This window comes from Zea mays, chromosome 8, assembly GCF_902167145.1.
Source record: "Zea mays cultivar B73 chromosome 8, Zm-B73-REFERENCE-NAM-5.0, whole genome shotgun sequence".
NCBI lineage: Eukaryota > Viridiplantae > Streptophyta > Magnoliopsida > Poales > Poaceae > Zea > Zea mays.
The window spans coordinates 7,327,273-7,393,760 of record NC_050103.1 but is presented as its reverse complement, the minus strand read 5'-3'; the positions used below and the strand labels follow the sequence as shown (position 1 = coordinate 7,393,760).

Sequence of the window (66,488 nt, the reverse complement as noted above, 5' to 3'; positions counted from 1 at the left end):
ATCTTTTGAAGTTGGCTCGTCCACGTCGGGGACGGCTGACGGAACTGTACGCGGGGACCCATGCTTTATTTCTTGCGGGGTCATTGCCTCTGATCCGTATAGAAGGCGGAAAGGAGTGAACCCGGTCGCCCTGCACTCAGTTGTGTTTAGCGCCCAGACTGCCTCCGGCAATAAATCGGTCCATCTGCCTTTTTTTTCATCGAGGAGCATCTTTTTGACAGCTGTGAAGATTTTCCCATTGGCACGCTCCACGACCCCGTTGGACTGCGGATGATAGACTGAAGCGAAGGCAAGCTTGGTGCCGATGGAGAAACAAAAGTCCTTGAAATCTTGGCTGTCAAACTGCTTGCCGTTGTCAACTGTTAGCTCGGACGGTACTCCGAAGCGGCAAACAATGTTCTGCCAGAAGAACTTTTGGGCAGTCTTTGATGTGATTGTGGAAACAGCCCTCGCTTCAATCCATTTGGTGAAGTATTCGACGGCTACGAAGGCGAACTTAAGGTTCCCCTGAGCGGTGGGCAGGGGCCCAACAATGTCCAGGCCCCAGCGCTGGAGAGGCCATGTATGGGCAATCAGCTTTGTATATTGCGAGGGGTTGCCTGACCGAGGAGAGAACTTCTGGCAGGCTTCGCAGGACCTTGTGACTCGATTTGCGGCGCAGATCATTGCAGGCCAGTAAAACCCTTGTCGGATCACCTTGGCGGCCAGGGCCCTTGGCCCTGCGTGCGAGCCGCACGTGCCACTGTGGACCTCGCGTAGGATCTGCATCCCTTCGGTTTCGGTGACGCATTTAAGCATTGGCTGACTGACCCCTTTCTTGTATAATTGGCCCTCAATCAGTGCGAAGTCCCGGCTTCGATGCCTGAGGCGCTTTGCCTCACTGACGTCGGTTGGATGATAGTATCCCTGTAGGAACAGGGTTATTGGTGCCCGCCAGTCTTCGGTCATGATTAGGTTGACTATACGGTGGCCCTCGCTATCATTAGTTATTTGGAGCCCTTCGGGGCTTCGGACGGCTGGCGTGCCGATGGTGTGAAAGAACACGTCGGAGGGCAGGGGCTCGCCCCTGGCGGCGGCCTTGGCTAATGCATCGGCCTCTTCGTTCTTGGCCCTATCCACATGCTGCAGGGTGAATCCCTTGAACTGTCTCTCGAGACTTCGGATAGCCGCGAGGTATTGCATGAGCGCGGGGTCTTTTGCTGCATAGTCTTTCTCGACCTGGCCGGCAACTATCTTGGAGTCTGTCTTGATGATACATGTGGTGACTCCGAGGGCTCTTAGCTTGCGGAGGCCGAGGATAACCGCTTCATACTCTGCTATATTGTTTGTACATTTGTCGGATTCCAGAGCGAAGTTGAGGCGTGCTGCATATCTGTGTTTGACTCCGGCTGGTGAGGTGACGACTGCAGCGACGCCTGCCCCCGCATGGCACCATGCGCCGTCGCAATGGATGGTCCAGACCTTCTCTGTGGACGGGTCCGGCTGGGTTACTGGCCCAGTCCAGTCGACGACGAAGTCTGCCAGGACTTGCGACTTGATGGCTGTCCTGGGCTCGAAGCTGATGTGGTAGCCGGAGAGTTCGGCTGCCCACTTGGCAATCCTCACCGATGCCTCCGGGTTTCTGAATAGTTCGCCGAGCCCTCTGTCTGAGGTGACTCGGACCTTGAATGCTTCAAAGTAATGGCGCAGTTTGCGCGAGGACATAACAACTGCGTAGGCGATCTTCTCCAGCTCTGTCATGTTGCATTTGGACGGTGTCAGGACCTCGGAGACATAGTAAACAGGGCACTGTCTGACTGCGCCCTCGACTGTCTGCTCCTGCACTAGTGCCGCGCTGACCGCGTGCGGCGAAGCCGCGACATAGAGCAATAGGGGGAGCGAGGAGTCGGGGCTTGTGAGGATGGCCAGCTCCGACAGGTACTGTTTTAGTGAGGCGAAGGCCGCTGCTTGCTCCGGCCCCCAAGCGAAGTCTTTCGCACCGCGAAGTGTTTTGAGGAAGGGGAGACTTCGCTCGGCAGACCTGGAGATGAATCTGTTGAGAGCGGCCAATCTGCCTGTCAGACGCTGGACGTCCCTGACGGACTGCGGAGGCGACATGTCGACGATGGCCTGGATCTTGGTTGGGTTGGCCTCGATGCCGCGGTGTGACACCAGGTAACCCAATATCTTGCCCTGGCGAACACCGAAGACGCACTTTTCCGGGTTCAGGCGGAGTCGTGCATCTCGCATGTTCGCGAATGTCTCGGCGAGGTCGGCGAGGTGGTCCTCCTTATTCTTGCTGGCGACGACGATGTCGTCCACATATGTAAATATGTTTCTACCGACCTGCCCTTCGAGTACTGTTTTGGTGAGTCTGGAGAAGGTGGACCCTGCATTCTTGAGTCCCTCCGGCATCCTGATGAAGCAATAAGTGCCGAAGGGTGTTATAAAGCTGGTGCTAGCCTTGTCTTCCTCCTTCATGTATATCTGGTGATAGCCGGAGAAGCAGTCGAGGAGTGACATGACCTCGCATCCGGCCGCGCTATCGACTATTTTGTCGATCCGCGGCAACGGGAAATTGTCCTTTGGGCAGGCCTTATTGAGACTGGTGAAGTCTATGCACATTCGCCATTTCCCGCTTTTTTTCTGCACCATTACAACATTGTAGAGCCACGTGGGGTAAGCCACTGGCTCAATGAATTTAGCCTCCAGGAGACGGTGCACCTCCGCCTTGGCGGCCTCTGTCTTTTCGTCAGACATTTTGCGAAGCCTCTGCTTTTTGGGTCGCACCGAAGGGTCAATTCCCAAGCTGTGCTCAATTATGGACCGGCTGACTCCGACCAGGTCGAGGGCGGACCAGGCGAAGACATCTTTATTCTTGGCCAGGCAGCGTAGAAGTCTCTCTTCTTCAAGTGAGGTGAGGTCTTCGCTGATAGTGACTGTCTGCTTGGGCGTGGCCTGATCGAGGGGGACAGTCTTGGTCCCGTCTTGGCTCTGCAACTGTGCCTTGTCGTACTGCTTATCGGTTGGGCTGGCGGGCGCGGGGACCTCGCGCTGGGTCGTGAGACAGTGTACGTTCCTCTGACCATGCACGAAGTCCCGCTCTATGTTGCGCGCCGTCTGCTGGTTGCCGTAGATTGTAATGGCGCCTAGCGGACCTGGTATCTTCATACATAGGTACAGCCCGTGGATGGCAGCTTCGAACTTATTGATGGAGCCCCGACCCATGATGGCGTTGTATGGATATACCATGTCGACAATATCGAAGGTTACTTGCTCACTTCGGGCATTGGGTGCTACACCGAAGGAGAGGGGCAACTCTATTTTGCCAACGGGAAAGGTGCCCTTGCCGCCGAAACCATACAACGGGTTGTCCGAAGGCTTCAGCAAGCTGTGGCTTATGCCCATGCGGTCGAAGGCGTGGAGGAAGATGATGTCCGCCTGACTGCCGTTGTCGACTAGGACTTTGTGTAAGTCCCAGCCTGCCACGCTGCAATTGATGACCATAGCGTCGATGTGGGGGGCGCTGCGCAGGTCGACGTCTCGTGCGTCGAAGGTTAGCGGTATGTGGGACCACTTCGTCTGCACGACTGGGCCAGTGACGGCGACATGGTTGATGCTGCGGTAGTGGTCCCGCTTCTGCCGCTTAGTATCGAAGTCAGTGCTAGACCCTCCTGTTATCATGTGAATGACTCCGCGATATGGTTGGTCGGTGAAGTCTTCCTGCTTTGGGGCATGGGGGATGTTTTGATGTTGCTGGTGTGGTGGTGGGGGTGGAGGAGGTACGATTTGTACTTCCTGATGGTGTTGGTAAGCGTGGTGCGGTGGGTGCGGAGCGGGAGCGTGGATATATGGTGGAGGGGGTGGCTGGTAATTATGCGCGACAATTCTGGGATTGTCGGCTGGCTGCGCCCACGCCATTCTGTCTCTGGTTGCCTTCGTTTCGGGGCAGTCTTTGGTTTGGTGGGCGCAGTCTTCGCCGTGGAAAAGGCAGTAGAACCGGCGCGGCGGCTGCGCGCGTCCTCGGCCCCTGCCACGAGTTCCATTTCCGCGGCCCTGGGGGGGATATTCCTGGCGACGAGGGGGGTCAGCAGCAGGCTGCTGGTTGGTGATGTTGTGCACTTGCTACTAACTGCGGTGTTAAGAATTTACGGTAATACTCCCGCAGAGTCTCCTTTTCCAGCTGTTTGCAAAGCGAGAGCTCGGCCAAAGCGTCGGTGTCTGGACGGTACCCTTGGAAGTTGAGAAGGAACTTGTCCCTAAGACTTCTCCACGAATCAATGGACAGCAGAGGCAATCTGGTGAACCAGGTGAGTGCTGGGCCCTCTAGGGCGATGATGAAAGACTTCGCCATTGTGGCGTCGTCCCCTCCGGCGGATGCAACGGTGACTTGGTAACTCATTATGTATTGCGCTGGGTCGGTGCTGCTGTTGTACTTGGGATATGCCCCTGCTCGGAAGTTAGCTGGCCAAGGCGTCACTTGCAGGTGTGGCGCCAGGGGACTTCGCTCGTCGAGGTAGTTGACCCCTTGGAATGGCGCGCCGTGCTGGAAAGCGTAGTCATGCTGGGGGAAACGCGGGTTCTCCGGCTGCGCCCGGTGTTGCAGGGGTGGGCCATGCTGCAGGCCGAGGTGGCCTTCGCGCGTGTCTTCCGGTTGCACGCGCTGCTGGAGGGGTGGCTCTTGCTGTAGACCGAGGTGGCCTTCGCGCTGCATCAGCGCGATCTCGCGCTCGAGGTCTTGGGCCTTCTGCTCCTCGTCGCGTATCATTTGCCGCACCTTGGCTAGTGCGGACACACGCTGGCGCTTGGCCTCCAGTATCTCTTTCTGCCTCTGGAGATTGCGGTTCTTGAGGCGCAGGGCGCGCAGCTGTAACTGTTCTTCTGTTGAGACGCCGAGGACCTCGCCGTCCTCGGTGAGATCCGCGCCCTCCAGTGGGGCGAAGCCTGGGGGCGGCTGCGATTGTCCTTCAGGCCCGCGGGTGCGGAAGGTGTCGTCCTCGCAGGTGCGGGGAATATTGTCTTCGGTGGGCTCTTGGTGGGTGGATTGGGTGAGGGCGAGGGCCTTGCCCTTCCTTGCGGCAAGCAGTGCTGCCTTCGCAGCCTCGTCAGCCTTCGGGTTAGCTCTCTTGGGTGCCATCGCGGGTGGTTTGGTCGTAGCACGAACGGTGGGCGCCAAATGTTGGAACTTGCTCTCAGCAGCAAAGAGGCCAACAAGGGTGAACAGTGGTGACAACAGGGTTACGTGCTCGGGGGCAATAGCTCTGTTTCTCTAGCCTCTCACGGGCACTGTGCGGGGGTATTTATAGGTATCTGAGTGCCCAGCGCCTTGTGTTAAGGACGCATGTGCCCTCAGACACCTAGTTTATCCCCAGAATATTCCCACAAAGCAGGGTTACAAGCTGTAATTACAAGAATGCCTTTACAAACTAGGCCCGTAACACAAAGGCGGCCACGCGGGGCCCGTTACAATGGGCCAGATCACACGTGGGCCTCAGAGCAGGACGAGGCCGTGCTGCGGGGAGACGTGACCGCAGGCCTTCGTCTGGTGCTGAATGAAGCGAAGGGTGTCCCTGCCCGTTTTGTCTTTGTCAGACCAGCGACTGCAGCGAAAGGCGACGAGCGAAGGGTGGCGTCTTTGCCTTCGCCCCAACAGAGAGTTCATGAGTCATAAGCCACCTACATTCGCTAACTCACCGGATCCACTGGACGCGGATGATTGGCTGAAGTCCGTTGAGAAGATGCTGAATATTGCACAATGTACTGACCGGGAGAAGGTTTTATATGCTTCTGGACGTCTGACAGGTCCTGCTGCTGACTGGTGGGATTCATATACTGCTGCCCACGATGCTGCTGATACTATTACTTGGGCAGAGTTCAGTACACAATTCAGGAACTATCATATTCCAGCTGGTATGATAAAGATCAAGAAGAAGGAGTTTCTGTCGTTGAAGCAAGGAAGTATGTCAGTCAGCGAGTACCGCGACAAGTTTATTCAGTTGTCCAGATATGCCCCTGAAGAAGTTGCTGAAGACGAGAGGAAGCAGGAGCATTTCATTGAAGGACTTAATGGACCACTGCAGTATGCTCTAGTGGCACACACATTTCCATCATTTCAGAGGCTGCTTGATAAGGCCCTGGCTATTGAACACAAGCGGGTTCAGCTGGGAGATTTGAAGAGAAAGGCAATATCTCAAGGACAAGGAAGCAGCAGTGTTCGTCCTCGCTATAGTTCACCACAGGGTACACCGACCCGACCAGGAGGACCGTGCCCAGTTCAGCAATCACCACTGAGGACTCCACCTCCTCGACAGGCTACCCCTACTGGCACCCCGACAAAGTTTTCAGGACAAAGTCCCGACACTACTTGTTTCAAGTGTGGGAAGACTGGTCACTATGCAAATGTCTGCCCACAGAGGATTGCTACTACTCCAGTTCAGAACAGGCAGCAAACTCCAGGATCTGGCAAGGGATATTCTATTGCCAGGGTTAATCAAGTCAGCGTTGATGCTACTCCGGATGGAGGGGACCTCGTAATTGGTATGTTTTATGTTAATGCAATTCCTGCAACCATATTATTTGTTTCTGGTGCTACACATTCATTCATGTCTGCTCGTTATGCCAACACAAATGAAATACCACTGCTAAATATGAGAAAACCCATGATAGTAATTACACCTAAAGGGCCTGTTGAGGCGAATCAAATGACACGTAGATTGACATTGACCATTATGGGTAGAGAATTTGGAGCTACTGCTATAATATTAGAGTCAAGTAGTATAGATTTGATCCTTGGTATGTCATGGCTAAGAAAGGCAAAGGCCGTTATAGCATGTGGTAGAGGTACCGTAGAACTCACTACCACTAAAGGAGAAAGATTTCAAGTTAATATTGCAGTAACCTCCTCATCCATGTGTGCAATGTTCTTTATGCCTGAGGAGTTTGTTGGTGACAACATCCGGGTGGTTAGAGATTTTCCGGATGTCTTTCCAGAGGAGTTACCAGGGATGCCACCTGATAGAGAAGTTGAGTTTGTTATTGATCTCTTACCTGGGACCGCCCCTATTTCTAAACGGCCATATAGGATGTCCGTAGAGGAGTTGAAGGAACTTAAGAAGCAGTTAACTGAGTTACAAGAGGCCGGGTACATTCGTCCGAGTTCCTCACCTTGGGGAGCACCGGTTTTGTTTGTACAGAAGAAGGATGGATCGCAGCGGATGTGTGTGGATTATAGATCTCTTAATGATGTTACAGTGAAGAACAAGTATCCGTTGCTCCGTATTGAGGATTTATTTGGTCAGATGAGAGGTGCAAGAGTATTTTCGAAGATTGATCTCCGATTCGGTTACCATCAGATGAGGATTAGACCATCGGATATTCCCAAGACGGCTTTCTCGACTCGATATGGATTATATGAGTTCACTGTGATGTCGTTTGGATTAACCAATGCACCAGCTTATTTTATGAACTTGATGAATAAGGTGTTTATGGAGTATTTGGACAGATTCGTCGTGGTATTCATCGACGATATTCTTATTTATTCTCAGAGTGATATCGATCATGAGGAACATCTGAGGCTGGTGCTACAGAAGCTACGAGATAACCAGCTATATGCCAAGTTCAGCAAGTGCGAGTTTTGGATTGACAAGGTACCATTCCTTGGACATATTATTTCTAATGGAGGAATAGCAGTGGATCCTGCTAAGGTTAAGGAGATAATGGAGTGGAGAGTACCCACTACAGTTACTGAGATTCGGAGTTTCTTGGGACTTGCTGGATATTATCGGAGGTTTATTGAAGGATTTTCTAAGATTGCAAAGCCTATGACTTCACTTTTGGAGAAAGGAAGAGAATTTAAGTGGGACGAGAAGTGCCAAGACAGCTTCGATCAATTGAAGAAAAGATTGATGTCGCCACCAGTATTGGTTATGCCAGACCTGCAGAAAGGATTTGACATTTACTGTGATGCATGTGGCCAAGGACTTGGATGTGTGCTTATGCAAGAAGGCCATGTGATTGCCTATGCATCTCGTCAGTTGCGGAAACATGAATTGAACTACCCCACTCATGACTTGGAATTGGCAGCCGTTGTGCATGCACTTAAGATTTGGAGACATTACATTATGGGAACCAAGTGTCAAGTATATACGGATCATAAGAGTTTGAAGTATATATTCACTCAGAAGGATCTCAACCTTAGGCAACGCCGTTGGTTGGAGCTTATTAAGGATTATGATTTGGAAATTCACTATCACCCGGGCAAGGCAAATTTGGTTGCAGATGCCTTGAGTCGCAAGGAGCATGTTCATTCAGCTATTGTTGCCCGGCTACCCGATGAGATTGTTGAGGATTTCAGGAGACTTAACCTGGTGTAAGACCCAAAATGTAAATAAGAAGAAAAAAATTTTAATAACAATAAAATAAATATATGAAGGAATAAAATAGCAAAGTCCATGATCTCAAATTATACCAGAGTGTTGAAAATTGAGAACTGAATTTTGGAAATCAAGAATTATTTTAGAAGCGTAATAGAAAAGCTTTCTATTCAACTAAATCATTATGCACATAATCAATTGATGCATCATAATCGGTTATGAATAACTAATTTTGAAGTAACTTTTGATTTTATTTCATCTTTAAAGTACTATTTTTCCTAAAAAGGGAAAGAAAACAATATGAGTGTGTCTCATACTCCAAACAATTATCAAGCAAATAAATTAAATAAAACAAATAGATATCTATTCATCAAGTTGGATTTTATTGTGTGTGCATTTCATAGTAATAATAATAAAAATATTAATAGAAAATTCAATAATGTCCAAAATTGGATTTAAGACCTAAAATTATAATTAGATCGTGGAGAAATAGAGGAATATGAAACTTACATAAAATATGCATAGAAATATATTTTTAAAATTAGTACCCTAAATGTACAATGAAATTTGAAGAAAAATTTGTCACAACACTAAATTCAAATTTGAAAGGAAGCTTGAATTTGGAAATAAAAGAAAAGGAAAAGGAAAAAAAAGGAAAAGAATAAACTGCGGCTTGGGCCTGACTCCCTACTTCTGGCCCACCTTACCTTCCCCTCTCCTTGGCCCATCACGGTCGGTCGACCCCCGCTCACAATTTTGCGCCGTGACTCTGGTTTGTGGGCCCGCTCGTCAGCGTTGCGCTCGCGCACGCGGGTTCCTCCCTGGACAACTGAGGCATGGGGCCCTCGCGTCAGCCCTTCCTCTTCCCTTCTCTGTGTTCGCATCACTGACGTCTGGACCCATGCTGTCAGCCCGCCTTGTCTTCTTCACCGAGCGCCTCACGGTCACGCGGAGTCCGCCTCAACGCCACGCGGCTCTGGCCGGTGGGGCCCTCATTCCCCCTGTTTTTTTTCCCCACCGGGCATTTCGGGCGGACTGTTGCGCCATGCATGCCATGGCCGGTTCCCCGCTGAACTCGAGGGCTGTTGCAACTACCACCAGAAATCTCGCCCTGGTCCGGCCTTGCCGGGCTATAAAACCTCGCGCCTGGCCCTTTTTCCCCTCCCTACTCTGGTGAACGCCCAACTGTGCGCGTCATGGTACTGCACGGTCGTAGCAGGGTGTGGATGGATTGCCAGATGCTGCTTCACCGCTGCCGCGCAAGTCGGAATCCACCGCTGCCATTGCCGTTCATACGAACCTGATGATTGTGCCTCGGCGAACTGCTAGGAAGCTTCGGGTGGTCAAGCCGAAGGATTGGGAAGCCTTGCGACGTGGGTTGATGGGCTGAATCATGGCTGATTCCTCGTCGTCGTTCAAAGTCGTCCTCGGGCCGCCATTCACTGCGGCGGACTCTCTCTCAATCTTCTCCTCCGGTAAGGATTCCTCTGGTGGATTTGCTATCACCTCCGCATCGCGTAGACGCTTTTAGATTAGGGGTTTGGTGCTCTTGTGCGTAGATTCGTTCCTCGCCGGTGAGGGCGCGCCATGGACAGGCGGCGCCGCCAGCCTCCTGGTCTGGGTTAGGGGCGCGTGTGGACCGTTGATGCGCTACACGACGGCTGAGATTAGAGGGTCGCGTACCCTTCGTTTCATTGAATTCGGGTGGTCAGATCATTATCGTGTGGTCTGGATCAGTTGAAGAATATCCTTTCACTCCGATGCATCGTGGCCGTCAATTTAGTGCTGGGCGGACGATATTGGATCTCGCTTCATAACTTCGGAACCGTAGATTCAGGATCTGGCGGTCTATAGCGCATACCGTTTTGATGAAACTATAATCTAATCTGAGCCGCATGCTTTTGATCCGACAGTGCAGATCAGATGATACCCTTTCACCGTGACGTTTTACTAAAGAACACCTCGGCTTTCACATAAATAACCCGCACTCCACTGACTGTGTAAAGTAATTGCAAACAGGCCCTGGAACATTGTAATCTGGCCCCTATATTTATTTGTTTTTATGCACTCGGTCCAGAGAATTGAGAATTTAGGAAATTGATTATAGAAATTGATATTTAACTCAAGAATACTTATAGAAACTTGTAAAATTCATATAAAATTCATAATAGATCAAAATTAATCCAATCTAGTTCCTATGATTTTGTAATAATGTTGTTTATCAAATAGTGCCTCTGTTTTGACATGAAAACAACAATAAAAATTGATTTCCTAATTAATCCTATATCAAATACATAGAAACTTTGGAAATTTGTAACTTCCCCATTTTAATTCTAATTTGACCCATTCCAGTTGCAATAATTTCGTATTAACATTGTCTATCAACTAGTAACATTGTTTAACCATAAAACTTAAATTAAAATTATTCATTTGGATTAATCTATTCTAGATGCTTATTAACTTCAGAAATTCATAACTTAGAATCCGTAACTCCAAAATTAATGATTTCTGTTCCTAGAATTTTATGAGTAGATTATTATTATGTATTTTGTTTACATGTTTGGTGTGATGTTAATTTTGCCTATACACTGCTTGTTTGTATTGCTACGACTAGCGTGAGGTCACGTGTCACCTGAAGATCATCCTGGTACCTGGAATCTCAAGTCCCAGGCAAGTTGTGCCCTTGATCACTTCTTTTTACCCACTCATGTTCTAATTAATCATAATGATCTGCATAGGTTAATTTTGATGGGACCCAATAGGTTACCCTAGTTTGTCTATCTTTATACCTTGTTTACCACTGAACTTTTTGGGTAGTACTTGCTAGTGCTTTATGTGGTTTTGGGTATGAAGATACATTATTCACGATCACACTTTTATTATCTGTTTATTATCATTGTTCATGATAAGATCATTATGTTAATTGGAACATGGAGCGACCACCCGGGAAAACAGTGCTACCACAAGGGAGGAATGGGACCCCTTGGCTGATTAATTAGGAAAGCTAGTGGAAGACTACCTTACCCGAAAGGGGCAAGGGCAGTAGGGGAGTGGTCAGTGTAGGGAGGCCCTCGGGAGGATTTTGCTGCGATGGCGGTCCTGCAAGGGATTCCTGCATTGGAGCTTCCTATAAACTGTAGCGGGTTTTCTGAAGCTAGTGGAACTTTGTAAAGGCCTCGTAGTGTTACCCTGCCTCGCCTCCTCGGTAGAGGTGTATGGGAAGTCGCGATCCCTTGGTAGATGGGTAACATGACTTGTGGGTAAAGATGCGCAACCTCTGCAGAGTGTAAAACTGGTATACTAGCCGTGCTCACGGTCATGAGCAGCTCGGACCCTCACATGACTAATCTATGGAACTTAAATTCAATTTGTCATATGCATTGCATCGCAGGTGATGTTGTTACTTTTGTTCTACTACTTAATTGGGTTGGTATTTACTTGTACTTAGTAACTGCTAATAAAATTTTGACCAACTTTAAAAGCAATGCTCAGCTTCAGCCATCCTCTTTGGTAAGCCTTACACTTCACGTGAGCTCCCACCTTTGGCGAGTTCATGCACATTATTCCCCACAACTTGTTGAGCGATGAACGTATGTGAGCTCACTCTTGCTGTCTCACCCCCCCCCCACAGGTCAAGAACAGGTACCACAGGATGAGGCACGTGGAGGATGCTGCGATGTGTTCGTGAGAGGTCTAGGCCGTCGTCTCCCAGTCAACTTTGGGTTGCTGGATCGTTTCCTCATATGATGTAATTATTTAATTATTTTTGTACAGAACTCCTGTTATATAGTAAAGATGTGACATTCGATCCTGTGCCACTATGCATCATATGTGTGAGACTTGGTCCTAGCACACCTGGTGATTATGTTTACGCCCGGGTTTTGGACCCCTAAAACCCGGGTGTGACAGAAGTGGTATCAGAGGAATGTTGACTGTAGGACGAAACCTAGATAGAACTGGACAACCATTATCTACTTACCTTTGCTACTCTGATTCTTTTCTAAACTTATCTTAATCTTTTCTCATCTATTTCCGCTTTACTCTGATTATTCTTACCTTTTCATTCTAAAGACAAATGTGGATTTCACACTTTGAAATCCTGTGCCTAAAGTGACTTTAGGAATAAGAGACCTAATCTTAGGAACAAAAAACAAAACTACTTTTATAGGTATCTATGTGTTTGAATGTTTGTTCTAATGATACTTGTTTGATTTGGATCTTTGATTGAGTGTGATGAGTTGTGGAGTAATGTCCACAATTACATCTGCATATACATCTAGGCATAAAGGATAGTATAAATAAAATGACTATACAAACTAAGAATATCCCCCACTAGAATATATTTTAATAGATCTATCTTATCTTAAAAGATTCTATCCTACACTCATAGATCCATCTCCTCTCAAAAGATCCTAACTTATCCTAATCTAGCTTAATAGATTTACCTTATCTTAAGAGATACTCTATTGCCTTAATAGAATCATCCTACCTTGAAAAAGATTTCATGTCATCCTAATAGATCTAACTGACCTTAAAAGATTCTACCTTATCCTTATGGATTCATCTTGCCCTAATTAGTATGTTTATCCCACTCTAGAATAACAATCATGGGCTAATCCAAAATTTATTCTAGACCTGATCCAATCTAATAGGTTAATCTAACCTAACGAAGTCTAAACCTTAAGTTGAGCTAACCTAAGGTCAGTCACTTAACCAGTTAATAGTGATAAAATAAATAAGACTCTACTCCTATAGAACATGTCTTAAACTTAGTTCACCCTGCACTAAATTAAGAGCGACAGACCGACTTGGCCATATGCAACTACCTTAACCATCTAATAGTTGCATAACCTCTCGATTTTAACCTAGCAAGAGATTCTAACCTACCTACACCACATAATCCATCCTACTCACATATATCTTAACCATATGTCCTCAACTCGGATGGCAACTCCAAGAAGAAAGGCCAAAGGAGACCAACCATGTCAAGAAAGGATGAGCACCAACTCAAGTCTTCAAGGATCAAGTGAGATCACCAAGATGAGTCAATCTTGGATGGAGTCTTTTCTTACCCCATTCCTTCTTACCCAAAACTATATATGCTTTAAAGATATCCTTCATCCTGCATAATAAAGTGGATATACCCATATATACACAGGCCTTCCTAATCACCCACTATTGTCTAAAAAATATGAAACTCTCGATCTTGAACCTATTATAGACTAAAAGCCGAATCACAAACCAATCCTTATGTATCCCTTTTCTTACAAATCTCGAGGACGAGATTTCTGTTAAGGGGGATAGGATTTGTAAGACCCAAAATGTAAATAAGAAGAAAAAAAATTTAATAACAATAAAATAAATATATGAAGGAATAAAATAGCAAAGTCCATGATCTCAAATTATACCAGAGTGTTGAAAATTGAGAACTGAATTTTGGAAATCAAGAATTATTTTAGAAGCGTAATAGAAAAGCTTTCTATTCAACTAAATCATTATGCACATAATCAATTGATGCATCATAATCGGTTATGAATAACTAATTTTGAAGTAACTTTTGATTTTATTTCATCTTTAAAGTACTATTTTTCCTAAAAAGGGAAAGAAAACAATATGAGTGTGTCTCATACTCCAAACAATTATCAAGCAAATAAATTAAATAAAACAAATAGATATCTATTCATCAAGTTGGATTTTATTGTGTGTGCATTTCATAGTAATAATAATAAAAATATTAATAGAAAATTCAATAATGTCCAAAATTGGATTTAAGACCTAAAATTATAATTAGATCGTGGAGAAATAGAGGAATATGAAACTTACATAAAATATGCATAGAAATATATTTTTAAAATTAGTACCCTAAATGTACAATGAAATTTGAAGAAAAATTTGTCACAACACTAAATTCAAATTTGAAAGGAAGCTTGAATTTGGAAATAAAAGAAAAGGAAAAGGAAAAAAAAAGGAAAAGAATAAACTGCGGCTTGGGCCTGACTCCCTACTTCTGGCCCACCTTACCTTCCCCTCTCCTTGGCCCATCACGGTCGGTCGACCCCCGCTCACAATTTTGCGCCGTGACTCTGGTTTGTGGGCCCGCTCGTCAGCGTTGCGCTCGCGCACGCGGGTTCCTCCCTGGACAACTGAGGCATGGGGCCCTCGCGTCAGCCCTTCCTCTTCCCTTCTCTGTGTTCGCATCACTGACGTCTGGACCCATGCTGTCAGCCCGCCTTGTCTTCTTCACCGAGCGCCTCACGGTCACGCGGAGTCCGCCTCAACGCCATGCGGCTCTGGCCGGTGGGGCCCTCATTCCCCCTGTTTCTTTTCCCCACCGGGCATTTCGGGCGGACTGTTGCGCCATGCATGCCATGGCCGGTTCCCCGCTGAACTCGAGGGCTGTTGCAACTACCACCAGAAATCTCGCCCTGGTCCGGCCTTGCCGGGCTATAAAACCTCGCGCCTGGCCCTTTTTTTCCCCTCCCTACTCTGGTGAACGCCCAACTGTGCGCGTCATGGTACTGCACGGTCGTAGCAGGGTGTGGATGGATTGCCAGATGCTGCTTCGCCGCTGCCGCGCAAGTCGGAATCCACCGCTGCCATTGCCGTTCATACGAACCTGATGATTGTGCCTCGGCGAACTGCTAGGAAGCTTCGGGTGGTCAAGCCGAAGGATTGGGAAGCCTTGCGACGTGGGTTGATGGGCTGAATCATGGCTGATTCCTCGTCGTCGTTCAAAGTCGTCCTCGGGCCGCCATTCACTGCGGCGGACTCTCTCTCAATCTTCTCCTCCGGTAAGGATTCCTCTGGTGGATTTGCTATCACCTCCGCATCGCGTAGACGCTTTTAGATTAGGGGTTTGGTGCTCTTGTGCGTAGATTCGTTCCTCGCCGGTGAGGGCGCGCCATGGACAGGCGGCGCCGCCAGCCTCCTGGTCTGGGTTAGGGGCACGTGTGGACCGTTGATGCGCTACACGACGGCTGAGATTAGAGGGTCGCGTACCCTTCGTTTCATTGAATTCGGGTGGTCAGATCGTTATCGTGTGGTCTGGATCAGTTGAAGAATATCCTTTCACTCCGATGCATCGTGGCCGTCAATTTAGTGCTGGGCGGACGATATTGGATCTCGCTTCATAACTTCGGAACCGTAGATTCAGGATCTGGCGGTCTATAGCGCATACCGTTTTGATGAAACTATAATCTAATCTGAGCCGCATGCTTTTGATCCGACAGTGCAGATCAGATGATACCCTTTCACCGTGACGTTTTACTAAAGAACACCTCGGCTTTCACATAAATAACCCGCACTCCACTGACTGTGTAAAGTAATTGCAAACAGGCCCTGGAACATTGTAATCTGGCCCCTATATTTATCTGTTTTTATGCACTCGGTCCAGAGAATTGAGAATTTAGGAAATTGATTATAGAAATTGATATTTAACTCAAGAATACCTATAGAAACTTGTAAAATTCATATAAAATTCATAATAGATCAAAATTAATCCAATCTAGTTCCTATGATTTTGTAATAATGTTGTTTATCAAATAGTGCCTCTGTTTTGACATGAAAACAACAATAAAAATTGATTTCCTAATTAATCCTATATCAAATACATAGAAACTTTGGAAATTCGTAACTTCCCCATTTTAATTCTAATTTGACCCATTCCAGTTGCAATAATTTCGTATTAACATTGTCTATCAACTAGTAACATTGTTTAACCATAAAACTTAAATTAAAATTATTCATTTGGATTAATCTATTCTAGATGCTTATTAACTTCAGAAATTCATAACTTAGAATCCGTAACTCCAAAATTAATGATTTCTGTTCCTAGAATTTTATGAGTAGATTATTATTATGTATTTTGTTTACATGTTTGGTGTGATGTTAATTTTGCCTATACACTGCTTGTTTGTATTGCTACGACTAGCGTGAGGTCACGTGTCACCTGAAGATCATCCTGGTACCTGGAATCTCAAGTCCCAGGCAAGTTGTGCCCTTGATCACTTCTTTTTACCCACTCATGTTCTAATTAATCATAATGATCTGCATAGGTTAATTTTGATGGGACCCAATAGGTTACCCTAGTTTGTCTATCTTTATACCTTGTTTACCACTGAACTTTTTGGGTAGTACTTGCTAGTGCTTTATGTGGTTTTGGGTATGAAGATACATTATTCACGATCACACTTTTATTATCTGTTTATTATCATTGTTCATGATAAGATCATTATGTTAATTGGAACATGGAGCGACCACCCGGGAAAATAGTGCTACCACAAGGGAGGAATGGGACCCCTTGGCTGATTAATTAGGAAAGCTAGTGGAAGACTACCTTACCCGAAAGGGGCAAGGGCAGTAGGGGAGTGGTCAGTGTAGGGAGGCCCTCGGGAGGATTTTGCTGCGATGGCGGTCCTGCAAGGGATTCCTGCATTGGAGCTTCCTATAAACTGTAGCGGGTTTTCTGAAGCTAGTGGAACTTTGTAAAGGCCTCGTAGTGTTACCCTGCCTCGCCTCCTCGGTAGAGGTGTATGGGAAGTCGCGATCCCTTGGTAGATGGGTAACATGACTTGTGGGTAAAGATGCGCAACCTCTGCAGAGTGTAAAACTGGTATACTAGCCGTGCTCACGGTCATGAGCAGCTCGGACCCTCACATGACTAATCTATGGAACTTAAATTCAATTTGTCATATGCATTGCATCGCAGGTGATGTTGTTACTTTTGTTCTACTACTTAATTGGGTTGGTATTTACTTGTACTTAGTAACTGCTAATAAAATTTTGACCAACTTTAAAAGCAATGCTCAGCTTCAGCCATCCTCTTTGGTAAGCCTTACACTTCACGTGAGCTCCCACCTTTGGCGAGTTCATGCACATTATTCCCCACAACTTGTTGAGCGATGAACGTATGTGAGCTCACTCTTGCTGTCTCACCCCCCCCCCCACAGGTCAAGAACAGGTACCACAGGATGAGGCACGTGGAGGATGATGCGATGTGTTCGTGAGAGGTCTAGGCCGTCGTCTCCCAGTCAACTTAGGGTTGCTGGATCGTTTCCTCATATGATGTAATTATTTAATTATTTTTGTACAGAACTCCTGTTATATAGTAAAGATGTGACATTCGATCCTGTGCCACTATGCATCATATGTGTGAGACTTGGTCCTAGCACACCTGGTGATTATGTTTACGCCCGGGTTTTGGACCCCTAAAACCCGGGTGTGACACCTGGGGATAGTTGCTCATACTGAAGGAGTCACTATTGATGTGGAACCTACCTTGGAGCAAGAAATTCGCAAGGGACAAATTGGTGATGCTAAAATAAAAGAGATTAAGGATCTGATTACTGAAGGTCGAGTTCCGGAATTTACGGAAGATGAGCAAGGCACCGTATGGTTCAAGGACAGGATGTGTGTTCCTGATATTAAAAGCCTTCGAGAGACTATATTGAAAGAGGCCCATGATTCGGATTATTCTATTCATCCTGGTAGTACTAAGATGTATCAGGATTTGAAGCGGAAATATTGGTGGTATGGATTGAAGAGAGATGTAGCTGCACATGTGGCTATGTGCGATGTATGTCAAAGAGTTAAGGCTGAACACCAGAGGCTAGCCGGACTATTACATCCACTGAAGATACCCGAGTGGAAGTGGGAAGAGATTGGTATGGATTTCATTACTGGATTGCCTCGCACCCAGAAAGGATATGATGCTATATGGGTGATTGTGGATAGATTGACTAAAGTGGCTCACTTTATTCCTGTGAAGACTACTTATAAAGGTTCTCAGCTAGCAGAGTTATATATGGCTCGGATTGTGTGTTTGCATGGAGTACCAAAGAAGATCGTGTCTGATCGAGGTTCGCAGTTTACCTCAAGATTTTGGAGAAGCTTTCATGAGAACATGAGTACGAAGTTGAATTTCAGTACAGCTTATCACCCTCAGACTGATGGACAGACTGAAAGGACTAATCAGGTATTGGAAGATATGTTGAGAGCTTGTGCCCTTCAGCATGGAGGAAGTTGGGATAAAAGTTTACCTTATGCTGAATTCTCGTATAACAATAGCTATCAGGCCAGTCTGAAGATGTCACCTTTTGAAGCTTTATATGGGAGGAAGTGCAGGACTCCTTTGTATTGGGATCAGACTGGAGAGAGACAGTTCTTTGGGCCTGAACTGATTCAAGAAGCAGAAGAGCAAGTCCGTATAATTCGAGAGAATTTGAGAGTGGCTCAAACCAGGCAAAAGAGCTACGCTGATAATAGAAGAAGGCCACTGGAATTTGAAGAAGGAGATTATGTGTATCTCAAGGTGTCACCACTTTGTGGAATGAGGAGATTCAAAGTTAAGGGCAAATTGTCCCCTCGTTATATTGGACCATTCCTGATCTTTAGAAGAGTTGGGGAGATGGCATACCAACTCGAGTTACCTGCTAGTCTATCGGATGTGCATAATGTGTTTCACGTATCTCAACTTAAGAAGTGTCTCCGTGTCCCTGAGGAACAGTTACCAATGGAAGAGCTCAGTGTTCAAGGTGATTTGACTTACACGGAGTACCCGATCAAGATTTTGGATACTTTGACTCGAGTTACGAGAAATAGGGTGGTAAAGATGTGCAAAGTCCAATGGAGTCATCACGGTGAAGATGAAGCAACTTGGGAAAGAGAAGAAGAGCTTCGTATTGATTTTCCCCACCTTTTCCCTAGATCTTCTTAATCTCGAGGACGAGATTATTTTTAAGGGGGGTAGGATTTGTAACACCTACTTTGTAATTTGCTAGAAATGATACCAATAGAGAAACAATTCCTCTTTATATGGGTTTGACCTTTATGCATCATCACATGTGGACACTATATATTCAAAAACAAATAAGTAATAAAAGGATGTACTATTAAAGTTTATGCATCATGCCGAGTTTTTATTTGGATGTGCATCTGTGCTTAATAAAATAAATATACCATTAATAGCATATCAATGGATCCATAGAATTTAAAGTTTAAACTTGAAAATAAAACCATGAGAATATAGAAAAGAAAGGGGAAGAGTATAGAATTTATAGAAAATATATATACAAAAATAGTATCTTCAAAGTCAGTACTTTAATGGCACAATATAAAATTTTAAGGAAGGGCCAAAAGGTTTGAATTAGATCTGAATTCAAATTAAATTTGAAATGGGGAAAAAGAAATGGAAAAGAAAAGAATAAAACAAAACTACCCTAACTGGGCCCCAACCTCGTATTCGGCCCATCTCCTCTTCCCTCCCCTTCCGCGGCCCAAGTTTTCAGCCCGCACGCGCCTGCCTCACCGCGCTGCCACTTACACCCAGGGCCCGGCTGTCAGTCTCGTCGCGCGCGCTCACCCTCACGACCTCTGCCTCGTGGGACCCGGATGTCAGCCGCGGTGTGCGTACTCCGCAACCCACATCTCCGTTCTTGCGAATCGCGCACGCGCTCCTCCGTGTCACTGATGGTGGCCCCCGCATGTCATATCCATCCTCATCCCCTCCGCGACTGCCTATCACCTCCGCATCCGCCGCGCCGAATCTACCGGGTCCGCGCCACGTTTTCCGTTAGGGACCCAGGGCTATATGGGGGGAAAGAGAGGACCCGGCCGTGTCGCTAAGACACTCACGTGCTCTCCCCTCGTTCACCACTTCTAGCCGCCAGTAGAGAGGCCGGATTAGGGAAGAGAGCCGCCACAACTGATATTCGACCCCATCGCCTTAGAAGCCTTGGGAGGGGAGGCCGTGAAGCTTCGCCATCACCAGGAAGACAACCCCAGCTGAATCGGACGGGTTTGATCACCGGGGCAGCTCCGAATTGCTCGCCGTCGTCGTCGCCTTGCCACTGTCCCGCCATTCCTCCACAACTAGCGCTCTACGCGACGATTACTCCGGTATGATGGCTCATACAGATTCCTTATTGTTCCCGTAACACGTAGAAGCGAGCGGGTTAGACGCTGGAGCTCTGGCACTCCGGATTTGAATTTCGCCGGCGAGGTTCGCCGCGTACTGTGGGCGGCGCCGCCGTTCGCTGCGTCGGATTGGGTTGGGGGAGCCTCTGCCGTTGATCCGCTAACACACGGCTAGGATTAGATCTTGGCATACCTTTTCGCCTCGGTCGATCGGGACCGTCGATCTGGATCGTACGGGCAGTGTTAGGTTTAGAGTAATAAAATCCGCACCGTGGATCCTGGATCCAACGGTGGGATTTGCATACCGATTCGGATAAGAACTTAATTTAATCTGGATCGCTCGCGCTTGATCCAACGGTCGGGATCAAACGGTACCCCTTCGCGGGTCCATTTTACTTAAGAGCCCCTCGGTTTCATTGAAATCAACCCGCCGTCCAGAGCAACAGTGCTCTGAGTCTCAGGATTAGTTGTAGAATAGCCCCTGGGTTTATCTGGATTTGAGGCCCAGTCCAGTGCTGTTTTAAAATGAGTAAATGAATTAGAAAATGTATTTTTAATACAAAAATAAGTGCTAAATCTTCAATAATTCATAGAAAATTCATACTTGCTCCAAATTAATCCATTCCACTTTCTAAATTTTTATAATTTTATTGTCTATCACTTAGAGCCACTGTTTTATCATGACAACAGTAAGAAAATTAACCTCACACTTAATCTTACTTTAAACACATAAAACCTTTGGAAATCCATAACTTAAAATCTATAACTCCAAAAATTATGATTTCTGTTCCTAGGATTTTATTTTAATGTGTAGATTATTACTGTGTATTTTGTATATATGTTTGGTGTAATGTTAATTTCTCTATATGCACTGTGCTTGTTGTATTGTGGCGAGTAGAAGAGCCCGTTGCTGAGGATCCTGGTGAGCAGCAGGTTGAAGTAGCTGAGCAGGAGCTCATTGAAGGCAAGTTGTGCCCTTGACCACTTTTTACCTAATAATGTTCTTTAATATCACTCATTCATGCATAGGTTAATTTTGATGGGACCCAATAGGTCACCCTAGATTTGTTTATCTCATTACTTTGTTTACCCCTGATTCACTTGGGTAGTTTGCTATTGCTTTACCTGGTTTTGGGATAATCATTTACTACCTCTATGTTCCAATTCTTTTTGTTATTCTGTTTATGTTCATGTCAAGTTCATTAATGTTAATTGGAACATAGAGCTTAACTTGAGTAACACGTGCCACCACAAGGGTTTAATGGGACGCCCTTGGCTAACTAATTAGGAAAGCTAGTGGAAGACTACCTTACCCGAAAGGGGCAAGGGCAGTAGGGGAGTGGTCAGTGTAGGGAGGTCCCTGGTTGATTTTGCTGCGATGGCGGTCAGCCAGGAACCCTGCATTGGAACTTCCTATAAACTGTAGCGGGTTTTCGGAAGCTAGTGGAACTTTGTAAAGGCCTCGTAGTGTTACCCTACCTCGCCTCCTCGGTAGAGGTGTATGGGAAGTCGCGATCCCTTGGCAGATGGGTAACATGACTTGTGGGTAAAGGGTACAACCTCTGCAGAGTGTAAAACTGGTATACTAGCCGAGCTCACGGTCATGAGCAGCTCAGGACTCTCTGATGTTTAAATTATGGAACTTAAATTCAATTTTGTCATTCGCATTGCATGGGTTTGTTATTAATTTTGTTCTATTACTTTACTTATGGTTTGGTATTTACTTACACTTAGTAACTGCTAATAAAATTTTGACCAACTACTTAAAAGCAATGCTCAGCTTTAACCCCTATCATTGATTAGCCTGACACATCACATGAACTCACACCTTTGTGAGTTTATGTCCACTGGTTCCCCACAACTTGTTGAGCTATGATCATGTGTGAGCTCACCCTTGCTGTCTCACACCCCCCCCACAGGAGAGGAGCAGGTGGTTCAGGAGGAGCCACAAGGCGAGGAGTATGATCTGATCTAGGTGGCGTTTCTCAGTTGACATTGGCGCCGACGATCCTTAGTTCGTTTTACTTTTATCTTTTATTTTGTAATAAGTCTTCCGCTATGTAATAAATACTCTGATGTTTTATGACATTTATCTCTATACACTCTGTTATTATATATGTTGTCTTCTTGGCGCATGTATGAGATGCACCTGGCTTTGTTCCTTAAAGCCGGGTGTGACACAATGGTCGGCCGAGGATTCCGCGCGTGACGCGTGGCCGGGCCAACGGTCACATTGGTGCACCGGACTGTCCGGTGTGCACCGGACAGTGTCCGGTGCGCCAACGGCTCTGGATCTTCAACGGTCGACTGCGCCATAAAAGGAAAGAAATCCGCACCGGACAGTGTCCGGTGGTGCACCGGACTGTCCGGTGCGCCAGGCGACAGAAGGCAAGATCTACCTTCCTGGAATGCTCTCAACGGCTCCTAGCTGCCTTGGGGCTATAAAAGGGACCCCTAGGCGCATGGAGGAGGACACCAAGCATACTCAAAGCATTCCTAAGCACCGAGACTTCGATTCCACGCGTTTGTTTCTTCGTGATAGCATCTAGAGCTCTAGTTGAGTTGTGAACTCATTGGATTGTTGTTGCGAGCTCTTGTTGCGACTTGTGTGTGTGTTGACATTCTGATTTTGTGTCTTGTGTGCGTTGCTCATCCCTCCCTTACTCCGTGCTTCTTTGTGAACTTCAAGTGTAAGGGCGAGAGGCTCCAAGTTGTGGAGATTCCTCGCGAACGGGATTAATAAGGCTATGACTGTGGAGGCTTGTTCCGCTTTTCTCTGTTAGATTTCAATAATAAGTCTGTGAACCATATTTGCGCTAATGTTGATGATCTTACGAGTATTTGGCATTCTCGTTTGTGTCATATTAATTTTGGCTCTATGTCTCGGCTTGCAACCATGAGTTTAATTCTGAATATCACCATAGTCAAAGGTTCTAAGTGCCATAGTTGTGTGCAGTCGAAGCAACCTCGAAAGCCTCACAAGGCTGCTGAGGAGAGACACCTGGCACCTTTAGAACTCATACATTCTGATCTTTGTGAGATGAATGGTGTGCTGACAAAGGGTGGTAAGAGATACTTCATGACAATGATTGATGATGCGTCTAGATTTTGCTATGTATACTTGCTAAAAACTAAAGATGAGGCTTTAGACTACTTTAAAATCTATAAGGCTGAAGTTGAAAACCAACTAGAGAGAAAGATCAAACGTCTTAGATCAGATCGTGGTGGCGAGTTCTTTCCCAAAGTCTTTGACGATTTCTGTGCTGAACATGGCATTATTCATGAGAGGACTCCTCCCTATTCACCCGAGTCAAACGGGATTGCTGAAAGAAAAAACCGTACGTTGACTGACCTGGTGAATGCCATGTTAGACACTTGTGGTTTATCTAAGGCATGGTGGGGGGAGGCAGTCCTGACTTCATGTCATGTTCTGAATAGAATTCCTATGGGCAAAGAAGAGAAAACCCCTTATGAGAAGTGGGTTGGGAGAAAACCATCACTTTCATACTTGCGCACTTGGGGGTGCATGGCGAAAGTCAATGTACCAATTAATAAAAAGCGCAAGCTTGGTCCAAGGACAGTGGATTGTGTCTTTCTTGGATATGCTTCGTGTAGCATAGCATATAGATTTTTAGTAGTTAAATCTGAAGTTCCTGATGTATATGTTGATACTATTATGGAATCATGTGATGCTACTTTCTTTGAACATATATTTCCAATGAAAGACATTCATAGCAATTCTAGATACTTGTCGGGGACCATAATTAGGGGTACCCTCAAGGCTCCTAAATCTCAGCTGGTAACCCCCATCAGCACAAAGCTGCAAAGGCCTGATGGGTGCGATTAAGTCAAGGATCGGTCCATTCGAGGGACGCGATCGCGCCTCGCCCGAGCCCAGCCTCGGGCAAGGGCAGCTGACCCCGGAGGATCTACGTCTCGCCCGAGGACCCCCTCCAGCAACGGACACACCTTCGGCTCGCCCGAGGCCCAGTCTTCACCAAGAAGCAACCTTGGCCAAATCGCCATGCCAACCGACCAAATCGCAGGGGCATTTAATGCAAAGGTGACCTGACACCTTTATCCTGACGCACGCCCTCCAGTCGACAGAGCCGAAGTGACCGCAGTCACTTCGCCGCTCCACTGACCGGTCTGACAAGAGGACAGCGTCGCCTGCGCCGCTCCAACTGCTGAGCCACTCGACAGAGTGAGGCTGACAGCAGCCAAGTCCGGTCTCAAGCGTCATAGGAAACTCCGCTTCGCCCGACCCTAGGGCTCGGACTTGGGCTCAGCCCCGGAAGACGGCGAACTCCGCTCCGCCCGACCCCAAGGCTCGGACTCGGGCTCAGCCCCGGAAGACGACGAACTCCGCTTCGCCCGACCCCAGGGCTCGGACTCGAGCTCAGCCCCGGAAGACGACGAACTCCGCTTCACTCGACCCTAGGGCTCGGACTCAGGCTCAGCCCCGAAGGACGACGAACTCCGCTTCGCCCGACCCCAGGGCTCGGACTCAACCCTGGCCTCAACCGACAATCTCCGCCTCGTCCGACTCGGGGGCTCGGAGAAGACAGACTCGACCTCGACCTCGGAGGAGCCTCCACCTCGCCCAACCTAGGGCACGGACCGACCACGTCAACAGGAAGCGCCATCATTACCCTACCCCGAGCTGACTCAGGCTACGGGGAACAAGACCGCGTCCCATCTGGCTCGCTCTACTATACGAGTAATGATGGCGCCCCGCATTCCCTGTGACGACGGCGGCTCTCAGCCCCTTACGGAAGCAAGAGGACGTCAGCAAGGACTCGACAGCCCCGACAGCTGTCCTTCCGCCAGGCTCCAGCGCTCCTCCGACGGCCACGACACCACACGAACTGGGTGCCAAAACCTCTCCGGCTGCCACGATGGCATGTACTTAGGGCGCTAGCTCTCCCCCGCTAGACACGTTAGCACATTGCTACACTCCCCATTGTACACCTGGATCCTCTCCTTACGCCTATAAAAGGGAGGACCAAGGCCCTCTTACAGAGGGTTGGCCGCGCGGGGAAGGACGGGACGGCGCTCGCGCAAGGCCGCTCGCTCACTCCCGTGTGGACGCTTGTAACCCCCTACTGCAAGCGCACCCGACCTGGGCGCGGGGCTAACACGAAGGCCATGGGTTTCACCTCCCACGCCTGTCTCCCTCCGGCTGCTTCTCCCCCCTTCGCGTTCTGCCTCGCGTCGACCCATTTGGGCTGGGGCACGCGGCGACAATTCACTCGTCGGTCCAGGGACCCCCCGGGTTTCGAAACACCGACAGTTGGCGCGCCAGGTAGGGGCCTGCTGCATGTTGACGAACAGCTTCCCGTCAAGCTCCAGATGGGCAGTCTCTAGCAACCTCTCCAGCCCGGGACGGTGCTCCGTTTCAGGAGTCTTGAGTTCATGTCCCTCGACGGCAGCTACGACATGATACTCCTTCCCCCGCCGCGCGACAGCGACAATGGCGGTCGACAACCCGCCCACCAACAGGGAAATCGACGACGCCTTCCCCACGCGGTGGAAGGACGACATTCGGGCTTGTCCTGTCCCCTTCCCCGCCGACGGAGGAGGAGGCGGGGCAACCAAGACCAAGCAGGAGGCGGCACCTCGTTGGCTGTCGAGCGAGTCGACAGCGCCAGCGCCCCAACGGAGAGCGTGTCGGGCATCGACCTCGCGTCTGAGACGAAGACGAGCGCCATCTCCCCGCAACACACCAACCTCAAGCAAACGGACGACGCCAGCACGCTCGCGAAGGACTTGTTGGGCGTCACCCTCGTACCTGGGACGACGGTGCAGTCAGTCCCTGACGCGACTTCGTCACCGCCCGTCGACCAAAAGGTACCGACCGATTCCCATCTCGCGTCTTTTGGATTCGGCCTCGACCCGCCAAGCAACTCCGCTTCGGTGGACACTCCCATAGAGGCGAGTCCAAACCCTCCGGGGTATCGTGTGCGGTCACCCTGGGACCAACTGACGGCCGTCTCGACCTACGGGCCCTCAAGGTCCGAGGAAGATGGCGAGCCCGACCTTTGTTGGGATTTCTCCAGACTTGGCAACCCCAGTGCCATGCGGGACTTCATGACCGCATGCGACTATTGCATTTCCGACTGTTCCGACGGCAGCCGCAGCCTCGAGTCGCAAATGTTTCCACGTCGATCTAGGGGGCCCGGCGAAGGCAACCATCTTGGTATGCCGGAGAACGGTGATCCCCCTAGGCCCGTGCCTCGCATCGACATCCTTCAGGAGCTAGCTGTGGTCCCCGTCCCGGTGGGGGTCCTGACCCACAGCTCGAGCAAATCCACGAGATGCAGGCCAGGCTCGACGAGGGAGCAGGAACGCTTGTGCCAATCCGCCGGGACATCGGGCAGGAATGGGCGGGCCAACCTCCGGCCGGAGAAGCACGTCATCTCCCCCAGGGCATCCAGCATCGCATCGCCGACGACGTCAGGGTAAGGCCGCCACCGGATTCCAGTGGAGTCGGCCAGAACCTGGCTGCAGCGGCAATACTTCTCCGCGCGATGCCGGAGCCATCAACCACCGAGGGGCGGCGTATCCAGGGGGAGCTCAAGAATCTCCTGGAGGACGCCGCGGTCCGACGGGTCAAAAGCTCCGCCTCCCGAAGGCAGGGGTACCCCTCGGAGCATCACGCCGCGACTTCCCGATTCATGCGGGAAGCCTCGGTCCACACCGGGCGCACGCGCAACACAGCGCCTGCGGCCCCGGGTCGCCTCGGCAACGAGCACCATCACCACAGCCGTCGGGCCCACCTCGATGAGAGGGTGCGCCGAGGCTACCACCCCAGGCGTGGGGGACGCTACGACAGCGGGGAGGATCGGAGTCCTTCGCCCGAACCACCCGGTCCGCAGGCTTTCAGCCGCGCCATACGACGGGCACCGTTCCCGACCCGGTTCCAAACCCCGACTACTATCACAAAGTACTCGGGGGAGACAAGACCGGAACTGTGGCTCACGGACTATCGGCTGGCCTACCAACTGGGTGGAACGGACGATGATAATCTCATCATCCGTAACCTCCCCCTGTTCCTCTCCAACACCGCTCGAGCCTGGCTGGAGCACCTGCCTCCGGGGCAGATCTCCAACTGGGACGACCTGGTCCAAGCCTTCGCCAGCAATTTCCAAGGCACGTACGTGCGCCCTGGAAACTCCTGGGATCTCCGAAGCTGCCGCCAGCAGCCGAGAGAGTCTCTCCAGGACTACATCCGGCGATTCTCGAAGCAGCGCACCGAGCTGCCCAACATCACCGATTCGGATGTCATCGGCGCATTCCTCGCCGGCACCACCTGCCGCGACCTGGTGAGCAAGCTGGGTCGCAAGACCCCCACCAGGGCGAGCGAGCTGATGGACATCGCCACCAAGTTCGCCTCTGGCCAGGAGGCGGTTGAGGCCATCTTCCGGAAGGACAGGCAGCCCTAGGGCCGCCCACCGGAAGATGTTCCCGAGGCGTCAACTCAGCGCGGCACCAAGAAGAAAGACAAGAAGAAGTCGCAAGCGAAATGCGCCGCCGCCGACGCGAACCTTGTCGACGCCGCCGAGTACAAGAACCCTCGGAAACCTCCCGGAGGTGCCAACCTCTTCGACAAGATGCTCAAGGAGCCATGTCCCTATCATCAGGGGCCCGTCAAGCACACCCTTGAGGAGTGTGCCATGCTTCAACGCCACTTTCACAAGGCCGGGCCACCCGCGGAGGGTGGCAAGGCTCTCGACGACGCCAAGAAGGAAGATCACAAGGCAGGAGAGTTCCCCGAGGTCTGCGACTGCTTCATGATCTACGGCGGGCAAGTGGCAAACGCCTTGGCTCGGCACTGCAAGCAAGAGCGTCGGGAGGTCTACTCGGTAAAGGTGGCGGCGCCAATCTACCTAGACTGGTCCGACAAGCCCATCACCTTCGACCAGGCCGACCATCCCGACCATGTGCCGAGCCCGGGGAATACCCGCTCGTTGTCGACCCCATCATCGGCAACGTCAGGCTCACCAAGGTCCTCATGGACGGAGGCAACAGCCTCAACATCATCTACGCCGAGACCCTCGGGCTCCTGCGGATCGATCTGTCCTCGGTCCGGGTGGGCGCTGCACCTTTCCACGGGATCATCCCCGGGAAGCGCGTCCAACCCCTCGGACGACTCGATCTACCCGTCTGCTTTGGGACGCCCTCCAACTTTCGAAGGGATACCCTCACGTTCGAAGTGGTCGGGTTTCGAGGAACCTACCACGCAGTGTTGGGGAGGCCATGCTACGCCAAGTTCATGGCCATCCTCAACTACACCTACCTCAAGCTCAAGATGCCGGGCCCCAATGGGGTCATCACCGTCGGGCCCATGTACCGACACGCGTACGAATGCGACGTGGAGTGCGTGGAGTACGCCGAGGCCCTTGCCGAGTCCGAGGCCCTCATCGCCGACCTGGAGAGCCTCTCTAGGGAGGCGCCAGACGTGAAGCGCCACGCCGGCAACTTCGAGCCAGCGGAGACGGTTAAGTCCGTTCCTCTTGACCCCTGCAACGACGCCTCCAAGCAGATCCGGATCGGCTCCAAGCTCGACCCCAAATAGGAAGCAGTGCTCGTCGACTTTCTCCGCGCAAACGCCGACGTTTTCGCGTGGAGTCCCTCGGACATGCCTGGCATACTGAGGAAAGTCGCCGAGCACTCGCTGGATATCCGAGCTAGAGCCCGACCCGTGAAGCAGCCTCTGCGCCGATTCGACGAAGAAAAGCGCAGAGCCATAGGCGAGGAGATCCACAAGCTAATGGCGGCAGGGTTCATCAAAGAGGTATTCCATCCCGAATGGCTTGCCAACCCTGTGCTTGTGAGAAAGGAAGGGAGGAAATGGCGGATGTGTGTAGACTACACTGGTCTAAACAAAGCGTGTCCAAAAGTTCCCTACCCTCTGCCTCACATCGATCAAATCATGGATTTCACTGCTGGGTGCGAAACCCTGTCTTTCCTCGATGCCTACTCAGGGTATCACCAGATCAGAATGAAAGAGTCCGACCAGCTCGCGACTTCTTTCATCACACCCTTCGGCATGTTCTGCTATGTTACCATGCTGTTTGGTTTGAGAAATGCGGGTGCAACGTACCAGCGATGCATGAACCATGTGTTCGGCGAACACATCGGCCGAACGGTCGAGGCCTACGTCGATGACATCGTAGTCAAGACGAGGAAAGCCTCCGACCTCCTTTCCGACCTTGAAGTGACATTCCGATGTCTCAAGGCGAAAGGCGTGAAGCTCAATCCCAAAAGTGTGTCTTCGGGGTCCCCCGAGGCATGCTCTTGGGGTTCATCGTCTCCGAGCGGGGCATCGAAGCCAACCCGAAGAAGATCGCAGCCATCACCAGCATGGGGCCCATCAAGGACTTGAAAGGCGTACAGAGGGTCACGGGATGCCTCGCGGCTCTGAGCCGTTTCATCTCGCGCCTCGGCGAAAGAGGCCTGCCTCTGTACCGCCTCTTAAGGAAGGCCGAGTGCTTCGCTTGGACCCCTGAGGCCGAGGAAGCCCTCGGGAACCTGAAGGCGCTCCTCACGAACGCGCCCATCTTGGTACCCCCCGCTGCCGGAGAAGCCATCTTGATCTATGTCGCCGCGACCACTCAGGTGGTTAGCGCCGTGATTGTGGTTGAGAGACGAGAAGAGGGGCATGCATTGCCCGTCCAGAGGCCAGTCTACTTCATCAGTGAGGTCGAGGAAGCCCTCGGGAACCTGAAGGCGCTCCTCACGAACGCGCCCATCTTGGTACCCCCCGCTGCCGGAGAAGCCATCTTGATCTATGTCGCCGCGACCACTCAGGTGGTTAGCGCCGTGATTGTGGTTGAGAGACGAGAAGAGGGGCATGCATTGCCCGTCCAGAGGCCAGTCTACTTCATCAGTGAGGTACTGTCCGAGACCAAGATCCGCTACCCACAAATTCAGAAGCTGCTGTACGCGGTGATCCTGACGCGGCGGAAGTTGCGACACTACTTCGAGTCTCATCCGGTGACTGTGGTGTCATCCTTCCCCCTGGGGGAGATCATCCAGTCCCGTGAGGCCTCGAGTAGAATTGCAAAGTGGGCAGTGGAGATCATAGGCGAGACGATCTCGTTCGCCCCTCGGAAGGCCATCAAGTCCCAGGTCTTGGCGGACTTCGTGGCTGAATGGGTCGACACCCAGCTCCCGACAGCTCCGATCCAACCGGAGCTCTGGACCATGTTTTTCGACGGGTCGCTGATGAAGACGGGGGCCGGCGTAGGCCTGCTCCTCATCTCGCCCCTCGGGAAGCACCTACGCTACATGCTACGCCTCCACTTCCCGGCGACCAACAACGTGGCTGAGTACGAGGCTCTGGTAAACGGGTTGCGAATCGCCATCGAGCTAGGGGTCCGACGCCTAGACGCTCGCGGTGACTCGCAGCTCATCATCGACCAAGTCATGAAGAACTCCCACTGCCGCGACCCAAAGATGGAAGCCTACTGCGATGAGGTTCGGCGCCTGGAAGACAAGTTCTACGGGCTCGAGCTCAACCACATCGCCCGACGCTACAACGAGACTGCAGACGAGCTGGCTAAAATAGCCTCGGGGCGAACGACGGTTCCCCCGGACGTATTCTCCCGAGACCTGCATCAACCATCCGTCAAGACCGACGACACGCCCGAGCCCAAGGCACCCTCGGCTCAGCTCGAGGCACCCTCGGCACAGCCCGAGGTACCCTCGGCACAGCCCGAGGTACCCTTGGCCCCCGAGGGTGAGGCACTGCGCGTCGAGGGGAAGCAGAGCGAGGTCACGCCTAATCAAAACTGGCAGACCCCGTACCTGCAATATCTCCACCGAGGGGAGCTACCCCTCGACCAAGCCGAAGCTCGGCGGTTGGCGCGGCGCGCCAAGTCTTTCGTCTTGCTGGGAGATGGGAAGGAGCTCTACCACCGCAGCCCCTCGGGCATCCTCCAGCGATGCATTTCCATCGCCGAAGGTCAAGAGCTCTTACAAGAGATACACTCGGGGGCTTGCGGCCATCACGCAGCACCTCGAACTCTTGTTGGAAACGCCTCGGTCCCGAGACCTCCAGGTGGGTGACCTGGTGCTTCGGCTGCGACAAGATGCCCGAGGGCGGCACAAACTTACGCCTCCCTGGGAAGGGCCGTTCGTCATCGCCAAGGTTCTGAAGCCCGGAACATACAAGCTGGCCAACAGCCAAGGCGAGGTCTACAGCAACGCTTGGAACATCCAACAGCTACATCGCTTATACCCTTAAGATGCTTTCAAGTTGTTCGTATACCTCGTTCACACACAAAGTCTGGTCGTCAAGGAAGGGTCAGCCTTGCCTCGGCAAAGCCCGACCCTCCCTCAGGGGCTAGAAGGGGGGAACCCCCTCTGCGTCAAAATTTTCAATCAAAAAGGCTCCTGCGTTCCCCCGGCTATGTCGGTAACAGGACCCAAGAAGCGAACACGGGTGCATGTAAGTGGCAAGGCTGACTGAGCCGAGGGATTCCTGTGCCTCTAGGTTACGGACACCTCACTCGTCACCTACCACGAAAAATGACTCCTACTTGGGCAAGCCACCCTGCTACTGACGAACGGGGCCGGACACGAAAAATGAAAGGAAAAGGGGCACGACTTTATGCTACAATAATAAAGTGTTCGGGCCTCAGCGGCCGCAAAAGACACACGTGCATTCAAAGGAAACTGCTCCGGCAGAGTTAGGCGTCGCCTGGGGAAGGAGCCGCGCCTTCGGCTTCGTCCTCGCCTTCGGCAAAGTCCACCCCGGCTTCGGACGACGGCGCAGGCGGGAGGATCTCTGCCTCAAAGGTGGTCGCCAGCACTGCGCTCGGGCCCGCGGCAACCGCGTCGAGCCTCTGGACTTCAGCCAGGGTGGCTTCATCTTCGTCAGGGAGGCAATACCCCTCGCTGACCCGCTCCAGATCCACGACGTAGTGGGAAGCAAGCACGGCGAAGGCCCGCCTGATGCCATGGTGTAGCGCCTCGTGGAGTCTGCCGTGCACGTGGTCACCCAAGGCCTGCAGGCAACTTTGAGGGGAGCTTCCTGAGGGGACGTCGCCGAAGCCAAAGACCCGGCAGAAGTCCGAGATGGCCTCGGACATGGCCGCGTGGTCGGCCTCCCTCTGCTCGGCCGCCTGGGCAAGCGCCCTGGTGGACTCGTCAAGGGCAGACTCGAGCTCTGCGAACAGCCAGAACACAAGGCCTCAAACACAAGTGGAGGAAACAAGCTAAAACGAAAACTGAAAACAGCCAGGACATACCTCTGGCTCGGGCACGCTGCTCCAAGCCTGCGGCTTGGGCTACGACAAGGTCTGCTGCAAGGGCTCCGGCCCGGCTTTCGGCCTCGGCAGCCCGGCCCCGAGATTGATCTTGCTCATCGACGACCTGATCGAACTCCGACTGCCATCGCTGCACCTCTGCGCGTGCCGCTGCTGCCTCTGCTCTCAGATCGGCACAGAGCAACCGAAGGTCCGCCACCTCGGCACCCTGCTGGGAGAGGCGCGCGGTAGCCCTGGCGAGCGAGGTCCTCAGGGATCGCAGCGAGCCCCAGACATCGACCTCGTGACGGATAAATGACTTGGCGGTGCTCAGATCCATCAGATCCTGAGGAAAGGAAGCAGGGCGTCACAAAAGACGCCTTGATCACAAAGAAGGTATGCCTGAAATCATTACCTGGAGGATCTTGGGGACGTCCCTGCAAAAGACCTCCAAGGATGACCGGAGCGACCCCACCGTTGCTTCGGCACACTCGCGGAGCTCGTCCCAAGACTGCTCCTCCCGCTCATCGTCAAGAACGAAGAAGGGATCTGAAGCCTCACGGGTCCGGAACCGGAGCAACGGGCGCCGCCTCTCGGGGCTCCGCCGCGCAGGGACAAGGTCGCCGCCCGGCAGGACGAGTCGCGGTTCCACGCCCCCTTCCTCCGAGGCACCAAGCACCGACGCCTCGGCCATCTCAGCATCGGCGGCGACAGGTCGCTCCCCGATCGAGACGACAGCAGCTTCGGAAGCAGCTGGCGCCAGTGCCGGCGGCATGTCTGGTGGGCCCAAGGCCACGTCCGCGCCAGCCGCCTCTCCCAGCGCGACGGCCACCTCGACAGAAGAGCCAGCCTCGGGAACCCGCTCCACGGCGACTGGTGCCGCCTGAGGCTCCCGCTGTGGGGCGCCTTGCGAGAAGGTCAGCTGAACGGCGAGGCCCGGCGCGGCACCGGCTGCGGAAGCCGACGCCGTCTTAAGGACTTTCCGGGGAGCCAGGTCGGTCAGGCCATGGCTTCGCTTGCTGAGGAGGAAAGGAAAGTCGCGGTCAGGACATACAGATGAGGAATCAGGACGAAGACGTTCTAAGGTACTTACCCGCTCTAGGCCATGATCAACCGTGCCTGAGGAGAGGTCTCTCGGACCTCGACCCCCGAAGGTACCGCCGAGGTCCGCCTCACCGCCAGCTTCGGTACCATCCTCGCCTTGGGCACCTTGGACGCCCGGGGGATGGACTGTCCAGGTGCTGCCATGGCGATCTGAGGGTCGCTCTCCAGCGCTGCCGGCATGGGCGACGGCTCTCGGGGAACAGGCGCCTCGGCCTGACTCCCCGGGGTCACCTCAACTTCCCCAGCCGAGGGGTCGAGTACCCCCTCGGTCCGCCCCCGCTCTTCGGGCCAGGACCTTGGCGTCCCGACCCCGGGAACTGACGGCGCCAGCCCGCTCGGGGGCTGGCTTGATGACTCCTGGCCTAGCCTCAAACCCGGGCTGAGGCCAAGGCGGGCGGCCATGTCGTCATCCTCGTCATCGTCTTCATCATCGTCGTCGTCGTCTGGCGTTTCCGGCGACGGCTCCTTCGGGAGTCCATCCCTCTCCTGCCGGCGACGGAGCTTTTCCAAGGCGACTCGGGCTCGCGTCCGCTCGTGGGCCCGAGCCTTCTTCGCGTCCATCTTCTTCTTCTTCTCCTCCGCGGCAACCCGCCGCGCTGCTCGGTTCACCGCGTCCTCCGGGACCCGTGGCCGGGAAGGCTTGTGACACCCCACCTCCTGGAGACAGATGAAAAGTCTCGACCATAAGGACCAAGGGCAATCCGACGCAAGGAGAAAGAAGGAGCGGACACTCACCAGGGACACACACCCGCGGTCGGGGTGCATCAAGGGCTAGGAGAGGGCGCTGGCGTCCGGTTTCCCCAACGCGGCGGCCACCCGCCCGTGGAGAATGTCGATGGGAAGGGGATCTGAGGACATCCGCGAGCCCTCCAAGTCAGCCTCTGGCGTCATCTCCCAAAGCGGCAACCGCCGCTCTGCCAAGGGAAGCACCCTCCGACGATGAATGGCGGCAATCACTCCCGTAGTGGTGAGCCCACCTTTCCGCAACGCCTCCAGGGCCTTGAGAAGGGGCTCAAGATTCTTCTGCCTGTCGTGCGGGGTCCCATAGCGCCAAGCATCGGCGGCGACGGTGACCACTCGCTGAGAAAATGACGGAAGCCTCTCATCGTCATTCCGGAGATAGAACCACCGGCGCTGCCACCCTTTATTCGAGGACGCAAGGACGACGGGAATATACTGTGACGCCCGTGACTGCCTCAGCTGGAGGATGCAGCCGCCGGCCCGCACTGCCGCGCGGACCCTTCTCTCCCCAGTCGGCGAAGCAAAAAGCTCCGCGGAGAAGAAATGAGTCCACAAGTCCCAGTGGGGGTCGATCCCCAAGTATCCTTCGCACACCGCTACGAAGATGGCGGCTTGCGAGATAGAGTTGGGGCTGAGGTTGTGCAACTCCACCCCATAGTTATTGTCACACCCGGTTTTGGAAGGTAAACCGAATGCGAACCATGTACGTGCCAGGATCAGAAATTCACGTACACGGCGATTACATAAATGACTCATCATAGCACAATGCTTCGAATAACAATAAAGAGTAAGTAATAATATAAAGACTAGAGTCATTTACATAATATCATCAAAGTACACAGAATAGAAACGTAGCCAACGTAAATAAACCCACCACAGGCAGCTGACTGGGGGTGATCGCTAGCCTAATCCTTGAACTCGTCGAAGTCCTGGAACTCCTGGAGATCCGCCTCGACGCCTTCTTCTTTACCTGAGCATAGATTGCACCAAAGGCAACCTGGTGTTTTGTGAAAGCAAGGATAAGTACACATCAACGTACTCAGCAAATGTCCTGTTTGGCTGAAGTGGACTAGCTTTATGTTGGGTTAAGGTCAAAGCAGATTGCTTTTAGTTGGTCAGGTATTTATTATTAGTGGAAGCCAAGTTTTATCATATAACCAACCCGTGAACCATTTCCTCATCGAGGAAACCTCATTATCATCATCGAACCGAAATAATAAAAAGAACCATTGTATCTCGAACCATCTGTATCTCTAATCAAAGAGGATCCCAAGGCCGCTCATAACCGTGAGCACGGCTGATATATCAGTTTCACTACCCTCTGCAGAGGTCGCACACTTTACCCATGAGCCGTGATTCCCGTTTTGCCCAGGGATCATGACTCCCCATTGATCACTTCCTAGGTGGTCCGACAGGGTATCACTACGTAGCTTTTACAAAGATTCCCTAGAGGTCATAGTCGCCCGTTAGGTTTCTCCAGTTTGATAAACACAGTACTCCTCCCCGCAGGAGGGTGACTAACAAAAGCAAAACGAAAGGACCTCGGCACCCAGCCTCGGCAGAGCAAGCACTGTGCCTGGACCCCATTGACGGCACGACGGCGAAGCAACTACACCTCTAGTTCCTCTAATTAATTAGCTAAGGGCGCCCCATTTCACCCTCATGGTTGCACTGTTATCCCGGGTGGTCTCTCAACGAACAGGTCCTTACGGAGAGGCACTCGGGAAACAGCCCGAGTCCCCTAAATGCCACAAGTATGTCATCATATCCAGAATAAAATCATAGTATCATCATTGTATCTCATCATGTTCATTGATTAAAGTAAAGCGCTAGCATATAGCTAACCATAGTAACCCAAAAGGTAAATCAAGGACAAGGTAAATAGAAAGCTAGTAAATCCTTAGGTTGTTCATAGTATGCGGGACAGTGTATTATAAAGTAAATGGGACATAATGGGTCAGAGGACACTTGCCTTCACCAAACAGATGCTCAGAGTCTTCAACCTTGTAGAACTCAAAGAGCCAGATCACTTGGTCGCCAACCCTTGATCTTCGATCCATCGAAGCTCGGAAATGGATCGCAAACTATTCGCGACGCACAGCGAATACTAACAGGCACAAACGAACAAACAAACAAATATATGTATGCGCGTAAGAACATTACACCATTCAAGTAAAACATAATAAAATATAGACAACGAAATAGAGCTCACTACTATGGTCGCGCGAGGAGAAGAATTGTCGAACGCGAGACTACGGTCGGGAAGATATCACGTTTACGCTAAATAAATATTAACTATAACATTTAATTCGACATTATAAAATGTAAACAATATTTACCATTTAGTTTCGATTACTCCGTTACACTAGCAGTTGTTAGTTAAACTAGTAATTTAATTAAAGTTAGAGATTCTAAGTGAGACGAATCTAGGACGTGCGAAACAACACGACAGCGCGCGAACGATGCAGAGACACACGTGACACAGCACACGAACGACGCACAAGACAGCGCAAGCGACCAGCACGAACGATGCGCGAAACAGCACGCCACCGCGTGCTGAATAACACGCGCGACGTAGGCGAGAAAGCTAAATCGGTAACGTGTTTATACTAAACAATTCTTAATTAGAATATTAGTTCGACGTAATTATAATTACGTGAATTGACATTATCATATCAAATATAAATTAAAACTACTACTTAGCTTTGACTAACTTACTGATTTAATTGTGGATGATTAAATAAATAACTAATTAACTGACATGGGTGATTATAAGCGAACAGATAATCTCGCGTGAACGGCACGCGGCAAGGCGCGCGAAACAGCAATGCGGCACGCGAATGACGCACAAACCAGACACGTGAACAATACGACGACAACAAGCGCCACACGTGCGAACAGCGCGCGCGAACAACGCGCGACCCACGCGAATAATATTATGCGACGACGCGCGGACACACGCGACGCACGCAAACAACGTGTGACGCGTGCGAACCGCACACGCGACAACACGAGGGATTCTAAGCGAGGCGAGTTTACGATGCGCGAAACAGCACGCCAGCTTGCGAACGACACGCGCTAAAACTACAACCTCGTTCTAATTGAATTGTTATTTTAAATAACCAACGACTAAACAATAATTGACTACTTAGCGGGAGCGACAATAACGGAAATAATTAAATAACATGCGGACAACGCGAGATAGCGCACGAGGGCAACAGCTACAACGGCGCACGACAGGTCGCTCGACCGAGCGAGGGCACCCGACAAGCACAGTATGACGACATAGCGCGCGCAGAGCGGGCAGCAGCGAGGCGAGCGGCGCGAATGCGCGCACGCAGGAGGGGGGGGTAGACGAACGAGTTCTAGGGGGTAAATGGAGGGGTAGACGAACGTCGTCAAGGGGGGGTAGACGGATGTCGTCGGGACCTTGACGACGCGCTGCGCACAAGACACGCAACCCGCTAAACAAGGTGTGCGGAAAGGCGCACGCGACAGCGCGCGTCGACACACGAGGGTCACCAATAGATGTCGTGGTTATACTAAGTAAATATTAATTCGAAACATTTAAGCATGTGATTAATCAGGTTAATGTAAATTTATAAATGCGCACCTAATACTATAACCTAGTCTTAATGAAAAACTTATTTTAATTCCCAATAGATAAGCAAATAATTAATTAGAACATGTGTTGCGACAAGGAGTAATGTTACTAACGTGTAATCAACGTTAATATAAAGTCAACGCAAACGAAGCACATCGAGACATGTCTATGGCGCAAATTCATTGAATAACCAACGATTCATGGATTAAATGACATGGCACATTTCTATTGGACGAAAACGAGGCTATACCGGGAGTCGCCGAGGATGCAACCACAGAAGATCTGGATGATGGGATTTCCTGTGCTCTTCTTCAATCAACACGCAGGAACCAGTCTACACAGGGAGAACGAAATCGCGCTTGACGGTCCGCCGTGCAGGGGAAGCTCGCCGGTGCGCGGACAGGGGCTGGATTTGGCCACGCCACCGCGTGCACAGGGGCGCGGGCAGCGAAACGACCACGACAGCCGTGCACCCCGGCGCGGGCGAGCTCGGCCACAGGCGAGGCCACACGCGAGCGGGCGCGGGCCGACCCCGGCAGCCGTGCACCCCGGCGCGGGCGAGCTCAGCCACAGGCGAGGCCGCACGGCCAAGCGCCGCCACAGCGTGGGCGCGGCGAGCCCCAGCGACTCTCCGCGGAAGCCCTGGCAACCGAGCGTCCCGGCACGAGAAGAGAGAAAGGGGAGGGAGGAGGCGACGACTGGCGCGGTTTTGAGCGGAGCGCGGTATGGGAGATCGTGGCCGCGCGACGTGCTGCATGGGGCACGGCGGGAGCTGGTGGGGGGGCGCGCACGCGCGCTGCGGGAGCGGCGGCCGAGCGCGACGCTGGGCCTAGGCGAGCGCCCTAGGGCAGCGGCTGGGGACGCGGGGTGGGCTGGCCACGCAGGGTGGGCCGCGCGCGATAGGAGGTCGAAGGGGAGAGCGGGAACGGGCCGCCGATGGAGCTGGGCTACCGGGGGGAACACGAGCTGGATGGGCTGAGCGGGGAAAGGAGGGGGGGAAGAGGATATGGGCCACGGAGGAGAGGGGCTGGGCCAGCTGGGGACATTGGGTTTTATCTTCTCCTTTTTTTTATTCCTTTCTCCTTCATTTACTTGAAACCTGATTTAGTTTTAAAAATTCAAATTCAACCACGCTCTGCGAGTTGAAATAGATGCACATCAAAGCCAAAACATCATACAAAATAAATATATTTCAGCATGACGCATCAATCCTTATTCCCATAGGGTTTTATTAACAATTATATTTTGAAGTAAAATTCCATATTGATTGGAAGGAAATGAATAAAGAAGTGAAAAGAAAGAGGAACAAGAAGGTAACACCCAAATTTGATGGATATTAGGAAAGAAATTTTATACCCCCAAATTCAGGGTGTTACAGTTATGCAAGATCGCCCGCATGAAGCGGCTTGCCGGCACACCGAATCCCCGCTCGTGGAAGGAGATGAAGCTCACGACGTACCCCGGTGGCGGGGACGGGGCGGCTCCGTTCGGGGGGGGGGGGAATCCACTCCGGCTGCCTCTCATCAGAAAGAGGGCGAAGCAAACCCTCAGCAACGAGGTCCTCCAGGTCACCCGCCGTGACTGTGGAGAAAGGCCATGGGTCGCGCGGCGAGATAATGGTCACCCGGTCGGCCATCACCGAGCAGGAGGGGTGGCGGCGGAAAGGATTGGGTGGGCGGTTTCCTTTTCTCTGGCTAAAACTCTCGAGTTGCGAAAACCTAAGAGGAAGGCAAGAAGCAGAGCAAAGAACCGTCACCAGGCCCTCCCCCGAGTATATAAAGACCAAGGCAAGACCGGTTCAACGCATCGCCCGAACCCGCCGCGGGATTCAAAGGCTCAGCGCAATATGACCGTTCCTCGAACGGCCCGCGCACGCGCAACGGTCGCCTTGCGAACCACTCGCCCCGTCGCATTAACTCCATGGCGGGACAGGCGGCGCCTCAGGCAGGAGAAGCAAGCGACGCTTCGCCTTCGCCATAATGACCGCGTCAAAAAAGGTACGCCACGTCATTCGATTTCGTATCCTTTTCCTCTTTCTCTCTCTTACAACAGGGACCGGGAAAGGAGGATACCCCGAAAAGGATCCTTCTCCATGAAGGAAATAGGCCCCGAGCCTCACTACTGATCAGAGGTTCAAAGGCTGGCCCCTCGGAGGGGTTCAACGGCCGCCTCAGAGCACCTGGGTTCTGCGCCCACTACTGGTCAGAGGTTCGATGGCCGGCCCCTCGGAAGGGTTCAACGGCCGCCTCAGGCCACTTGGGCTCCGCGCCCACTACTGATCAGGGGTTCGTAGGCTGGCCCTCAAAGGGTTCACAGTCGCCTCAGACACAGAGCGAGGGATGGCCCTGGGTACGTTCGATACATAACCAAGGCTCGGGCTACGCTCCTGAGGTACCCTAGGACATTTCTGAGACCAGCGGGAACGATCTTGTAACGGAATCCCATCAGAGGGAGGCATCGAGCCCTCGGACCCCGTCAAAGGGGACCGGGTCTGGCAGATCACCCGCAGGTACTTTTGGAGCGCACCTCCGGGCCTCTAGCCGACCCCTAACAAATGGGGCATGGGCGTCCGCTCGGATTACCCGCCAGCAGCTCACCGGAGACACCATGTTCGGCGCCCTCCGAGGGCAACATGGCGCTTTCCCCCCCTCCTCCTTGCGGAAAGGCGACGCAGGGGCGTATGTAAAAAAGTCGAGTCTGCCCTTGACCGTCCTCTCGCCCTGTGCAGAGGCTCGGGGGCTGCTCTCGCAAACCCGGCTCCGGTCGACCCATTGACAGCGTCAACATACCAGCCCGAGAACTTGGGACCCGACCATGCACCCGGGCTACGGCCAGCTCGCATGAGGGAACAACCAGACCAGCTGAAGTGTTGCGAGACGCACTAAGACCTCGAAGGAGTCAAACTACTCCTCCGAGGCCTCGGGGGCTACACCCGGCGGGTGCGCTCGCGCGCACCCACCGGAACAAAATGCAACCAAGAAAAGGCTGGTCCCCTTGCAAAAAAGTGCGGCAAAAGCCTCCAAGCGAGTATTAACACTCCCTTCGAGGCTCGGGGGCTACTGTCGGGGACCATAATTAGGGGTACCCTCAAGGCTCCTAAATCTTAGCTGGTAACCCCCATCAGCACAAAGCTGCAAAGGCCTGATGGGTGCGATTAAGTCAAGGATCGGTCCATTCGAGGGACGCGATCGCGCCTCGCCCGAGCCCAGCCTCGGGCAAGGGCAGCCGACCCCGGAGGATCTACGTCTCGCCCGAGGACCCCCTCCAGCAACGGACACACCTTCGGCTCGCCCGAGGCCCAGTCTTCACCAAGAAGCAACCTTGGCCAAATTGCCACGCTAACCGACCAAATCGCAGGGGCATTTAATGCAAAGGCGACCTGACACCTTTATCCTGACGCACGCCCTCCAGTCGACAGAGCCGAAGTGACCGTAGTCACTTCGCCGCTCCACTAACCGGTCTGACAAGAGGACAGCGCCGCCTGCGCCGCTCCGACTGCTGAGCCACTCGACAGAGTGAGGCTGACAGCAGCCAAGTCCGGTCTCAGGCGTCATAGGAAACTCCGCTTCGCCCGACCCTAGGGCTCGGACTTGGGCTCAGCCCCAGAAGACGACGAACTCCGCTCCGCCCGACCCCAGGGCTCGGACTCGGGCTCAGCCCCGGAAGACGACGAACTCCGCTTCGCCCGACCCTAGGGCTCGGACTCGGGCTCAGCCCCGGAAGACGACGAACTCCGCTTCGCCAGACCCTAGGGCTCGGACTCGGGCTCAGCCCCGGAAGACGACGAACTCCGCTTCGCCCGACCCCAGGGCTCGGACTCAGGCTCAGCCCCGAAGGACGACGAACTCCGCTTCGCCCGACCCCAGGGCTCGGACTCAACCCTGGCCTCAACCGACGATATCCGCCTCGTCCGACCCAGGGGCTCGGACTCAACCTCGACCTTGGAAGACAGACTCGACCTCGACCTCGGAGGAGCCTCCACCTCGCCCAACCTAGGGCACGGACCGACCACGTCAACAGGAAGCGCCATCATTACCCTACCCCGAGCTGACTCAGGCTACGGGGAACAAGACCGGCGTCCCATCTGGCTCGCTCTACTATACGAGTAATGATGGCGCCCCGCATTCCCTGTGACGACGGCGGCTCTCAGCCCCTTACGGAAGCAAGAGGACGTCAGCAAGGACTCGACAGCCCCGACAGCTGTCCTTCCGCCAGGCTCCAGCGCTCCTCCGACGGCCACGACACCACACGAACTGGGTGCCAAAACCTCTCCGGCTGCCACGATGGCATGTACTTAGGGCGCTAGCTCTCCCCCGCTAGACACGTTAGCACATTGCTACACTCCCCATTGTACACCTGGATCCTCTCCTTACGCCTATAAAAGGGAGGACTAGGGCCCTCTTACAGAGGGTTGGCCGCGCGGGGAAGGACGGGACGGCGCTCGCGCAAGGCCGCTCGCTCCCTCCCGCGTGGACGCTTGTAACCCCCTACTGCAAGCGCACCCGACCTGGGCGCGGGGCTAACACGAAGGCCGCGGGTTTCACCTCCCACGCCTGTCTCCCTCCGGCTGCTTCTCCCCCCTTCGCGTTCCACCTCGCGTCGACCCATCTGGGCTGGGGCACGCGGCGACAATTCACTTGTCGGTCCAGGGACCCCCCGAGTTTCGAAACACCGACAATACTCTTCTGAGATAACTCCTGAACATAGTACACCTGTTGAGAGTTTTGAACAGCCACATGAAATTGTCCTAGAGGAGGATGACAATGATGCTCCTAAAAGGAGCAAGAGACAGAGGGTTGAAAAATCCTTTGGTGATGATTTCATTGTGTACCTTGTGGACGATACTCCTACTACCATTGCAGAAGCATTTGCATCTCCAAATGCAGATGATTGGAAAGAAGCAGTTCATAATGAGATGGACTCCATTCTTTCAAATGGTACGTGGGAAGTCACTGATCGACCCTATGGATGCAAACCTGTGGGTTGTAAGTGGGTGTTTAAAAAGAAGCTCAAGCCTGATGGTACAATTGAAAAGTACAAGGCTAGGCTTGTGGCTAAAGGCTATACTCAGAAAGAAGGAGAAGACTTCTTTGATACTTACTCACCTGTTGCTAGAATGACCACTATTCGAGTACTACTTTCTTTGGCTGCCTCGTATGGTCTCCTTGTTCATCAGATGGATGTAAAGACAGCTTTTCTTAATGGAGAGCTGGACGAGGAAATCTATATGGAACAGCCTGATGGATTTGTAGTAAAGGGTCAAGAAAGCAAGGTGTGCAAGTTATTGAAATCTCTGTATGGTCTGAAGCAAGCACCAAAGCAGTGGCATGAGAAGTTTGACACGACTCTAACGTCTGCAGGCTTTGCCATTAATGAGACAGACAGGTGTGTATATTATCGCTGTGGTGGGGGCGAAGGAGTTATATTGTGCTTATATGTTGATGATATATTGATATTTGGCACAAACATTGATGTGATCAATGAAGTCAAGTCTTTTCTATCAAAGAGTTTTGATATGAAAGATCTGGGAGAAGCTGATGTGATTCTAAACATCAAGCTGATTAAGGCAGATGGTGGGATTACTATCTTGCAATCTCACTATGTTGAAAAGGTTTTGAAGCGATTTGGCTTCTCTGAGTGCAAACCTTCTCCAACACCTTATGATCCCAGTGTGACACTGCGAAAGAACAAGAGAATTGGTTTAGACCAATTGAGATACTCTCAGATTGTCGGTTCACTCATGTATCTTGCTGGTGCAACAAGGCCCGATATCTCGTTTGCTGTGAGCAAATTGAGCAGGTTCATGTCAAACCCCGGGACTGATCATTGGCATGCACTTGAGCGGGTTATGCGCTACCTGCAAGGTACAATGAGTTATGGAATTCACTATTCTGGTCAGCATGTAGTACTTGAAGGATATAGTGATTCGAACTGGATATCTGATGCAGACGAGCTTTATGCCACCAGTGGTTATGTCTTTACTGTTGGTGGAGGTGCGGTATCATGGAGGTCATGCAAGCAGACCATTTTGACGAGGTCAACCATAGAAGCCGAGCTAGCTGCACTTGACACAACAACCGTTGAGGCAGAATGGTTGCGTGAACTCTTGATGGACTTGCCGGTGGTTGAGAAACCAATACCAGCTATCCTTATGAACTGTGACAATCAGACAGTGATTGCTAAAGTGACGAGTTCTAAGAATAATGGAAAGTCATCAAGACATGTCAAAAGACGATTGAAGTCTGTCAGAAAGTTGAGAAACTCCGGAGTTATAAGTGTGACTTATATTTCAACAGATAAAAATCTGGCAGATCCTTTTACCAAGGGACTACCACGTAATGTGATAGAAATCGCATCGAGAGAGATGGGTATGAGACCCGAATAAAGTTGCCATGGTGGAAACCCAGTCTATGTGATCGGAGATCCCGTGAATTAGGTCCTGGGAAGAACAAGCCATTGGTGAACTGAGGAGAGTAACCTTTGACCCTCTCTAAGTAAAGATGCAATACTCTCAAATGCTGTAAGACAGGTTGACTTTGTGCCTTAATGTGTTCTGTTGGCTTGTATTAGCGAAGATGTTGTCCTGCAGAACATTCTTTGAAAGAACACACCTATATGAGTTAGACTGTCTAACGTCGCAGTCTATGAGATTTGGGTGATCTCTAGTAAACTCATGAAGAGACCTTGGAGTACGACGTATATGCTCCACCCGAGAAGGGGACTACTGGTAGCCAAGTACTGGTCATGACTTCAAGTGAAACCCATTCACGCAAAACTTGCAATTCAAGGCATAGTCCATTGTCCAAGTTGTGGGTTGGTGTAGCTTGGAGTTCTAGGCGGAAGTTCAACTTAACAGTCTCTGCTGAAAAACTAGTATATTAAATAGTAGTGAACAGTGGCGAAAACTGCAGATGGGCATTTGAGATCTGGTGGGAGATTGTTAGGATTTATGGGCTTGGTCCAGTTAAGAAATTCTAATAAATCCCAGGAAAATCTCAAAAGCCCATACAAGTGGATGGCTAGGGAATTGGTGGAACCAATAGCACCATATTGCTAGTTCTAGTGGAGTAGAGCTAACTTAAATATGGAAGCCACACTCACTCACCAAGTCATGAATGAGAGGAGAGAGTGTGGAGAGCCACACGCGCGCGCGCTCGCTCGCTTGGCCGGGGCGGGGCGAAAGGCGCACGACATGCGCGTGAATGGTCCGCCAAAATCCGGCCCCTCGCCTTGCGGGGGCGCGGCTACCTTTTGCCGTTTGATTTTTTGGTTTCTTGGCTGTTACGTTTATCCTAACCGATCACTATAAAATCTCAACTGATCGCGAGATTTTTGTGGGCGGATAAGATCGGGGTCGCGGACTCGGCCCTATAAAAGGAGCCCGGCAGCCAGCCTCCAAATAATCCCAGTTCGCTTTCGCCTCTCTTCACAGCTGAGCCGCCTTCCAGTTCTCTTCATCCCGACCGCAGAGGTGCATCTGCGATCAGGAGAGCAGGTCTCCGGAACCCTTCGCCTTCTAGATCCTGCACCAGGAGAGGCCGAATAAAGTTTTTGGGAAGCGTCTTCACGCGACTGCTCGTGATCTTCTGACCTCGTCGATCCTGCTGATTTCGCTACTTCGACGTCGTCGACCCTGCTGATTCCGGCGCGCGCCATCTATCAGTATGTCTAATCAGTTCGCATCATCTGATTTGACTTTTTACTTCAGTGCTTGTGATTTTGTCATGATTTATATTCGGAATTTAATCTGGAATTTGTCTAATTATTCAACATTAATCACTTTCATTACCTTTGCTTCCAAATAAAACATGGATGTTTGGTGACCGAGAAAATGAAGGGGATATATGAGAAGAAATCTTCTTGCTGTTTAATTTTGAATAGCACAAATATTCCTTTTATAAACTTTCTCTATTTTTCTGGTCATCAAATCAATCTAAAAGGAAAATGAATAAAAATATAAGAGACAGTATCTTGACGAAGGAACATCTCTAGCACGGTTTTCTCTAAGTTTAGATACGGTTCTACTTATACAACCGACATAAATTATTTGTATCTTGAGAGGTTCTAGTGAATAAGATATAAGACATATATATATTAGGTTGTATGAAAGGATTTCTTAGGTGTATGTGTATCTAGTTTTTGAAGAACCACATATCTAGGTTGTATATGCTCTGACAAGTAGCTTTACTTTCTACCTACGCAACTAGCAGTTTGGCTTCTATCGTATTTACATTTGACAGCAAAAACATATCAGTATCGACACTCAGGGGCTGCACGTGCATCTATCACCTCTCTCGTTACGTATTCACGATCCAAGGTGCGAAAGCGTGTTTTTGATCTGCCCAGTTAGCTGTAGCTAAGCGTGAGCATGCGCCATGATCAGGTCAGGTAGGGAACTCTCCTAAGCCTGCTGAAGGAAGGTCGCAGCGGCTGGCTTGCGCTCGGCTCACGCGGCAGCAGCAACGGCTTCTTGATCTGTTTACTGGCAGGTGCCGGTGCTGCGCCAGTGCTGGCCTTGCTAACAATGTTCGCTCTCTGCTTCTTCGCCCTGGGGGGCTCCAGCCTCTCCAGGATCCTTGAAGTCTTCTCGTCCAGCGGCTTCACTGGGGACGGTGGCTTGGGGCGGGGAGGTTTGTGAACAGCGGTTCTGGGATGTGCGGGGCTGGCAAAGTCGTCGTCGAGGTCGTCGATGATGATGAGCTTCTCCCACTCCTCACTGATGCTGGGAGAGGCCTTCCCTTTCTTGGACTGGATCGATGCCTTGTTCTTGCTCGGAGTTATGAATGCTGATGTTTGAGGTTGAGGCTCGCTGAACGAGTACGGATGGTCGTTGAGACCTCCAGCCGCATCCTCATGTTCGTTCAGGGACATGCTTTCTTCCAGGTCCTGACATGTTGGTACCTGAGGTTCGCTGAACGAACCAATGTTGTGAGGGTCCTTCGGGGCACAGGACGGAGCAATTGATCTGCAAAATGAAGTCGGTCCAGTAATGGACATCTTATTTGGCGAATGTTTCCAGGATCGATCATGATAAAAGCAACATACAAAAACAAATACACGAAACCATGTATCTGAATTCTGAAGTAACAAAAAATGTTGCATAAACAGCAGCCGACGAGGAGGTACCCAAATTGCAGGCTGTCCCTCACCAGGCGATTCAGTTCTGAATGAAAGCCTCTTTCATGATGTAGAGGGTTGTAATCCTTGAGCATAATCTGAAGAAGTCAGTTGCCAGATATTAGTTAGGGCCTGTTTGTTTACCCCACAGATTATATAATCTGGATTAAATAATCCTAAGAGTCAAACAAACAGTCCAGCTTATTTGTCCAGATTATATAATCTAACCCCTTGGATTATGATAATCCATAAGCAAGTGAGGAGGTGCTTATTTCAGATTATTTTTTTCCCACTTCCCCACTACCCTTTCAAGTTTTCTAGAAATTACCCACCATTGCCATTATAATTCATCGAATCGTTTTTGCGCCTAGTACTAGTCAATTTGGGATGAAGAAGGTGACATGAATGCCTTCCGTGATAATATTGCTAATGCAATATTTGCCAATGTCAATTGAATTATTTTTTTTCATATATGAGTTTCAACCTAGTACAAATATAGAGGGCATTCTTGTCTTCCTCATACAAAAGAATCCTATTAACAACTTAAATAATCTGGGTAAACAAACAGGACTACTCAGATTATATAATCCAGATTATATAATCCAGATTATATAATCCTCCAAAAATAATCTAGATTATATAATCCATGGGGGTAAACAAACAGGCCCTTAGTCTGGGGGTAAGGAAGCAACTAATAGTACGCGGAACAAGTTTATAGAGGCGTGAAGCGAAGAAGCTACTATTCGTATAGAGAACACCCAATGAAAACCACTCAATGATGGCGAGTCACAAGTTCACAACAACACAGAAAAAAATAGTGGTCCAGCGACTTACCTTAGATAAAGAGGTTTCGATTGAATTCCTGATTTCCATGGTAATCTTAGAGCTGCAATCTCGAGTCATGTCTGGGAGAGGCAATATCTCTTCAGATGCAGCGAGTCTCTGCAGCATGATTTGTTCCGGTCATTAGTGCAAGCCAATAACAGACCACAAAATACTTTCTATTCTTCTGAAATGTAAGCATCTAAAGTAGAAGCTTTACAGCAAAGATAGTTATTCAGCGTTAGGAATCCAATCCAGCATGGTTTTAGGCCACTACTACAATCGGTGAAACATGACATTCACTACATCACAAGTCAAAATAGAACAGGGGGAGTGTTGCCTATACCCTCAGAAGCATTGGTCCTTTTTCAGAAGGTTGAAGAAGATAATAACACTGAAGAGTTCCAATTTTCATTGTTTCAATATTGCATGATGAGGAACAAACAAGTCCCTGGTCAAGCTTGAAAAGAGTTTCACATAGACCATAGAAAACTGCACATCATAGATAATATTGACATATCGGTATTGTTTGAGAAGCTAGAGATACATCATACTCCCTCTGTTTTTATTTACATATCGTATTAGCTTTGTCCTAAGTCAAGGACCATCAAATTTTAAAAATTTATATAAGTTCATGAGATAAGATTCGTGTTTCAAGATTCACTATGAGAAATACTTTCGTAATCTACAATTCATATGTTGTGAAACTATAAGGATTTTTTGAAATGGGTGGTCCAAGATGTTAATATTCAAAGCTAATATGATATGTAAAAACAAAGGGAGTATAAACTTGGAATACTAACTTTTGGTGTTCTGATCTGTTCTCTCATCAGCTAGAGAAGCTTCAACATCATTTGAACTGGGAATCACAACATAAGACCTCCCCATTATGACTCCTGTTAAGTGCTAACACATGTTGTCATTTAATTTACAAAATATTTGTATCTGAGCAGAAAGCAGTAGTGGGTACCTTCATTCATTGAGGCCAATTCAGTGCGCTCAATTACAACAAAAGAAATGGAAGTAGAGACACGCCGCAAGTTTGAGCTACCTTCCAAAGTAGGTAGAAACAATACTGTTTGTTCTCCAATCCTTACAGCAGTATCAACAATATCAGAAACTACAAGCTGTCGATTAGTTGTTGGACACGTCCATTTTGCCTTACTTGGGGTGAAAAGGTCAATAGGGTGACCATGGCACTTGCATGCCTGTTCAGTCAATGTGTTCTGCGTTAACATAGCTGTTGAAGAGGCTACAGAACTGTGAATAGGAATCATGGATACCTAATTGCTATCATCGGAAGGAAATAAAAGGTTGAAAAAAACGATGATAAAATCACCGAAAATATATGCAGAAGTTCCTTTTATCAGTCATATTCTTCCACTAATAAATAGGTATATAGAACAAACTCAATGCTGAACATTGAGCAGTGAAAGGGAAACATGAGACTCAGATACGTTCTGTCACTGAACTTTTTGAATTAAATAGTGAGTGGTGTTATAAAAGGATCATATCACCTGGCAAGGTGGAAAACCATCAGTTATCTGGTTTGCTGATGCATACAGGTTGCAATATATGTGTTTAACAGAATCAATGATGGGATCACTGAACACAAATACAGCTTGCAGTGTATCCTCTTTGTCATCCTTTAGCTCTTCTAACCACCTCTTAACTAGGCCATGCAAAACTTGGGTCTCTGCAGTCCCAAATATATAGCAATCATATAGTGTTAGGTTATTTTACATGTAGTAAGTGCTGAATGTTAACCTGAGTGTAAGGAACTCCTAATATGTCAGTGATAATTGTGTAAGTCATTCATCAAAATGTAACTCCACGATAGTATGATCTTGAAATGATATAGGAAACAAACTAAATAGCATGACTATGTTATGATTTGTAGGTTGATCATGAAAGATCATCTTATTATTCTAACATAAACCGGTAAATGATGACTAATATCATGAGACTTCCTTACCAGGATTGTATCTCCGTACCACACAGTTTTCAAGATCACAGATTCTGTTCACAAAAGAATTGGCATTTTCTGAAGCACGGCCGTACATGAATGCAGCTTCTGCTTCCAACATTATAAAATCCACGGCAACACACTGTTCTGCTGCATCCTGATACAACACAGTGACCACAGGATGCTATGATAAAGATAAATAAGTTAATGGGGGAAAACATCACTCAACTCCTTTCAGAAAAAATACAAATTATTATGCTAATACCATAAGAGTTCTTCGGAGAGCTTCTGTATTTTGTGCAGACATACATATAGCAATCACTTTTTTGGAGATGTCATCAGTAGCCCAAGAGTAGATGGCTTTGTTGCTAAAAAAGCTTGTCAGTGATACATCTGTGCGTAAGAAATAGGATCAGGCAAGTTTCCATCTGAAGTATCCTGTTAAAATACATGCGTATTCACAATATTTATGCGCTTCTGACTTTGTTTTGATCTTGTACCCATTAAATGATGGAATAGGAAGATCATGGACCAATATAATTGTCATTACCTCTAATAGGCAAAGATCCACCATGTTGATCAGCAAGAAAGCCATCCATAGGTAGGTTATTTACGGCATGGTGGAAATCTCGTAGACTGAATTTTTCACCAGGCCTATACCCAATCTTTAGCTGAACAAAGTCCAGGTGTTAGAAAATGCTAACGCGACGATATCAGAACAGTAGGAAGGCATGTAAGTATCTGCATTAAATAAAAATAAGCGCTACAGACAGGATGAGCAGTGTGAACATTTGCAAGTAATGCATGTACAATGTTAATTGTCTTCAGTTAAGTTGTCCACAGAGGCAGTTTCATGTACGGCCGCACTTACAGGCGCCGTCGTGACGCCAGGAGGGCTGCAGATCGCGCAGCCAAGGCAGGCGCCACAATCAGTGGCTAAGTTTAGAAAGATAAGGATTAGTTTCCCTCTTGCATGCCTTAATAATAGGAGGGATTGGTTAAGATTAGTTTCCTTTTCATATGCCTTAATAATAGGAGAGATTGGTTAAGATTAGTTTCCTTTTCATATGCCTTAATCATAGGAAAGGTTGGTTGAACCAGAGGCTATATATATGCCGTGTAATAGGCTGGGAAATAATCAAGAAAGATCAATTATCCAAAACTGCTCTTCTCCCTTGCCTCTTTCAAGCCACCGGTGAGGAATCCCTCACGGTGAAGGTCTGGAGCGCGACTACGAACTGCGTAGCCGCGGTCCAGCGACGTTGGGCGTCGAGGCGCTTGACAACCTGGTATCAGCGTCACGTCGATCCTCACCCACCCGCCCTTGCCCTCCACCATCCCCTTCCACGCCCACCGCCTCCACCGACCACTCCATCACCATGGCTGAGCCCACCATCAAGGACCTCATGGAGCTGATGCAGTTTTTCCAAACCGAGTTGGCTGCCGTGAAAGCCACCATAAAGGACAAGTCGTCCTCGTCGTCCACCGACGGCGGCGGCGAGCACGAGGATCCCCCTCGTGTGGATCGGCCCCCCAGGTTCCAGAAGCTCGACTTTCCCCGGTTCGATGGCACCACCGACCCGATGCTCTTCATCAACAAATGCGAATCCTATTTTCGCCAACAGCGCACCATGGCGGAGGAACGCGTGTGGATGGCCTCTTATAATCTGGAGGACGTCGCGCAGCTGTGGTTCATCCAGCTGCAGGACGACGAGGGCACACCATCCTGGGGGCGGTTCAAGGACCTCCTCAATCTTCGCTTCGGGCCACCACTCCGCTCAGCGCCCCTGTTCGAGTTGGCGGAGTGTCGCCGCACCGGGACCGTGGAGGAATACTCCAACCGGTTCCAGGCCCTGCTGCCGCGCGCGGGTCGCCTCACGGAGGGCCAGCGCGTCCAACTCTACACAGGCGGTCTCCTTCCCCCGTTGAGCCACGTCGTTCGCATCCACAACCCGGAGACACTTGATGGGGCCATGAGTCTCGCCCGTCAGGCCGAGCAGCTGGAGTTGGCACGGGGACCGCCACCGGCCACCAGGGGAGCCCCTCGCGCTCTTCCCCCAGCGTCGGCGCCCAAGCAGCCGCTGCTCGCCCTCCCTGCACCACCCGCGGGCGCGCCCCAGCCGCGACCAGAGGGTCCGCCCTTGAAGCGGCTGTCACCGGAGGAACAGGCGGAACGGCTCCGCCTCGGCCTCTGCTTCAACTGCAATGAGCCGTACACCCGCGGCCACAACCGTGTCTGCCGCCGCATCTTCTACCTCCATGGCGTCGAGCTCACGGCCGCTGCCGAGGAACTCGCAGGGGACGACCCGCAGGACGGCGCCCCTGTCTTCTCCCTCAGGGCAGTCACTGGCATGCCCATCTGCAATTCCATGCAGGTGAGGGCCACCCTAGGCGCCACCACCCTCCTCGCGCTCCTGGACACCGGCTCCACGCATAACTTCATTGGGGAGGATGCCGCCCGCCGCACCGGCCTGCCGATCCAGCCGCGGCCGCACCTCACGGCCACTGTGGCCAACGGTGAACGCGTCACCTGCCCAGGAGTCATTCGTCGCCCAGGTCATCATCGAGGGCGAGCCATTCTTCATCGACCTCTTCGTCATGCCGCTCGCAGGGTACGACCTCGTCCTGGGGACTCAATGGATGGTCACCCTTGGTCGCATGGTGTGGGACTTCGTCGACCGCTCTGTCTCCTTCCTGCACCAAGGCCGCCAGGTCTCCTGGTCGGACGTCGCCGACCGTCAGCATCCCCTGCTCGCCGCTACCACGACACCGAGCGCCCTCCTTGAGGAGCTCTTGCACTCCTTCGACGGGGTGTTTGCTGAGCCGGCAGGTCTGCCCCCGCAGCGAGCTCGGGACCACGCCATCGTCCTCAAGCCAGGCTCTACACCTGTGGCGGTCCGGCCGTACCGCTACCCGGTGGCGCACAAGGATGAGTTGGAGCGGCAATGCGCCGCCATGTTGGCCCAAGGCATCGTACGCCGCAGCGACTCGGCGTTCTCCTCACCGGTTCTGCTGGTCAAGAAGCAGGACGGGGCTTGGCGGTTTTGCGTGGACTACCGCGCCCTTAATGCCCTCACCGTCAAAGATGCCTTCCCCATCCCCATCGTCGACGAGCTCCTTGACGAGCTGCATGGTGCGCAGTTCTTCACGAAGCTGGACCTTCGCTCCGGTTATCACCAAGTCCGGATGCGGCCGGCTGACGTGCACAAGACGGCGTTCCGCACCCACGACGGCTTCTACGAGTTCCTGGTGATGCCGTTCGGATTATGCAACGCCCCGGCAACCTTCCAGGCGCTCATGAACGACGTGCTCCGGCCATTCCTCCGTCGGTTCGTTCTTGTCTTTTTTGATGACATTTTGATTTATAGCAAGACCTGGGCAGATCACTTGCGCCACATCCGCGCCGTCCTCGACGAACTTCTCCGCCATGTCCTCTTCATCAAGCGATCCAAGTGCATCTTTGGGTCCCCATCGGTGGCGTACCTAGGCCACGTCATCTCCGCCCACGGTGTGGCCATGGACCCGACCAAGGTGCAGGCCATTCACGACTGGCCGACACCTCGGTCGGCGCGCGCGGTGCGTGGGTTTTTGGGCCTCGCTGGGTACTACCGCAAGTTCGTCCATGACTACGGCAAGATTGCAGCACCCCTCACCGCGCTGATGAAGAAGGAGGGCTTCTCCTGGAGCGACGAGGCCCAGGCAGCCTTCCAGGACCTCAAGATGGTCGTGACCTCGGCTCCGGTTTTGGCGCTGCCGGATTTCACCAAGGCCTTCATCGTCGAGTGTGACGCATCCACACATGGCTTTGGGGCGGTCTTACTGCAAGAACATCATCCGATCGCCTACTTCAGCAGGCCAGTCGCCCCCCGTCACCGCGCGCTGGCAGCTTATGAGCGGGAGCTCATCGGGCTGGTGCACGCCGTGCGACACTGGCGGCCGTACCTGTGGGGGCGCGCGTTCCTCGTCCGCACCGACCACTACAGCCTCAAGTTCCTCCTCGACCAGCGCCTTTCGACAATCCCGCAGCACCATTGGGTGGGCAAGCTCCTCGGCTTCGACTTCTCGGTGGAGTACAAGCCGGGCACCACGAACACCGTCGCCGACGCGCTGTCTCGGCGCGACACCGACGCGGAAGGCTCGGTCTTGGTGCTGTCCGTGCCCCGCTTCGACTTCGTCGACCGTCTCCGTCAGGCTCAACTTCAGGATCCGGCCCTAGTCGCCATCCGGGATGAACTCGCGGCCGGCACAAGGGGCGCACCATGGTCGCTGCTCGACGGCATGGTGGCATACGCAGACCGGTTGTACATCCCGCCGGACTCCCCACTGCTGCTAGAAGTGGTGGCCGCTACGCACGACGACGGTCATGAAGGGGTGCAGCGTACTCTCCATCGCCTCCGCCGCGATTTCTTCTTCCCCGCCATGCGCCGTGTGGTCCAAGACTTCGTCCGCGCCTGCGCTACGTGCCAGCGCAACAAGTCTGAGCACCTACACCCGGCGGGCCTGCTGCTGCCCCTGCCCGTTCCCCAGGCCGTGTGGTCCGACATCGGCTTGGATTTCATCGAGGCGCTGCCACGCGTTGGGGGTAAATCAGTGATCCTCACCGTGGTCGACAGGTTCAGCAAATATTGTCATTTTCTTCCTCTGGCTCACCCCTACAGTGCTGAGTCTGTGGCCCAGGCATTCTTCGGCGAGATCGTTCGCCTCCATGGGATTCCTCAGTCCATGGTGTCGGACCGGGACTCCGTGTTCACCTCGGCGTTCTGGAAGGAGTTAATGCGCCTCACAGGCACCAAGCTGCACATGACGTCCGCCTTCCACCCGCAGTCCGATGGCCAGACGGAGGCGGCCAACAAAGTCATCGTCATGTACCTCCGGTGCTTCACTGGGGACCGGCCCCGTCAGTGGCTACGTTGGCTACCGTGGGCGGAGTACGTCTACAACACGGCGTACCAATCATCACTCAGGGACACTCCTTTCAAGGTGGTTTACGGCAGGGATCCTCCCTCCATCCGTTCTTATGAGCCTGGCGATACCCGGGTGGCGGCGGTGGCCAAGACAATGGCTGAACGCGAGGAGCTCCTAGCGGATGTTCACTACCGTCTGGAACAAGCCCAGGCCGTCCAGAAGAAGTTCTACGACCGCCTGCACCGACCGGTCTCCTATATCGTGGGCGACTGGGTGCTGCTGCGCCTGCGTCATCGGGCAGCCTCCTCCCTTCCCCACGCGCCCAAGGGCAAGCTGAAGCCGCGCTTCGTCGGGCCGTATCAAGTCACAGAGCTCATCAATCCGGTGGCAGTTCGCCTAGCGCTACCTCCGCGTGCCAAGTTGCACGATGTCTTCCACGTCGGCCTTCTCAAGAAGTTCGTCGGCGCCCCACCAGCTACACCACCTCCTCTTCCACCCACTCACAATGGGGCGGTGATCCCAGAACCGGAGCAGGCTGTTCGGTACAGGTTGGCCAGGGGTATTCAGCAGGTGCTCATCCGCTGGAAAGGGCAGGCCACTACTGATGCTACATGGGAAGATGTCGCCGACTTCCGCGACAAATTTCCCCATTTTCAGCTCGAGGACGAGCTGATCGTCGAGGGGGGGAGAGATGTCATGTACGGCCGCACTTACAGGCGCCGTCGTGACGCCAGGAGGGCTGCAGATCGCGCAGCCAAGGCAGGCGCCACAATCAGTGGCTAAGTTTAGAAAGATAAGGATTAGTTTCCCTCTTGCATGCCTTAATAATAGGAGGGATTGGTTAAGATTAGTTTCCTTTTCATATGCCTTAATAATAGGAGAGATTGGTTAAGATTAGTTTCCTTTTCATATGCCTTAATCATAGGAAAGGTTGGTTGAACCAGAGGCTATATATATGCCGTGTAATAGGCTGGGAAATAATCAAGAAAGATCAATTATCCAAAACTGCTCTTCTCCCTTGCCTCTCTCAAGCCACCGGTGAGGAATCCCTCACGGTGAAGGTCTGGAGCGCGACTACGAACTGCGTAGCCGCGGTCCAGCGACGTTGGGCGTCGAGGCGCTTGACAACCAGCAAATGTGTACGCATCTTACTTTAACCAGCTGAAAATTATCTGCATCGTTGGCTGCTAAAGGTGACATAGAAGTGATTCAAGTAATCCCAAATATCAACATCCACAATCATTTGTATAATAGCAGTGACAAATTGGTCCTCATTTCTAGCAAACACAAGGTGGTAAACCGGTTTTGCCATAGGAGCATGAAAGGCAGCACATGAAGTTAACAGAAGGACCTGTATAGGCAAAAATGCAAACAAAGGGAACACTGCATATCGACCATCAGTGTCCAATTCGGGCCCAAACAAACAAAGGGAGCACTGCATGTCGATCGGCAGTTGGCGATGTTGTTAATTTGGAATCAGCAAACAGCTGTGCGCGCAATATAATAGGGAACACTAAACAAACAGATCGGCAGCAGGGAGGGATGGATATTGGATACGGACCTCAGGGCAAGAGGAGGAGCACGAGGAGGATGGTTTGGATGAAGGATCGTAGACGTAGCCGAGGGCCAAGCGGTCGGGGAGCGTGCCGGCGGCGGCGGGGGATGCGGTCACTGCGTGTGTCTGTGACGTAGTGGCGGCGTAGAGGTTGGCGAGGTCGAGCAGGCACTGCACGCGAGCGGGAAACCGCACGTGGTTAGTTAGGGCTGGGAGCTCAGCTCGGCAGATAAAAATGCGGCGGAGCCGCGCAGGAGAGGGAGCGCGTGAGTGGGCGGGCGTGTGGTAGGTACCGTACCTCCTTGAGGCGGTGGAGCAGGGGAGGGGGGATGTTGCGAAGGTCCAGTAGGAAGCAGAGCAGCGACATGGCCGCCGACCCACGTGCGTCCACCCCTGATGAAGTAGCCTTCTCCAGCGCCGGCGGTGACCTGACGACTCGTGCGGGTTCCTTCACCAGCCTCGCCCGGCTGCGCCGCGGGGAGTGAGTTTTGAACGGGTGCCTTGCAGCTTGCACAGCACTCACTAGTCTACCTGATTGATGGTTTTGATGTTATTTCAGAATCTGAGTTGCTGATGAGTGACAGGTAAGAACAAAATTCAATCTTATTAATCGTCTGCTTGATTGGTAAGGCAGAGTTTGCTTGAAACTATGCAGTGCTCCAACTCTATTCGACAAATGGAGCAGCTATAGAATATGCTTTTATGCGCTTTTTATGGAACACTTAGAGATGGCCAAACGGGCCGCCCGAGCCCGGTGAAGTCCGGACCGTTTTGGGTCTAGCCCGTTAGACACGGTTAAAAAACCGGACCGTACCATCCAAGCTTGCGAGCTCGTTTTTCTGTCCGAGTCCAGTCCCCTGCGGGCCTAAACGGGCTAGGCCGATCCGATAAGCACGAAAAAGGTGGGCCGAAAAATAGGTTAAATGGACCGGTAAGCACAGTTTAGTGCAAAAAAAAGGGCTTAGCAAGTTTAGAGGTAAACGGATCATACCGGACTTAGTTTCATGTGCGGCTTTCGGGTTTCACGCTTTTTGTACATATAGACTTTCATAGGGCACTAGGGCTTCACCTTTTTAGCTAACGAAACATAGAGCTACACCATATACTATTATTAATATAATTAATGAACATTAGTTGATAAACATAAGTAAATCACCATAGTGCCAAGTGATGTGCCAAAAAGTAGACATTAAATCACTAGCTAGATGGTAAGGAAAAAATTTGAAGTTATTTATAGATTATGGATACATGTGATCAATTGGAACTTTAAGCCATTAGCAAATCACCATACTGCCAAGTGATGTGCCAAAAACTATGGAAGACTTAAATCCAGATATAGATGTCATATTGCCAAGATGAAATTGTGTCTTCCATACCCCCATTACCTCCTCATCAACGTCATCAGGGATGTTGTAGCTTCTACAAGAGTTTATTATATCTCATTGCTCGAGTCGCTCCCATCATATCTGTCATTTCATCTTCCATTTTTTATGAATTGCAGGAATGGGTAAGTACAACTCAAGATACTGAAAAAAGGGATCATTGTTTTTAAGTCAGACGACTTGCTGGTCGTTCTGGCTGACCGACTTTGGTGATTAATCACGATTAATCAGACAACTTGGGCGATTAATCATGATTAGTCCAAACCGACTTGGACGATTAATCGTGACTAATCGCGATTAGTCGGACGACTTGAAAACAATGAAAGGGATCGAAGAGTAAGAAACAGCAAACTAAAGGCACTCCATCAAACATTCCCCACAATTTAGGTGGGTTTTTTATCAAACACATAGGAGAGTTGTATATCATTATATTAAGAATGAAAAATGGGACAAGAACCCTTACAAACACACCATCTGGGACTCTAGGTGATGTTACAGGTTTCGGCTACTGTATGTCTATTATATAGATACTAAATCACCTAAAAAGCTTCAAAGAAAAGGTTGACTGTAAACTTAAGGGTGATAGGAAATCTAATAAATTTTGTTCTGCTTTTGATCAAAAGATAACAAAAAAACTCAAAATTATTGTGTACATGGACACTGCTAGGTCATCTGATCCTCAAATAAACAATTTGTTTCATTGACTCCAAAGGTAGAAGAATCCTCAAGTTTGTTATAAGTTATTCAGTTATTTGATGTGGCCTGCATTATATGCCGAAACAAAGCTAAACAATTCCCACGTCCTCTTACCCCATCTAGCATTTCAGGAACTTTTGGCAATGACTCACAAATGAACGCAACAAATTCTTAAAGCGTTGGGAGCAATGGAAAGGGTACCAGCAGTGTTGGTCCAGCATTTCCGGGAAGTTTTTTTTACAATGAATCGGAATTCAGAAAGGGATATAACAACAAAATTTGAAAATAGACACGAATAGCAAAAAAGGGCAGACCTAGTGTTGGATCTACCGAAGGGATAAATTGAGGCAAGCCTGCCCCACAAATGCAGAGAGGTTGCTTTGAACTCATGACCAAGTGACCCAATGAGACAGCTCTCACCATTGAACCAAGCCTGCCCTTCGAAAATAGACGTAGATAGTTGCATAGGAAAAACTCAAAAGCCTTTATATTTCAGCACACAGGTTGTATAAGTTATTTAGTTATTTGATATGCTACACTTGCAGTACGTGCCCATAAGAAGCTAGACAACATCCTTCCCCTTAATCAATCTAGCATTTTTGGGAACTTATAATGATGAATCAGAAATGGTTATGACAAAATTTGAAAGTGCTGAAAGCAATAGAAGGATAGCAACAGTGCTCATCTAGCACATTTGAAACTTTTCACAATGAATCCAAAATAGATATAAAAAATCTGAAAACGTTGGGAGCACAAGATGGGTAGCAACATACATCAATTTCATCAACTTTGACGGCTTTCATCATTCCCTTGAGCTCTTTGTTTGCTGCCACTTTATCTGATATGAGCCTTCAGGGAAACAGGAGACATCTAGCACATGATTAGAGACAATAGGGAACCAGGCTCTATTGACATTCCTTTTTCATTCACAGGATTTGAATCAAACATGTAAGGTTCGGCACCAAGGCAAGTCCTGCATACATGCCAAAAAAAGAAAAATGTCATATCATGTTTGGAAACTCCATTTGGACAAACATTCGCGTACTGTTTAGAAGATTATCACACATAAATAGGCTAGATAACAAAGCATCTCCTGCTGCAAAACAAATAATTTAATACTAATAGCACTAACTTTTCTCTGTCCCTAAAACAGTACTTAACACATGCTAATATAAAAAATGGCATTTGGTGTATATTTCATCCAACATAGTGAAACAATGAACTTACCTTATTCTGCAAAAGTACTTGGGAACCATGAAAGGCAGTTCCAAATACTTCTACAAGGATGTTGGACAACACTTGCAACCCTCCTTTCAAAGCAGATAAACAATCCTCTACATTTTGTATTGTTTCAGCCTCAGCACTACCACATACTCCAAGCAAAGATGCCATAGCAAAATGGTAAAGAGAATACAAATCCTTCTCCAGATTACATGAACAATTGATTCGTGTGCTGGACTGTAAGCTATCAAGTTCATCAAAAGAAGTGGACATGAACTGTCGCAGTTGGGAAACAACCTGCCAGTCTGACCCATCTACTCTTCCATATGCAGATCTTGTAGGATTGAAGCATGGGAAAACCTATTTAGAAGCTTGCATGACTCTACATAGTTACATGCCTCTGAGAAATAAACAGAATATGTGGTACAAAATGCCAAAAGTGAGCACATGAAAGCAAGCCTGGCTATACTACTTGAGCTATGTCGATCTAGATCCATATGTGATGCAGCAAGAAGAAGATTGTGCACTAAGGATATCAAGGACATTTGTTAGGACCTCATGAAATGATGATCTAAGGCTGATGAACCACCTCTGGAATAAGAAGTCATGATCTGAAGAGGCACTGGATGCAAGAGCATTATTTGCTAACAATGTTCTGCTACAAATATCAGATATATTTTGTAACACCCTGAATTTGGGGTATAAAATTTCTTTTCTAAAATCCACCAAATTCAGGTGTTACCCTCTCTTTTTCATAATTTTCTTTTCTTTTCCTAAATAGTGGAGAGTTATTTTGTGTGAGTGTATATAGGTACACATGTTGAGTGTAGTAAAATAAAACCCTAAAAAGAGTCCCTGATTTTTGCATAGCATGCCGAGATATTTTATTGTATGTTGAATTGTTGTGGTGGTGCATCCATTCAAACTCACGAAGTATATTTGAACCTTCGATTCAAAAACTATATCTAAATTTGAATAGAAATAGATAGAAGAATAGGGGAAGAAAAATAGAAAACAAAGTGGCCCAGGCGCCCAACTCCACTCTTTTTTTCCTCCCCGACGGCCTAGCTCCCCCTCTCCCCTCGCGCAGCCCAGCGCGCCCGACCTGCTCGCCCTTCCCACGGCCCAGCGCCAGCAGCCGCTCCCCCAGTCCACCTCCCCTTGGCCCATTCGCTCGCCGCAGCCCACCAGCGCGCCTTCCCCCTGGCCTGCTTCGGTGGCCCAGCCTCGCGCGCGCCGCAGCCCCGCGCCCCAAACCCTAGGTCGCGCCCTCCCAGCCGCCGTCGCGCCTCTGCATGCGCGTAGGCGCAACCGCCGCGCCCCCAGCCCCGCCTGTGGCCCCGCCTGGTCGGCCTGTCCCCGCCCCAGCACGCGCCCATGGCTCGGCCATGCCCCGCGCAGCCCAGTGCGCGCTCTCCATGCCGCGTTCCGCCCCCGCGCGCTCCACGGTGTCATGGACGCGCCTGGATCGGAAATCACCGCCACGATCTTGCCCAAGTCGTTGAAATTTACCCCTCGGCCACCCTGTGCGGTTCCTCACTCCTCTCGCCTTCTTTCGCAACTGTGCGCAGCGCACTCACCACACCAAACGACGCCGTCGAGCCTCGCCGTCCGCCCGGAGTAAGCCGCGCCCGCGATTCTTCCTCGTCGAGTTTGTCGCATGGTGTGAAGTCCAGAGCTCGCCTGAAGTTTCCCCAGACCCACCCTTCGTTCACTCGTGGTGAGCTCGCCCCTTCCACTCTCCATCCCTACCCTCCTCGCCTCTTTCCGTGCTCGGTGCGGTGCTCGCTCGCCGTGGCCGAAGCCTGGTCGAACCAGCCCAGGCCGCCGTTGAGCCGCTGTGCAGCCACGCCGCCGATGTTCTCGCTCCCCCTGTGGTTCATCGCTGTGAGGTGAAGCCCATCGCCTACCCCTCGCTCGCCGTGGCCAAGCTCCCCTGCGCGCACCGTCAGTCGGCCCGCCCAGTCGCGTGCGCAATGGCAGCCTCGCCGCTATCGCGCAACCTACGCAAGTCGCTGAACCCGGTCTCAAACCGCATCATCGTAGCTCCGCGCTTGTCGTCGTGTTCGTGCCTCGGACGTACCCACATCCGCGTGTGCATAGCGTGCCGTCAGGGTGTAGACGACACCCGTCTACCTCCGTCTACTCCCTGCACGTGCACGCCTTCGCGCCGTTCACGCGTGTCCGTTGTTGTCATTCGCATGCGTGGTCCGCGAGCGTCACCGTCCATTCATGCTGTTTCGCGCATGTCGCGCGCGCGATCCGCACACATTAGTTAATTATTTCGCTATAATCGTTCATAATTAGTAATGAGTTCTTGTTAATAGTTGACTAATTGATAATTCAATTTATCTGAGTCATTAAAGTAGTAGTTTACTCAAACTAATTTATAATTTTAGCCACACTCTATTTATACCTGTTAATAGGATTATATCTACTCAAATGTTTTAATTAATATTTGTCTAGTATAGGCACGACGTAACTTAATAATTCTCTTACGTTGTGTCGTTCGGTGTCAAGTCATCGCGTGTCGTTCGTACATCGTTCTGCGCATGTCGTGCGTGTAGTCGCGCTGACTCACGCGCTGTCATGCATGTTGTTTCACATGTCGTCCGCGCGTTGTTTCGTATAGTGTCGCGTGTCGTCACACGCCGTGTCCGTGCGTCGCATGTGCCATTTACACGTGTCGCTTGTCTTGCCGCGCGTCGTTAGCGTGTATCTCGCGAGTCGATCACGTGTGTCGCACGGCATCTGCGCGTGATAATAAATTGTTTTCACTCGTAAACACTCATGTTAGTGACGTTAGTTCGTCAAGTCATATATGCTAGATAACTAACTTAAGGTTCGCTCGACTAATACTTATTAGACTAATATTTCAATTAGATTAAATGTGTAGTGTTTATCTCGCGCTGTTATAATAAACATTAACCTGGCTAATATTAGCTTAACTTATTTAATAGGTGTTTAGTATAAACGTGTCACCTATTTAGTTTTCTCACCCATCGCGTGCGCTGTTCCGCACGTGATGGCGTGCTCGTTCGCGCTCGTCGCGCGCTGTTTCGTGTGTCGTCAGCGTGCTATGTTGTGCATGTCCGCGCGTCGTTTGCACGTTGTCGTGCTGTTTCACGCGTCATAAATTCATCTCGCTTAGAATCTCTGATTTTAATTAAATTATTTAATTAACTGACATTTGTTAGTGTAGCGGATTAATCGAACTGACTGATGTATAATATTTATATTTGATAATGTTGAACTAAAAGTTATAGTTAATACTTGCTTAGCATTAACGCGATATCTTCTCAATCGTAGCTTCAAGTTCGACGTTTCATTTCCCTCGCGTGACCGTAGTAACGCGCTCTATTTTGTTTTGCATGTTTTATTATGTTTTTATTTGAATGGTGTAATGTTCTTATGCATATATATGTTTGTTTGTTTTGTGTTTATTTGTAATCGCTGTGTACGTGAATTTCTAATCCTGGCACGTACATAGTTCGTATTCGGTTTACCTTCCAAAACCGGGTGTGACATATTTTCTCGGAAACCATGCAACTCTGGTGATCTAGTGAGGGTGCTACCAACATCTTTTTCAGTGCAGTAAAGATCCTCACTAAAATCAACTTCCATTTTTAGCTCACCGATAGGGATGAAAACGGTTTCGGAATTTTTCGGAATTCCGGAAACCGATTTCGAAATTTTTCGATCGGATTCACCGGTAACGGTATTTTTCGAAAACGGAATCGGTTTTCGGAATTTTCTATCGGAATCAGCGTAGTGTTTTACCGACCGTTTCCTTCGGTTACTGGTTTTTTTCGAAAATTACCGGATTTGTAACACCTAAAAATCCTGTGACAAGCTTTTAGTAAAGTTCTCCCCAAATATTTAAGATAGAATACCTTTTATAGAATTCCTCTACCATTGAATTGCTTATCCTAAAATAAATATGGTTTCTAAGAAAGATTTAATGAACGTATCCCTATATGATTTTAGCTATCCCTTTGTCGAAAAATATATTTATTAGTACTCTCTAAAGAATTGTATACACTACAAATTATTTTTCTTAAAATACTTATTTATGTGTGTATGAAGTACCTATTTAAAAGCGTTTGTTTGAATAGGGTTGTAATTAGGTTATGCATTCAAAGAGTTATATTTGTGTGCGCTTAGCCTACTTGAAGCATTTAATTAAATGAAGGAAATTAATCTTACATCTCATGACGCAATTTTTGTTTGCTACATTTGACTTGTGTTTGAGATTCCAAAACTTATTTAAATTTGAATTTGACAAAATAGAAAATAATAGAAAATAAACATAAAAAAAAAAGAATTACCATGCGGCCACATATGGAAGCTAGCAGCCGACCAAATCCCATGTGCACGTTTTTTTTTATTATTCTTTTCTTCCATTTTATATTTTTCTAGCTGGACTTGCTATCAGCATGGCATATGCCATGACGTGTGCCATTGCTAAATCCAAGCCGATGATTGGTGGAGTCTTCTCTCCGCACTTAATTTTTGGTAACAAACTACATTCAAAACCCACAGCTCGCCGCTATACCAACTCAGCCGTAACCACCGGCCCTGATGAATCGGCCAATAAAGCATCGTCTTGACGGCCTCCTTAACCACACCGCCATACTCTCCAGCCTGCTAAACAAGCTAGCCGCCATCACCAATCCACAAGCTAGCAAAGATGGGTTGTGCGGAGGAGATCAATCTGGCCGAACTGTGGCGGGATCCTTCGGCGTGCGTGACCAAAAAAATTGGAGAGCCACCGAGACTAGTAGACTGGTGGGAATCGCATCGACCGTCGGGGTTGGCCACCGCCGTGAGGCACCCGATTGCTGCAGCCTGTTCTGTCTCATCGTCCATTGAAGGTGAGCGACATCTATTGTTTTCATAGGCACCTGCGATTGGTAGATCCTGCTCGTAAGTATGGAGGAAGGGGGATTGAGGCCATTTGGATGGGTTACCCGGTGAATCACCACAGCCAGATTCATCCTACGCTAAGGCGGCAGCATTTGATTCTCTATATGTCGCGAGCACCCCGGTTTATCGGTAGCTTCTCTACGGGACCTTTCTCCCAGTCTAGTTACCACGCAGCGCCGATGACCTATTGTCGCGCATAGCCCTAAGCCTATCTCCCCATTAATGCCGGAGCTCACCACCGGGGGATGCATGGCATGACCATGGCTGTGAGGCGAGAAGGAAGAAGACATGTGTGTCGTTCGGTCTATGTTGGACGATCCTGATTATGGGATCAAACCGTTTCGGACTGATTCATTTGGGCCATTAGATGTGAGCTGAACGATCCACGTTAGACCTCAGTTCATAACCTTTGACTATCGATCGAAATCTATTGGCCTGGTTCGCTCACCCCCACAGATCTTCTGTTCCCACGGTCATGTAGCCCATCATGTGGCTAGACTCTAGCCAATGAGATCACAGCACGTCGCCTATAATCCGTGAAATATTATTTACTCAATATATTTGCGTTGTAGATCCATTTCAACCCGTTCTAATTGCGTTAAGTTTGTAATAATATAATCTACTTGTTAGAAACATTATTTGTCACGACACATTTTTGATTGATTAATTAATTAATTAATTGTTCATCTGATGCTTATTAAAATGTGGTTTAGTTAAAACTAAGTTATAGTTTAAATTTGTGCTTTTATAAATACATGTTAATGTGGTTAATGTCTACTCTAATGTTTTTTTTAAAACTTATTTAGTGTAAACACGATATCTATTTGTGATTCTCGTGTGTTGCGCTCGGCGTCGTCACGCTGTTCGCGCATGTTGCCGCGCATCGTTCACATGTATCACGTGCTGTCCGAGCCTGATATTAAATTATTTCGTCATATTATTCATGTTAGATAATTGTTTACTTGCTTAGTTATCAGCTGTTAAAATAACAATTCAATCGACTCACATTTATAATTTAAATTTTATATTTTATAAATGCATGTTAATATGACTATAGCGAACTAAGAGTTCTAATCAATACTCACTTAGCGTAAACGTGGTACCTTCTCAATCGTAACCCTGATTTTAGTAGTTCTTGTTTCTACGACCTCGTAGCAATGCGTAGAACATTATTATTTAGTTTGTACTCATGTTTGGTGTGATGTTAATTTTGTCTATACCATGTTTGTTTGTATTGCTACGACTAGCAGTGAGGTTTCGAGGATCTGAAGAATCACCCTGGTAATTGGAATCTCAAGTGTCAGGCAAGTTGTGCCCTTGACCACTTTTTACCCAATAATGTTCTTTAATATCATTTATCCCTGCATAGGTTAATTTTGATGGGACCCAATAGGTCACCCTAGATTGTTTATCTCATTACCTTGTTTACCCCTGAATCACTTGGGTAGTTTGCTATTGCTTTACATGGTTTTGGGATAATCATTTATTATATCTATGTTCCATTTATTCTTGTTATTCTATTTATGTTCATGCAAGTTCATTAATGTTAATTGGAACATAGAGCTTAACTTGAGTAACACGTGCCACCACAAGGGTTTAATGGGACGCCCTTGGCTGACTAATTAGGAAAGCTAGTGGAAGACTACCTTACCCGAAAGGGGCAAGGGCAGTAGGGGAGTGGTCAGTGTAGGGAGGTCCTTGGTTGATTTTGCTGCGATGGCGGTCAGACAAGAACCCTGCATTAGAACTTCCTATAAACTGTAGCGGGTTTTCGGAAGCTAGTGGAACTTTGTAAAGGCCTCGTAGTGTTGCCCTGCCGCGCTTCCTAGGTAGAGGTGTATGGGAAGTCACGATCCCTTGGCAGATGGGTAACATGACTTGTGGGTAAAGGGTACAACCTCTGCAGAGTGTAAAATTGGTATACTAGCCGA

At 50.2% G+C, this 66,488-nt stretch overlaps 1 protein-coding gene across 3 annotated transcripts; it reads right to left on the bottom strand.

The window, feature by feature from the left end:
* Positions 1 to 46,035: 46,035 nt before the first annotated feature.
* On the bottom strand, positions 46,036 to 56,841 carry LOC103634719 (uncharacterized). 3 transcript variants are annotated; one of them, XM_008657303.4, is made up of 12 exons: positions 56,631 to 56,841; positions 56,339 to 56,503; positions 50,423 to 50,543; positions 50,138 to 50,265; positions 49,882 to 50,056; positions 49,424 to 49,602; positions 48,877 to 49,114; positions 48,710 to 48,802; positions 48,253 to 48,398; positions 47,919 to 48,026; positions 47,094 to 47,182; positions 46,036 to 46,932 (listed from the first exon to the last, which is right to left on the bottom strand). In XM_008657303.4, exons 1-12 carry the CDS (start codon positions 56,697 to 56,699, stop codon positions 46,347 to 46,349), a joined length of 2,097 nt encoding a protein of 698 aa, XP_008655525.1. In that variant the 5' UTR covers positions 56,700 to 56,841; the 3' UTR covers positions 46,036 to 46,346. The 3 variants fall into 3 exon arrangements, with proteins under 3 accessions (XP_008655525.1, XP_008655527.1, XP_008655526.1); XM_008657305.4 differs by having other exon boundaries at positions 47,117 to 47,182; positions 56,631 to 56,802; XM_008657304.4 differs by having other exon boundaries at positions 49,882 to 50,029; positions 56,631 to 56,787.
* Positions 56,842 to 66,488: the final 9,647 nt, after the last annotated feature.

Bases quoted from the DNA above. Each gene is read 5' to 3' on its own strand.
- LOC103634719 (XM_008657303.4), bottom strand. From the start codon at position 56,699: ATGTCGCTGCTCTGCTTCCTACTGGACCTTCGCAACATCCCCCCTCCC. The intron at 48,803-48,876 runs GTACCCACTACT...AGCACTTAACAG, and splicing joins ATTGGCCTCAATGAATGAAG to GAGTCATAATGGGGAGGTCT. The intron at 48,027-48,252 runs GTATAGGCAACA...ATCATGCTGCAG, and splicing joins AAGGACCAATGCTTCTGAGG to AGACTCGCTGCATCTGAAGA.